Source organism: Zosterops lateralis (assembly GCF_965231275.1).
Source record: "Zosterops lateralis genome assembly, chromosome: 14".
NCBI lineage: Eukaryota > Metazoa > Chordata > Aves > Passeriformes > Zosteropidae > Zosterops > Zosterops lateralis.
In genome coordinates this window covers 1,339,171-1,392,842 of record NC_139774.1, presented here as the reverse complement: position 1 = coordinate 1,392,842, position 53,672 = coordinate 1,339,171, and the positions used below count along the sequence as shown (strand labels likewise).

The 53,672-nt window shown below is 50.2% G+C and overlaps 5 protein-coding genes across 11 annotated transcripts; 3 read left to right on the top strand and 2 right to left on the bottom strand.

Moving 5' to 3' along the window:
- Positions 1-2,809: 2,809 nt before the first annotated feature.
- Positions 2,810-7,201, top strand: PROB1 (proline rich basic protein 1; the record flags this gene model as incomplete). Its single annotated transcript, XM_083871469.1, has 1 exon — positions 2,810-7,201. One exon carries the CDS (start codon positions 2,810-2,812, stop codon positions 7,199-7,201), a length of 4,392 nt encoding a protein of 1,463 aa, XP_083727595.1.
- Positions 7,202-8,066: 865 nt separating this feature from the next.
- MZB1 (marginal zone B and B1 cell specific protein) lies at positions 8,067-9,468 on the top strand (the record flags this gene model as incomplete). The annotated part of the gene is made up of 4 exons (XM_083871452.1): positions 8,067-8,258; positions 8,545-8,651; positions 8,837-8,941; positions 9,019-9,468. 4 exons carry the CDS (start codon positions 8,067-8,069, stop codon positions 9,191-9,193), a joined length of 579 nt encoding a protein of 192 aa, XP_083727578.1. The 3' UTR covers positions 9,194-9,468.
- An 87-nt stretch (positions 9,469-9,555) lies between these two features.
- SLC23A1 (solute carrier family 23 member 1) lies at positions 9,556-13,916 on the top strand. 4 transcript variants are annotated; one of them, XM_083871658.1, is made up of 15 exons: positions 9,556-9,665; positions 10,161-10,232; positions 10,394-10,495; positions 10,586-10,743; positions 10,818-10,906; positions 10,983-11,050; positions 11,146-11,327; positions 11,418-11,538; positions 11,642-11,798; positions 11,989-12,136; positions 12,255-12,360; positions 12,439-12,568; positions 12,773-12,916; positions 13,031-13,126; positions 13,243-13,916. In XM_083871658.1, exons 1-15 carry the CDS (start codon positions 9,630-9,632, stop codon positions 13,488-13,490), a joined length of 1,857 nt encoding a protein of 618 aa, XP_083727784.1. In that variant the 5' UTR covers positions 9,556-9,629; the 3' UTR covers positions 13,491-13,916. The 4 variants fall into 4 exon arrangements, with proteins under 4 accessions (XP_083727784.1, XP_083727783.1, XP_083727785.1 ...); XM_083871657.1 differs by having other exon boundaries at positions 10,391-10,495; XM_083871659.1 differs by lacking the exon at positions 10,161-10,232 and having other exon boundaries at positions 9,583-9,665; positions 10,391-10,495.
- Positions 13,917-16,745: 2,829 nt separating this feature from the next.
- Positions 16,746-24,205, bottom strand: PAIP2 (poly(A) binding protein interacting protein 2). The gene is made up of 4 exons (XM_083871624.1): positions 24,075-24,205; positions 20,504-20,669; positions 18,164-18,343; positions 16,746-16,976 (listed from the first exon to the last, which is right to left on the bottom strand). Exons 2-4 carry the CDS (start codon positions 20,639-20,641, stop codon positions 16,911-16,913), a joined length of 384 nt encoding a protein of 127 aa, XP_083727750.1. The 5' UTR covers positions 20,642-20,669; positions 24,075-24,205; the 3' UTR covers positions 16,746-16,910.
- Positions 24,206-26,807: 2,602 nt separating this feature from the next.
- On the bottom strand, positions 26,808-52,654 carry MATR3 (matrin 3). 4 transcript variants are annotated; one of them, XM_083871532.1, is made up of 15 exons: positions 52,587-52,654; positions 43,731-44,805; positions 39,390-39,451; positions 38,774-38,815; positions 38,421-38,524; positions 37,224-37,276; positions 36,606-36,731; positions 35,873-35,998; positions 35,519-35,689; positions 34,138-34,269; positions 32,874-32,917; positions 32,017-32,407; positions 30,088-30,481; positions 29,364-29,485; positions 26,808-27,869 (listed from the first exon to the last, which is right to left on the bottom strand). In XM_083871532.1, exons 2-15 carry the CDS (start codon positions 44,619-44,621, stop codon positions 27,819-27,821), a joined length of 2,709 nt encoding a protein of 902 aa, XP_083727658.1. In that variant the 5' UTR covers positions 44,622-44,805; positions 52,587-52,654; the 3' UTR covers positions 26,808-27,818. The 4 variants fall into 4 exon arrangements, with proteins under 4 accessions (XP_083727658.1, XP_083727659.1, XP_083727660.1 ...); XM_083871533.1 differs by lacking the exon at positions 52,587-52,654 and adding an exon at positions 52,416-52,486; XM_083871534.1 differs by lacking the exon at positions 52,587-52,654 and adding an exon at positions 52,216-52,252.
- Positions 52,655-53,672: the final 1,018 nt, after the last annotated feature.

Genomic DNA, 53,672 nt, shown 5'->3' with positions numbered 1-53,672 from the left:
CAACGGGACCCGGGGCCGGGAGCGGGACCCGGGGCCGGGAGCGGGACCCGGGGCCGGGAGCGGGACCCGGGGCCGCAAACAGAGCTTGGAATGAGACAGGTGCTCCGAACGGAACAGAGAGTAGAAGAGGGAACGGGGCAGGGGCAGGAGCAGAGGTCTGGGAACGGGACAAAGAGCCGGGAACGGGAGCTGGGAGCGAGGCTGGCCCCTGTCACGGCGCCGTGTGGCCGCAGGGCCCTCCTGCCCCGCCGTGGCCCAGCCTGGCCCGGCTCTCTGGCCCTGCCTTAGGGGTGCACAGCCCTGGGACAGCTGCTCGGGCATCGCCCCTGTGCCACACACGGCACCGGTGCGGTGGTGCCAGGGGAGCGGCAGCCCTGTGACACCCTGACACGGTGGACGTGAGTGGGTCTCTCTCACACAGCACCCTGGAGGTGTCCCCAGAGGCGGCTCTGAAAGCCCCTGCCAAGCCGGTGTTTCCTGCTCCTCTGGAGTTGCAAAAAGTAGCTCCAGCGTGGGAGAGGTACATCCTGCTTTCAGCAGCTACCAGCAGCCTTCCTCCTCCTCCTTCTCCTTGCTGCCCATGCCAGGCTTGCCAGCACTGAGGTGAGCATGCACCAAGCTGGCACAAAATCCAGGTTAATAAGCAAATGCAGTGGTGTGGCTGCAGGCAGCATCACACTGGCTTAAACATAAATCAGAGTTTAATTAGCAAGTCTGGCTCAGCCAGGGTGCACCCGCTGTTCTGTAACGTGTTTGTGCCCCACAGGCTGCTCCCACGCACAGCCCAACTAGCCCTGTGTACTGGGAGATGCTGCTTGGGCTTCATCTGGCGGGAGAAGCCCAGGTGTCTCTCCATGGCCTCCACACCAAGGGACAAACCCAGGAGGAGGAGGAGGTGCCAGTGCTACAGCGTGGCTTGGCTTGGCAGGTTGGGGCAGCCAGGTGCTGCAGCCAGGGCAGTAACAGCAATGCCCAGCCAGTTCTGGTGCCATCCCACAGCACACCCAGATGAGTGTGGGTTGGAAAGAACCCCAAAGAACACCCCTTTCCACTCCCTGCCATGGGCAAGGATATCTTCCACTGTCCCAGGCTGCTCCAACCTGCCCTGGGACACTTGCAGGGATCCAGGGGCAGCCACAGCTTCTCTGAGCACCCTGTGCCAGGGCCTGCCCACCCTCACAGGGAACAATTCCTTCCCAATATCCCGCCTAACTCTGCCTTCTGTCAGTATGAAGCCATTCCACATTGTCCTGTCCCTCCATCCCTTGTCCCCAGTTCCTCTCCAGCTCTCCTGGAGCCCTTTAGGTCGTGGCAGGGGCTCTGAACTCTCCCTGGATCCTTGTCTATGTGAGCACCCCCAGCTCTCCCAGCCTTTCCCCTGCCTCACTCCAACACTCATGCTCGGCACAGTCCTTGCTGCTGCTGCTCCTCTGACACCCAGGCCCTGCCAAAACCACAATGGTCACAGTGACAACAGCTGTGACAAGTGACACAGCACCACCAGAGGCTGCGAGGGTGGCGAGAGAGCAGCACCGGACACCCGGCTGTCCGTCCGGTATCCGTCCGGTGTCCGTCACTGTCCATCCGCTCCCGAGCAGCCGCCGTGGGTGCTGCTGGAGCTGGGATGGCCCCACACACACCCTGGAGCTCCGAGAAGGAGCAGGGCCAGGGATGGCAACTCCACTACTGCCCTGGGCAGTCTGTGCCAGTGCCTGACCACCCTTTTCATTGAGAAAGGGATTTGTGGGTTTGAAGTCCTACATACACGCTCTTTCCTGCACAAGGCCAACACACCAGTGAGCACTGCCCGTGGCAGGGCCCCTGCAGTCCCTGTGGGCACAAATGCCACTGCAAGCCCAGCTGAGCTCAGCAGTGAGGGGTTAAGTGCCAGCCCAGTTCTGCGGGAAGCTTTCCTCTCCTCCTTGCCAAGGTTTAAATTTAGTCCCTGCATGAACCCAGAGGACGTGGGCATCGGGTTGCTCCGGGACTGGCAGTGCTACGGAGCACCTGCTGCTGCTGTTTCATGGTAAAAATTACCCCAAAAGCTGGGACTGGGCTGCACCAGCAACACTTGGGGTGGGCAAGCTGCAGAGAGCCTCATGTCACCCCCGACACCCCATCACTGGCTTGGGGTCTCCCAAAGAAGACGCATGGTTGCAGTCCTTTGATTTCAGTCCTGTGAATCCCATGGGTGCTCCATGCCCAGTTGGATCCCAAGCCTTGAGTTTGCTCCTGGCTGTTTGGATTAGATATGGGGGAGCTCCTCCTTGGCATAGGATGGGTTTTGGGGAAAGCCCAGTATGGACACATCATTGCTGTGGCGAGGTGGGCGGTGGCAGCGGGAAAGGAGCCGTGGTGGGAATGGAGCTGCAGTTCAGGATCCTGCCGTGCCCTCAGCACAGGAAATGGGACATCCCCAGAGGGATCTGCAGGTCCCCCCACTCCGAGGCAGCCCAGACCGTTCCATGGGATCACACACTCGGGAGCTCTGTGGAGGGCGGGGGTGCCCCGGGACCTGTCCTGCGGTTTGGGGGGAGCGGGGCGGGGTGAGGGGCAGGGATGAGCCGACGGTCCCCCGGCAAGTCCCCGAGGCTGGGGGCGGCAGTGGCATCCCTGCAATGCGCTTGGCACCGGCTGCCCCGGCTGGCGCTCGCTGTGTCCATGTGATCCGAGGCTTGCTCTGTGCCGCCGCCGGGTCCAGCCGCCGGGACAGCGAGGGAGACAGAAGGTCGAGCCCCGACAGAGTGGCCCCAGCCCCGAGCAGGGCTCCCCAGCACCGGCTGAAGCCCCCAGCCTCCTCCCTGCCACGATGCCCCGCGGGAAGAGGGAGCCGCTCCTGCTGTCCCCCCCCGAGCTGCCCGGCCCCGAGGACGAGTGTCCCCGCGCGGGAGGGGACGGCCGGCGGTCTGCGGAGGAGGAGGAGGAGGAGGAGGAGGAGGAGGAGGAGGAGGAGGAGGAGGAGGAGGACGGACACCTCCCGGGGCTGCCCCGCGACGACCTCACCAAGAGCATGTCGAGCTCCTCCGTGTCCTCCTACCACTCCGCCCTGTGCTCGGACGGCACGGAGACCTTCAAGGACTGCCTGGAGTTCTTGGACGAGGAGGGATCGCCCGGCCGGGCTGCCCCGGGGCGCTGGGCTCCGGCGGGGGCCCCCGGCGTGCCCCTGCCGCCCGGCCCCCTCGCCCGCCCGCAGCGGGCTCAGCTGTCCAGCGCGGCTAAGAATAGCCCAGCGCCGGGCCAGGGGGGCAGGATGGGTCCCCTCGGTGGGGACCGGCAGCCTGTGCCGGCCGCTGGCGGGGAGCCGGCCGTGCCGCGGCAGCCCGGGGCGATGCTCGCCGGGGCTCCCAGCGACTCGGACGAGGTGGACGGCGAGGTGCAGGCGCTGACGGCCAGGGCTTTCCGCAGCCTCTCGGGGCTCCCCGGAGCTCGCCTCGACATGTGCAGCTCCCACACCTCCTCCAGCCTCTCCAACTCACTGTCGGAGGACGGCGGGCGGCCGCGGCGGTGGCCGGCGGGCGCCGGGGAGCCCCGGGGCGCGGGCACCGCTTTGCATGGCAAGGTGGGCTGGCCTTTCCCCGCCGGCGTGGACGGGGAGCTGCTGGGCAAGGAGCAGTTCGAGTGCGTGGACGTGGAGCTGGAGAGCGGCGAGGCCAGGAAGGGCCATGGCAAGAAGAGGACGGTGCCCAAGCGCCAGATCCTGCTGAAGAGGAAGGAGAGGAAGGAGACGGGCTTTGGTCCCCGGGGGAATGGCCCAGCGCCCCAGCCCCCTGCCAGGAAGGAGCCCCCCAGCAAGGGCAGAGCCGTCGGCGAGGACTTCAGGCTCAACTACCAGCAGTTCATGAAGGCGGCGTCCCTGGAAGGCACCGACAGGACCAGGGCGGCCTCATGCCTGGTGAAAAACGTCCTGGCCAAGAAGATGCAGTACGAGCAGCGGATCAAGATGGAGCAGAAGGGGCTGCGGGGCAGCTCGACCTCCTCGGGGCCATCCTCTGCCGGCACCGACCTGCTGGGGGATGGGCTGGAGGGCAAGTCCAGCTCGCTGTCCCGCTCGGACTGCAGCTTCTCGGCCGAAGACCTGCGGGGGGGCGGGATGCCGGTGGGCACGACGGCCGTGGGGAACACCACCACCACCCATCCCACTAAGGGCGTGGTGCTCAGCGAGGCGACAAGGGAGACTGTCTGCAACCTAAGGAAGACGTTCAACGAGCTTAACCAGAGGATGAAGTACCAGGAGGTGCTGGAGGGCCGCTGGCTGCCCGCGGCCGCAGAGGAGCACGCGTCGGAGAGGATCTGCTACCAGCGAGCCCGCGCCTTGTTCGAAGGCCAGCCTGGGGTGGGGAAGGTGCTGGATGTCGCCCCGCGGTTCGCGAGGGCGCCGAGACCGTGGCCCAGCTTGAAGGAGCGAGCCATCGGCCCCATCCACTCCCAAACCCTTCCCTTCAAGGCCGAGAGCCGGGCGCTCCCCGCCGCCCCGCCGCGCCGCCCCTTCGCGTCTTCCCGGGCGCAGGAGGCGAGGGCGCTGCCGCAGAGCCAGCCAGAGAAGCCACCAGCAGTGCCCCGCCGGCCGCCCAGCCCCGGCATCCCGGCACCCCGAGGGTCCCCGCCAGCCGCGCCCCCCAAGTCAGAAGAGAAGGGGAAGGGGCGCGTCCCGCAGCCCCGGGACGTGCGCAAGCTGGTGAAGAGCAGCTACAGCCTCAAGTTCGGCACTGCCGGCGCCTCCCGCGGCACCGTGGCCCCGGCGAGTAGCGGGGAGCCGCCCACGGCCGCCCCTCTGGTCATCCACTGCACCTCGGTCCGCCGGGAGCCGGCGCCGGAGCCGGCGGGTGAGGAGGCGCTGGCAGCCCCGGCGTGTGCCGAGGGGCCCGCGAAGCCCCCCGGCAGCCGGCCCGCGCCCTCCCACAGCTCCCCCATCAACATCACCAGGGTCCAGGCCACGCGGAGGGGAGCGGCCCTCTCGGAGGAGCCGCCGGCATCGCCCCCGCGCCGGGAGCGGAGCGAGCTCAGGGTGCCACCGCGGGCGCCGGTGGCCGAGCGGGTGCCACACGTGGAGACCCATCTGCACGTCCTGGTGGGCCGGCCGGCCCCGGTGGCCAGGGAGAGCTCCCCGGCTCAGAGCGGCGCGGTGCTGCGGGCAGAGAAGACCGTTCTCCTGCCTCCGCCACCGACGAGTCCCGCGGTGGGGAAGGAGGTGCGCGGCCGTGGCGTCACCGGAGCGCTCCACGCTGCCGAGGGGCCGGAGTTGCTGGGGCAGCGGCACAGCAGCGGTGACGGCCGGGACCCCCGAGCAGGAGCCCGGGGCGGCAGCAGCCCCTGCCCGCGGCCTGCGGAGCCGGCGGCGAGGAGCGCGGCAGAGCCCCGTGCCAGCGAGCAGGGGCAGGAGCAGCCCGGCGGCCGGCGGGTGTCGGTGGGCAGCGGGAGCCCTGCCGGTGGCACCGGCCCCGCCGCTCCGCTCCGAGCTGGGGACGGCAGCGAAGGTCCCCCCGGGCGGCTACCAGAGCAGAGGGAGGCCTGGGAGCGCTCGCCGCAGTGGCTGGCGGCTACAGAGCCCCACCCACCTGCTGCCCCGGCAGAGAACTCCAACTACTTGGCAATTCCCGAGAGAGCCCCCAAATCCACGCTGATGCCAAAGCTGTCCTCGGTCCCCAACCCAGGCAGTGCATCCATTGGGACCCCCTTTGTCCCCAGCCCAGCCAGCGCCTCTTTTGGAGCTCCTTCAGCCCCCAACCCAGCCAGTGCATCCTTTGGGACCTCCATGGTCACCAACGTGATCAGTTCATCCTTTGGCTTCCCATCAGCCTCCAGCCTGGCCAGCACATCATTTGGGAACCCCTTGGTTTCCAACTCCAACAAGTCTTTTGGGGCCCCTCTGTGCAGCACATCCTTTGGGTCCCCTTTAGTCCCCAATCTATCCAGTGCATCCTTTGGGAACTCCCTGGTCCCCAATCCATCCAGCATGTCCTTTGGGTCCCCTTTGGTGCCAAATGCATCCAGTACATCCTTTGGGTCCCCTTTAGTCCCCAATCCATCCAGTGCATCCTTTGGGAACTCCTTGGTCCCCAATCCATCCAGCATGTCCTTTGGGTCCCCTTTGGTCCCAAATGCATCCAGTGCATCCTTTGGGAACCCCTTGGTCCCCAGTCCCTCCAGCACATCTTTTGGGTCCCCTTTGATCCCCAATCCATCCAGCATGTCCTTTGGGTCCCCTTTGATCCCCAATCCATCTAGCATGTCCTTTGGGAACCCCTTGGTACCCAAACCATCCAGTGCATCCTTTGGGAACTCCTTGGTTCCAAATCCATCCAGTGCATTCTTTGGGCCCCCACTGGTGCCCAATCCATCCAGCATATCCTTTGGGAACTCCCTGATCTCCAACCCAGGCAGCTCATCCTTTGGGTCCCCCTTGGTCAGTAACCCAGTCTCTTCTTCCCTTGGGCATCCATCAGTCTCCAATGTGGCCAGTTCTTTCTTTGGATCCCCTTTTGTTCCCAACCCAGCCAGCACTCCGGTGGGAACTGGTGCCCATCCCCTTCCTGGTGGAGAAGTGCCCTGGAGCAAGCCCAGCCCTGAGCCCCCCCTGCCCCGACCCCCCGAGGGCCCGGCTGTTGTGGAGCCCCCAGCCCAGCCCCACCTGGAGGATGCTCCTCATTTCCTCAGTAGGACCGATGGCCCCTCGCCGAGTGGGAGGAGCAGGCAAAGCCCCCCCAAGCCCTTCTCCGCCCCCCTGCCCGCCCAGCGGAGGATGCTCGTGGATCCTAGCAGTGGGAAGTGCTACTACATGGAGCCGCCGCGGCAGCCGCAGATGAAAACGCTCTACGACCCCGAGACTGGGCAGTACCTAGAGGTGCTGGTCCCACCGGTGGCATCGCACACCGGGCTCTACCAGGCACCTTTCAACCCCCTGGTGATGCCCCCGGGGGTCTGTGGCCCACCCTACGCACCCTACGGTGGCTTCCCGGGGTTCCCAGCACCGCCGCCCTCCGCCCCCTCGCCGCCGCACCCCTCGCTGCCGGCTGCCGACAACCCCGGGACCCCCAGCTCTGCTCCCAAAGGCGAGGGGTCGTCCCCTGCCGGAGGTCCCGACTGCGGATACCTGGAGAGCCTATACTACATCCCCACGGGGATGCGGGCCAGCCCCGGCCCCGAGCAGCCCCCGGCCCGCGCCAGCCCTGCCGCGCCCGAGGGGTCTCTGCTCCGGATGTGACGGGACGGACCCGCGGGGATGTCCCTTCCCACGGCCCGGCTTAGCCCAAAGTCAGCATCGCCCTTGGCACGGCTGAGCTGGCAAAGTGCCGAGGGGTAGCGGGCACTGGTTGGACTTCACTGGCTTCTCATGGAAACGGCGACAAAAAGGGGATTTTCTGGTGTGAGCACCTGGCAGCCCTAGGGGGACAGGGAGGTGTGCGCCAGCAAAGGGACCACACAGGTCCTGCTTCCCCTGTCCTCCCGGTCCCACCACAAGGATCACCCGGACTGGTTCGCACAGGGGACTGATGGCCTGGCCACCCTCAGCCCCGCCCCAGCCACGGCTGCAGCACAGACACCCCAAAATAGTAATAAAAATGCTGAAACAGCTTTAAATCTGCTTATTCATCCTGTGCTTGTGTGGTCTGTAAAGGGAGGTGAGGGGTTGAGGCTCTTGGAAACCTGCAGTCCTTCTGTCTGTCTTGGAGTGCCCACCAGATAAATCCCAGTCCCTGGGAGCAGGAAGGGACTCTGCAGTGAGCCCTACAGCCTAAAGCCCGGCCCTGAGCCCCAAACCCCCACCCGCCTGAGCCTCTGTAGGCCCACACCTTCCCAGGAAGGATTTAGGTTGAGGAGAAGGGATAACACATTACAGGACTGAGTTAGAGCAAAAACCTCCTGGAGAGGAGGCACTCGGTCAGGGACACCCCATGCACATCCCCCCTTCCTGCCGCGACGATCGGCTCGATGGGCCGCCCCAGCCGGATGCAGGTGTGTGCTGGCCGCGCCTCAGCGCTACTCGCCAGCCCCAGGGGGTTTATAGCCCGCCCCGGGGGTTTATAGCCACCCCACGCCTCTGCCCCGCACTTTGGGAGCGCGGCAGGATGCGGGCGGTGCTGGCAGCGTGGCTGGTGCTGAGCCTGCTGGGGGGGACAGGGGCCGGAGACACATGCGGGGACCCTCCCGCCGCCCCGTCCTACTCCGCCCCTGCGCCCCAGCTGAGCCCCGAGGAGCGGCTCTCGCCCCACATGCCCGAGTCCCTGCGCTGTGACGCCTGCCACGCGATCGCCTTCCAGGTGGGGACCGGGGATGCCGCACCCCAAAAGCGGCGGTGAGAGCCCTTGGGGGGAGGATTCAGCCTCGGGAGATGCTGCTGCTCTTCTGGGGCACACCACTGACGGATATTCCCCATGGGCACCTTAGAAAAGCCTTTTGGGACTCCTCGTGGACCTGCCAATCCATGCAAACGTGCTTCCGCTGCCGGGGCCGCACAGAAGGGTTTGCAGACCCCAGCCCCGCTCGGGAGCAGGGCCATGGACACGCCGCCACCCTCATTACCTGGACTGTGCTTTTTCACCCCAGATTGAGGAGCAGCTGCGCAAGGCCGAAGAGAAGATGGGGAAGAAGGCTCTGAAGGAGTCGGACTACTTAGAGGTGCTGGAGAGGAGCTGCTCACAGGACTGGGAGAGGTGAGCGGGGTGTCCCTGGGATGAGGGTGACCCCGCGGTGGGGGAGTCTCCAGGGATCAGGGAGTCCCCAGGGGCCAGAATGTCCCCAAGGCGATGCCCCAGGGATCAGAGTGCCCCGGGGGTGTCCCCGGGGGATGGGGGTGTCCCCAGAGACCATTTTCCCTCCAGCCTCCCTCTGCCCGCAGTTACGGGGTGCTGGAGCTGGACGGGGAGAAGCGGCTGTCGGGGCCGGGGCTGCCGAGGCAGCAGCCCCTGAGCGTGCTGGTGTCGGGAGGACCGTGGCCGAGCAGGTGAGTAGGGGTTTGGGGGTGCAGGGGGGCCGGGCACTGTCCCCTCGCCTCCAGGTGACCACCGCGCCTCCTCGCAGGCTCTCCAAGCTGTGCCACGGCTACGTGGGCGAGCAGGGCGAGGCGCACATCTACGGCGCGCACCGGCGGGGCCCGGCCGAGCTGCGACAGCTGCTGTGCCACGGGGACAAGGGACCCTGTGCCGGCCGCAAGGACCGCCCGGACGCCCCCAAGGCGCGGCAGAACGAGCTTTAGCCCGGCGCAGTTAATGCTTAATGCCCCGGTGACCTTCGGAACCGACTTCGTCCCCAGCGGGAGCCGACACGTGCCGGGAGGTGGGCGCCTCCCTGCTGTCGCCTGTCACCGATGTCGCCGCTGTCGCTCGACGCCCGGTCCGGCCGTGCCGGCATCAGCGCCGACTCCGTCCGGGCGAGCTGGGAATTACTCTGTAACCCACGGGCTCTAATGTTTCACCACGGCGCGGCTCCGAGCAGGTGTAGCCCCAATTAAAGGAGTTAATGGCTGATCCGTGCCGGGGCTGCCCTCGCAGGTTTCACAACCCGCAGCCAATGACTGCCCTCCCGCCCGCCGCCCCTGCCACCGCCACCGCCCGGCAGGTGACTAAAGTCCTTCCCACGGCCATAAAACCCCCTGAGCAGGGACATCGCCGCCGGGGACACGTCGCCGGAGGATGGGGACTCGCTCAGGAGACCTGGCTCAGCCCCAGGTGAATGCAGGCGCCGTCCCTGTCCCCATCCCTTCCTCGGTGTCATCCCAGGGCGGTGGGGAGGGAGGAGGTGGCCAGGGCCACTGACCCCAGCGATGGGCAGCTCGGGGTCAGGATGCCCTGCTGGTGCTGGCAAAGGCCAGGGTGAGCCTGGGAACTGTGGCGAATCCCGGGACCAAGGGGACGCACTGGAATGCTGCGGCTGGGACTGGCTGTGCCATTTTTCCCATCACCTGCAGGGGGGGATTCCCCTCCACAGTATTCAGGAACAAAATATCACGGAGGGACCAGCGGGTTTGGGAGCCTAGACCACTCTTGGAGGACAGAGTGGCCATGGGCTGGGACTGACGGGAAATATTCTGAGTCATGGCCCGGTGTCATCCGCGTCCCTCAGAGCAGAGCCCAGCCCCTTTCCCTTGTGATACCTGGGTCGACACTGACCCAGCGCCCCCCCCGCCCCCCCCCCCCCCCCCCCCGCTCCGTCCTCACTGCCAGAATGGAAAATTGGCTCCGGCCCCCACGGGCTCCCCGCACACCCCTGGGAAGGAGCTGCCTGAGGCGGGCAGGGTGAGTACCGGGGCACCCCAAATCCATCTGTGACACAGCTGAGATGGAGACCGGACCCCTCCCATCCCTGCGGGCACAGGGGCTCCCGTGGGGCAGGGTGGGGTGCCCGTCCCTGCACGCAGCCCCAGGGTGAGCCAGGCTGAGCTGTGCTCCCACAGCAGGACCCCGGGGCGGGCACCAGGCCCCCCCGGCCGGAGGTGGACATGCTCTACAAGATCGAGGACGTGCCCCCCTGGTACCTCTGCATCCTGCTCGGCTTCCAGGTACAGCCTGGAAAGTGTCAGACTCCAAATCCCCGTTCCCCGCGGTGTGGGGCACCCCCAGCCCCGCTGAGCGCCCCCCTCGCCCCCCAGCACTATCTGACCTGCTTCAGCGGCACGATCGCCGTCCCCTTCCTGCTGGCCGAGAGCCTGTGCGTGGGCAAGGACCAGCTCACCGTCAGCTACCTCATCGGCACCATCTTCACCTGCGTGGGCGTCACCACCCTCATCCAGACCACCGTGGGCATCAGGTAGAGGCGTGGCCCCGGGAGGGCCCCCCTGCCCAGCCCCGGGCCCGGGCGCAGGCATCCCTCTGTCCCCCCAGGCTGCCCCTCTTCCAGGCGAGCGCGCTGGCCTTCCTTGTCCCCGCCAAGTCCATCCTGGCCCTGGAGAAGTGGCGATGCCCCCCTGAAGGTGAGGGCAGGGGGGTGCAGGGGGTGTCTGGCTGCTCCCCGCCCCCCGAGACCACCTCACGGCCCTTCCTCCCCAGAGCAGATCTACGGCAACTGGTCACTACCGCTCAACACGTCCCACATCTGGCAGCCCCGCATGAGAGAGGTACATGATGTCACCTTCCTGCCACCACCCCCGCGGCACCCAGACTGCCGGGCAGATTGCTGACGCCCTCTCCTGCCCCTCTCCGTGCCCTGCAGATCCAGGGGGGTATCGTGGTATCCAGCCTGGTGGAAGTGGTCATCGGGCTGCTGGGGCTCCCCGGGGCACTGCTCAGCTACATCGGGCCGCTGACCGTCACCCCCACCGTGTCCCTCATTGGACTCTCCGTTTTCCAGGCGGCCGCTGACCGGGCTGGCTCCCACTGGGGCATCTCTGTGCTGTATGGCATGGGGACACGGGGCAGGGTTGTCCAACACGGAGCCAGGAGGATGTCAGGGGCACAAGGGATCCCGTCTCTCTTTTTCCTCAGGACCATCTTCCTGATTGTCCTGTTTGCCCAGTACCTACGGCAGGTCCCCGTCTACCTGCCCGGCTACCGGCGGGGCCACGGCTTTGTCCTGCTCCGCGTCCAGATCTTCAAGATGTTCCCGGTAGGGACTGACCGAGAGCATTCCTGGGCGGCCCCAAATTCCCCCCTTTACCTACACGTGGGCTCGGGAGCGGTGCGGGAGGGACCCGGTGTGTGCCCCGCAGATCATCCTGGCCATCATGCTGGTGTGGCTGATCTGCTACGTGCTGACCCGCACCGGAGTCTTCCCCAGCCGGCCCGAGGAGTACGGGTACAAGGCCAGGACGGACGCCCGCGGGGAGATCCTGTCCGTGGCACCCTGGTTCCGTGTCCCCTACCCCTGTGAGTGCCCGGCAGCCCCGCGGCGCCCCGGGCCCCCCGATACCCCTTTGCCCTGGGGGATGTGGAGACCTGGTGCAGCATCACCGGGGCTGGGGAGCAGCCGGGGTGGGGGGCCCAAAGTAGCACCGGTGGACACCGGCAGGGGTGTCCTGGTATGTTCCCAACCCTGACCTGTTCTGCCCCCGGGCAGGCCAGTGGGGGCTGCCCACGGTGACCTCCGCAGCCGTGCTGGGCATGTTCAGCGCCACGCTGGCGGGCATCATCGAGTCCATCGGGGACTACTACTCCTGTGCCCGGCTGGCAGGAGCACCCCCGCCCCCCGTGCACGCTATTAACAGGTACAGCCGACTGTTCCCCCTCCACGGTACCTCACTCGCACCGCGGCATCCCTGGAGACCGGTCAGAGATGCCTCGGGAGAGTCGGATGGGCACCAGCCCGACTGTGTTGTTCCCCAGGGGCATTTTCACCGAGGGCATCTCCTGCATCATCGCGGGGCTCTTGGGAACCGGCAACGGCTCCACGTCCTCCAGCCCCAACATCGGCGTCCTGGGCATCACCAAGGTACCGGGGCGGGGGAGGGATCCCGGCTCGGCCCGGGGGGCATGGGCGCCGTCACCTGCTCTCGGTGTTTCTGTGCAGGTGGGGAGCAGGAGGGTGATCCAGTACGGCGCCGGGATCATGCTCCTGCTGGGGACCGTCGGCAAATTCACGGCGCTCTTCGCCTCCCTGCCCGACCCCGTGCTCGGCGGGATGTTCTGCACCTTATTCGGTAACTGTCTCCCCCGAACGCGGAGCGCTGCTCTCGGCAGCCCGGGGCCACGTTCCCGCAGCTTCGGGGCCTGGTGAGCCCAAGGGTGCAGGAGGGTTTTGGGAGGAACGGGGGCTCCTCGCACCCTCACCGCGGCTGGGGCAGCCCCCGATGCCCGGCCCAGCGCGGGCACCTCCGCCTGCATCGCCGCGTCTCTGCCGGCAGGAATGATCACGGCCGTCGGCCTCTCCAACCTGCAGTTCGTCGACATGAACTCCTCCCGAAACCTCTTCGTGCTGGGCTTTGCCATGTTTTTCGGGCTGACTCTGCCAAACTACCTGGATTCCCACCCCGGGGCCATTAACACAGGTACCTCCCACCACGAAAAACCTCAATTTTGGGAGTTTGGGGACCCGATCTCCCGCCGCTCGCCCACCCCAGGGGAACAGCGGGGAAATCCGGCTTGGTCCCACGCTCTCGCAGGTGTCGCCGAGCTGGACCAGATCCTGACGGTGCTGCTGACCACGGAGATGTTCGTCGGGGGAACCATTGCTTTCGTCCTGGACAACACCATCCCGGGTAACTGCAGCACACGGGCCGGGGAGGGAGAAGCAGCGGGGCTGGGGCAGATTCCTGTTGATTTAGAGCTTCCAGAGGGGATGGCAGGGCCGGGGGTGACGTTGGACATCCCGCAGGGACGCAGGAGGAGCGAGGGCTGGTGCAGTGGAAGGCAGGAGCGCACTCGGACAGCACGAGCAGCGCCAGCCTGAGGAGCTATGACTTTCCCTTCGGCATGGGCGCGGTGCGGAGGAGCCGCTGGCTGAGGAAGGTGCCCATCTGCCCGGTGTTCACCGGGTTCAGGGCCCGGGCGAAGGGCAGGGGCACGGCGGCCGCAGAGGGCCCGGACGGCACCGACGGGGGCTCGGTGTGCACCAAGGTCTGAGCGAGGGGAGGGTCCCGGGAGGTCCCGCCCCAGTGCCGGAGGAGCCGAGCCGAGCTCCCGGGGGCTGTCGGGGTTCGGTAGCGCCCACCTAGGCTAAAGCCAAAGCTGCTGATGCTCGGCTCGAACGCGGGGCTAAGGAAACGCAACGCTGCTCTTGGGGGACACCCCAAACTCCGGGGGACCGCCACCCCGTGCCGTGCTCCATCTGAGGCTCCTCCAGCGCTTGCTGAGGCCACTCAGCCACATCGGAGCCAGCCAGAGCCCCGGGGCCACCAACTCTCACCCGGGGCCACGGATTTTCATGCTGTGCCCTCGGCTCCAGCACCGTGACCCAGCAGCTGTCACGGGCTCTGCGTGGGGCAGTGTCCAGACCAGCGTTAGGGTGCCTAATTTAAGATGACACATTAAAAATTATAAAATATTCAAGTGCACGTGCCTGGCCAGTGTCTCTGCTGCCTCCTGCACCGTTCTCTTGTCCTTTGAGCACTGTAAAGCCGTCAGCACCTTTAACTGTACTCCTCCTGGGCTGCCAGACACGGAGACACGCTGGATTTCTTACAGGTGGGCTCTGCCTGAACCTGGTGCTGTGGGAGAGGCAGCTCAGCACAAGCCCTTGGCAAACCCTTCCTGCTCTGGGGGTTCTGGAGCGTTGCTCTGTCCTGGCTGTGCTGGTGACACTGCCCCGTGCCACCAGGGTGCTCTCAGATGCATGCACAGAGGTGGCTGACCCCCAATTCAGCGGGGTCAGGCCAGTTCTGGGCCTGGAATTCGCCCAGGTTGGAATTCGCACCAAAGTTGAACTGAGGCAACATTGCACAACCCTGTCACAGGCCGGGGTGGCACCTTCACACACTCGCTCCCCAGCATGAGCAGGGAGAAGTGAGAAAATCTGTTAAAAGTGAACATGAAGGAAAAAAAAACCCTACCCCAACTTAAAATAAACTCCAAGGGATGCAGATACAACCCCTCCCCACCTCCCACGAGCACCAGCCAGGCTCTGAGCCCCCTCTTTGGCTGCTGTCCTGGTGCTGGTGCTGAGCAAGCTGTCACAGTATGTGACACTTGCAGCCAACTGTGTCCCCTCTCATTCCCTTGTCCTCCCAAGCCCACCCGCTGGGGCTGGAGCAGGACGGAGAGGAAGCCTGGGGGCAGTGCCAGTGCTGCTCAGCACTGGGTGCCACCAGCTCTGCTGCAGTCACACCCCAAACCCCAGCGGGGCTGCCAGGGCCAGCGGCAGCCCCCCCCCCCCCCAGTGAACATCCCAGTGCTACAGGATACAGGAGAGGAATAAACTCAGCACCAGGAGAGCAGCCATGGCCAGGCTGGCTGCTCCACATGCTGGCCCCTGGCTGCTGCACTCAGCTGCCACCACCCCGAGGTGATGGTGGCCAGGCCAAAGCTCATGGACAAACTGCAGCCACGCAGGATTGCTGGTGGAACTCTCTCACTGCAGATAGAAATCAGCTACTATGTGCTGACTTTTTACTTTAGGTCCTCGAGTCTGAACTCTCTTGCCAGGTCAGTGGAAATCCCAGAGAAGTCTTGCCAGCTCTAGGAAGGGCAGCTCTCTGCATGGGAAGGGAAGGCAGTGCCCAGCAAGGGGGGTAACTCCATTGTCATTTTGCAGAGCAATAGCAGAAGGGGTTGGTGCAGCTGAGTTCCCTCAGGAGGGAGAGGCTCCTCCTGGAGCACGAGTGGCTGACACAGCAAGGTGGTTCTGCTGCAGGGCAACATCGGCGGGTGGCCCCACCTCACCCTGCCGGTCTTGCAGAGCTGCAGCTCCAGCTGTGCCCCTTCTGTTTAATCCCAGCTTAAAAAGGAAATACTAACAGCGAGGCTGGGCTGTCCTGAGTGGGGCCTGGGCTTGATCCTTGTGGGTCCAACTCAGGATATTCCATGAAGCAAGAGTGGATGGGGCTGGAAAAGCTGTTGCAGCCAGCACTCAACTCCAGCTCTGGGGCTCCTGTGCCAAGCTCCAGGCACCAGCTTCTGAGTGCCCCCAGCTGCTCCCAGGGCTGCCAGCAGGGCCAGGCCGGGAACAGCCACAGAGAGAATGATGTGAATGGAGTGGAGGAGATGAATAAATTCCTTTCCCTGGAAGTGTCTGAAGCCAGGTTGGACAGGGCTTGGAGCAGCCTGGGACAGTGGAAGGCACCCCTGCCCATGGAAATGGATCTCTGCAGTCTCTTCCAGAGCACTCTGATTCCATGAAGAGTCCAGCTTCAGCCAGGATCCAGGGCCATAGGGCTCCACAGTGCCAGCCCTGTCCTGCACACACTGCCAAGCCACTTCCCATGCCAGATGCCCAGTTATGAGACAGCCACCACATCAGTTCTACTATTATTTATTTTTTTTAAATATTTTTGAAAAAATATAATTTTTTTACAATATTTTCAACTTAAACACTATTCACACTGAACACGTATGGCAGCTTAACCTACCCAAATATGAAGTTTAAGAAGCCAAAACTGTTCTAGCTTTATTAAAAGAAGAAAAAAAAAAAGAAAAAGAAAAAAAAAAAAAAAAAAAAAAAACCAAAACAAAACAAAACAAAAAAAACACCAACCCAAAAAGTTGTGCTGTAGACTATTGTGTAGTGATGATTAAACAAAGCAAGGGAAAAGCACCACTCAAATCACTAATGCTGGGGTTTGCCTGGTTAAATCCAGCTGTGGGAAGTTGGATGCTGAGGGTTCCATAGGCAGTGCTATGTAGGGCGCCTGTTCCTGGCAGGAACTGAGATGGATCTCACACCTCCCTGAACAGCACGGGAAGGGAAAGTTTCTAACATGATCACACACTGCAAAGGACAGGGAACTGCTTCCTCCCAATCGTCTGGATGTTAGTTAAGGAGCTGAGATCTACGACTCTGTACAGGTCTGTGAGATTTGGGTTAAGCTCACGCTGCTTCCCAGGATCATGATGTTTTGCAGGGGGGGGGAAATTAGCATTAGTAACAACACTGATACCTCAAAGGAAAGTTAGCTAATTTGCATAACAATCAGATCTCCTCACTTTCACTTGGAAGTTAAGGCATTATCAGGTGCAAGCTAGCACCAGTTAACACATCTTTACTTAAAAACTGACCATTCACCGCAAATTCCAAGTCCTGTTTAAAAAAATCAGAGTCTGCAGAAGGTTTTATTAACGTAGTACTTTGTCTCAACTTGACTGGTGCTTCTTACCTCACTGCCTCCTTCGCACAGAGCCAGGGCCCAATTATGTTTCCATTAAACTTTTGACAGATTTACTTAATAACAGTCTCAGCACTTTTATTGAGCATGCAAGACTAACAAAACTTTGGCAATGCATAAGTGTAACACAGTGACAAGAAGAGAGAGCTTTTACAATTAAATCTTCTAATACTGGCTTCACAGTGTGGAAATTGTGCTACATCCACCGAAAGAGGGCCCAGTCTACTCAAATGTTTAAGTACTTCACCCCAGGAACAAACTCCTTTGCGTTTGGATTCAGGTTACTCTTGACCTGAGGAAGGGAAAAACAGAAATTGAGGTGAATAATTTATTTTCAGCTTCCATTTTCAAGCTGAAGACAATTAGAGTCAAAGGTTTATGTATCTACAGTAACAATCAGGTATACAATAGGCTTCTTACACTTAGCAGTAGTCAGTAATTCCCAGAAAAGCCCATTCCTCTGTGCTACTCCCTGAGTTATCCAACCTTCCTTAGCTCCACCTGAAGTTTCAGCTGGATGAGGGCTCAGGGAATAAGCAGCAAACCACAGGCATGCAGCAAACACAGCAGCTTCCCTTCATGCTGAAATAGCCTTTTCTCAAGTTGAGCTACTAAAACATGCCATGAGGTTTCCAAATTTTGCTTATTTAAGCAAGAGGTGACTTGTTCCAGGAACTTCAGCCACTTCTGCGAATTTCATGTGTATGAGCACTGTATTGATTTTTTACATGTCTCTGTCTGTGACTCTGTCCTCCCCCTTGACAAGCTGCTGCTGCTCCATGTCCTGCAGTTTGAGGTGCACACCAGCAGCTTCAAAAGGAGCTCTTTCTCACAAAGAAATGGAGGATTAGGCTCTTCTGATCTTCATTGAGGCTGAAACTGCTGCCTGCAGCTGCCTCAGCTTGGAAAAGTTGGGGTCTGCATCTGAATCTCAGAGCAGTTGTGTGACAGGATGATGTGGGGTCTGTGCTCTGTACAAGGAATTTTGGATTCTGTGAAGGAAAATAAGCACAGACTGCCCTTTCCTTTGAGTTGAGCTCTGCACAGAAGTCAGATGGCAAAAAGAGGGAAATAATCACAGTTTGGCTGCTTTCCCCTTCCCTAGAATTTCGACAGGGATCTGCTGTGGTTCTCCCAATCCCAACGAGACCCTGGGACAAGGCTCAGATCAGCCTAATGTGTCAGTGCTGGCGGATGCCCAGTGACCCTTTCACAGCCCCAGCTTCACTCAGTGCTCTTCTTTCAGAACATCCCACCCCCTCCTGGAGTTGTGCCATGGGCTGGGAAAGGCTCCACGTGGGCATGAAGAAAGCGACCAAACAGGTCACATCCCATGAGGACACATCCTTCCCACCTACCCTGCACAGCCAGGCAGGGTTTAACAGGCTCCTTCCTGCTGGAAAGGACTTTCTCTTGCCATAAGCAGCAGTAAGACCCAGCCTTGCACAGACTTGAGCCTTAGAAATAGGATGAGCTTACCACCAGATCCTCCAGCGATGAGCTGTCACTGATAACAAGGTCATTGAACTGGTCCTGGATTTGATCCATTGTTTGTGGGAGATCACGGGCTGGAATAAACCATTCATGCTCCTCCTCCTCTTCCAGCATCTCCTGGAAACAGCGCTCAATGAATTCTTCTTCCCACAACTCCTCTTCAATCTGTGCAATGAAAAGAAACTGCTTCAGCAAGAATCTATTGTGAGCTCATGGGGGTTTTTATTTCCAGGAGTGTGCACCCAGCTGACCTTCCCAGCTGTTCAGCAGCACCCCAGCCCAGCACCATGTCCATGTGGCAGGAAGGATATCAGTGCTTTGTCCCAGGGCCTGGGGCTGCAGCTGAAAAGGAGAGGCAGGAGAGCCCTGCCAGCCCCAGCTGTTTTGTTTGCAGCTTGTTATGACCTAAAGAAGGAAAATGTAGGTCCCAAGCAAAAATTTCAGCTGTACCAACTAGTCTGGACTGAGCTCACTGCAAGTATGAGGAAGGGAGCTGTGCCAACACACAGAGCCAGGCAACACTCCCCAGGAAAGTGTCCTGAGGGACTCCTGGGGAAAAAATAACCTCTGCCCGTCACCTGGAACAAGCAGCCTCTCATCGGCTGTCGGTATGTGCTCGCCCACTGTGCTCTCCTTGGGAACCCCACCTGATCCCAGCAGCTGTCAGGAATGCAGCCCTGCTGTCCTGGGAGCAGGACAAAGCACCCCATGCAGAACTGCCACAGTGCAGAGATTAAAGCTGTTTTCCTTGGTTGTTCAGTAAAAGAAACTTTGGAGGGAGTTCCTCCTACAAATTTTCCATGTCCTGCATCAGACTGTTTAAGAGTGGAAAGCAGGGAAACAGAAGCTGGTGTGAAGGACCTGCCCAGACACAAGGGAATGGGAAAATTATTCGGGACAGATTTAGAAGTTCACTCAGTGGAAGCTTGAACAAGTTTTCCCATCTATCCTTTGCTCTGAAATCAAACACCTCCTCAGTCCTGGAGTGGAAATTCAGTTACACAAACACCAAATCAAAAACATTAACACCAGATTATCAGGACTGCTGTGCAATCTGGGTCCTTGCCCTTGGGGCAATCACTCAGGAGCTCACCTGGTGCCCACGTGCTCCGAGGCAGGGAAGGCTGACTCAGTGATTCCCCAGAGCAGCACTCCAGCCGGGGTGGCACCTCCAGGAGGCACTGCCTCCCTCCTGCTGTGGGCAAACAGCCACAGGCTCCTGTTACACAGGGCTTGCCTGGCTCCAGGGGCTGGTTACAAGCCTGTACCCCTAGAGGTGCCTCCATGGCAGCTCTAGCAGTGCTAAATAACATTTAATTCCCCAAATAACTGGAAATTATTTTTATTTTCAAGCTCCAGTTTAACTTGCTCAGGCTCCCAGAGGGCTGTGTCTGCAGCAGCAGGTGGCCAGGCTGCCCCAAGTGTTTGTCTGTCTGAGCATGACCCTTCTCCCCTCACTCTCCCACCTTTCCTCTGTTTTAACAATGGAACCTGTGCCTGAAAAATCGTGGCACAATTCAGCTCCTTCCCAGAGAACTATACCCCTTGTATGCTAACTGTGGGACAGTTCCTGGGGGAAAAAAGCCACCAAACAGGAAAAAATGCATGAGAGAAGAGAGAATGGAGGTTTTGTGAGCAAACCTGACTCTGAATGCACTCAGTGCTGCTGGCACCCCGAGGATCCCATGCTGCTGGCTCAGCACGCAGCACAGCCACAGGGCTGGAGCACAGGCAGCAGCTATGGAGAGCACAGAGCAACCTGGGAATGGGAAAGGGGTGTGGAAAGAGGTTCCCAGTCTCCGGAGCAGGAGAGAAAAGGGTGACAGAGGCAAGGTGGCAGAGGAAAGTAAGGCTTCCTTCCCACCTGATGGAGAAAGGAGCTGTAAGACTCAAGTATGGAAATGAGCAGCCCAGTCACCCAGCACCCTGTGGAGCAGCAGTGCTGTTCCCAAGGCAGGTGTGCACCTGGAATTCCCCAGCTCAGCACTGGGACACTTGGCATGTCTGCACATGAACACCTCCCAGGCTAGCCCTTCCCAAGTGCCACGTTCTTCTGTCAACTCTCTTTTCTCCCCTCCCTCCTGCAGAAGCAGGGAATTAATGCATGCATTAGAATGTGCTGCACTCCCTGTGTTTTCCACCAGACCTACAGAAGATAAGCATTTACTGGCAGAGAAATGGGTCTGTTTGTTCCCTAGGATCACTCCAGAGAGGCAATCTGAAACTTCCTCTCCAAAGGACTGCCAGTGGTGGACCCCGGCCCTGTCCCTTCAGCTGGGAAGTGACAAAGGACAGAGAAGCCACTGAAAGCAGGGAGTGACTTGCCTGCCTGTTGAACTCCTCCTCGTTCTCCATCCACATGTACTCGGCAAAGGGGTTGTCGTCCTCGTGGGAGTGCCCGTTGATGATCACATCCTCGCTGATGATGCTGGGGCTGGTACTGCTGCGACTTGGGTCCTTCATGGCTGCCACTCCGATCCCAAACCTGCAACTGAGGAGGGCAGCAAATAAACATCTTCCTCCTTCCCTGCCTCCGCACAAGCCCAGCCCAAGGGAAGGGAGGCTGCACCTGCATTTGGAGGCTCCAGCAGCCTTGTCCCCACTGCAGCAGAGCTCTGAGATCACAGCAAGGAACAGCATCACAACCACTGCTCCCATTGTGTGAGGATTCCAGGGACAAATTAATTTCCCAAACTGAACCTCACCAAAGCCAAGCACCATGGCAAATGAAAAGTGACAGGAAAAAACAGGAAGCACACGTACTTGCCAGTAGGAAAATATTTCAACATTCAAAAGGAGAATTTGTTTTTCAAAGCACTTTTAAGTGTTGTGTGTGATGGCACGAGCCAGGTTTCACAGCCCTTTCCCACTGGGAAACCTTGCAGTGAGCAGAAACCACAAGGAACTGACCCTGCATAGGGCAACTTGGAAATCTGTGTGTTCTGAGGTGACACAACACTGCTGCCCTTTCTGTACCATGCCCAAATACACAGATCAACACTGGAAAAGCTCAGGATTTGTCAGACACTAATACTGGTAGTATCAATTTTCTTTAAACAGTATGCAAAGTGAGGCAACATCTTAAAAAAAATGACCTAAAAAAAAAAAAAAACTGACCAAAAAAATCCATGACTCAAGTCAAATTCGAATGTTTTTCTCATGTTAAAATTAACAATGAAAGTTGCAGCAGCAAGTGAAAATATTTTATTATCAAAACAACACTTCAGCTCCTTGTCTGTATATCAAAGAATGACTTCTTGGGAATCAAAACACAGCCTTGCTGTTATTAGAGTACAAGGGCTTATCACCCAGCACCTCACACTTTCTCTTTGCATTCCAGTTGGTCCTGTTATCTAGGGAATTATTGCAAGTTTTGGTTCAAAACTCTTGATAATACCAGCTAAAAACCTGCCACATCCCAGTAACCAGTTAAGAAAAGCACAAAGAGAAGGAACCTGCCTGGCTTGCTCTGTTCCAGGATTTTCAATCAAAGGCAAGCCCCAGCATGGAAGATACTGCAACTCCCTGGGAAGTGACACAAATGGGAGCAGATCCCGTGTATTCCACGGTGTATTCCACCGAGGGAAAACAGGTTCTTTTTGATGTTCTTTCAAAACAAACTTGCTGAGGATTACTGGCAGCATTTACATAAAACAGGAAAGGATGTTGCCTTTAACACCCCAATTCAAGCTTGAAAGTGCTTTAAGCCACTTCAGCAGTTCCCAAGCCAACACATGGGATGGAGTACAGGAAACAAAGCCTAAAAACCCCAATTTCTTCCCCCCCCACCCTTTTTACTGGCACGTGTTTTCACCTTCTCTTCTGTGGAGCTAGTCTTGATATCACTATTTTCCTGACAGTAACTGCCTCAGCAGTAAGGAACCTGGGCAGCTTCTGCACAAAGGTGACTGTACCCAGGCAAGTCCAGAATGGTAAAAATAATTATAAAAACCAACCCAAACCCAACAAACCAACCCTACTCGTTTGTGTAAAGGCTTGGAAGGTTAATTTGTTGAATCATGAGCCAGCTTTCCCATTTCTGAAGTATTCCCACCAGACAGGAGCTCCAGCTTTAGGAGGGAGGGAGGAAAGTCCAGCTTGGACCCAACCAGCTTTGTCCACCACTCCCCAAGGATGATGGGGATGATCTTCAAGAAGGACCCAGGCTCAGCCTGAATATTTGAAGTTTGTCTGATGAAGCCCCCAATCCACTTATGCCTTTCCCACCGGGAAACAAGTCCACACTCACTTATCCTGCAGGAACACTGAGGAAGCCCCAGGTTGGCCCCTCACTCGCAGCACTCCTGATTTAATTTTCTGCAGCTTCCAACAGAACAAATAAACCTTCCAGATAAAATAAACCTTCCCTTTTATCCACTGCAAGACACAGAGGTTTCTGTGCTCAGTGTGGGGACAAACTCAGTCTCGTTTCACCAGTACTGGTACAACCTTTTCAGTCAGGGAATTCTGAGGGGGAGAGCCAAATGCCACTTCAGTCTTGCAAAAAGTTCCAATCTAAGCAGGCTGCTGCAGGAAACAAGCCCCAGTGCCAGGCTACACTGCTGCTGGAATAAAAATAACCCATTTTCCATCTGGGAGTAGGTGGGAAGCAGAGGAGTTCAAAGCTCCTCACTCTAGAAGAGGAAATATAACATTGGCAGTGCTAAGGAACAGAAAACAGGGAGAATTCTGCCACAGTGACACACTGTGAGGTTCTGACCCAAGTCTCTCTGGGATTTTGGCGCGGAGTGGGGGTGGTGGAGCAAGCACACTGCAAGTGCGTAAGGAAAGACACTAATAAAAAATAGGATTTTTACCTTAGGAATGAAGACAGAAATTAAAAATCCCGTAACAACAGGCTTTCAGTTAACCCTGAGTTGTTTTCTGCATGCAGTGTGTAACCTGTTACTCCAGAACATCACTAAGGCCCATTAATTCACCCACTTCCCTGAATTCTGCTGCAGTTATAGCCATAAACAACCCTTGACCAACCACCATTAAAATTCAGAGCTTTGTGACTTAAAGAGTCTGCCTTTAAAACCCAGTCACGAAAGAAGATTATCCACTGCCTTCTCCGGAGGTGAGGTCAGGCCTAATTCCCTGCAGCAAACCCAGGTCCTTACCCGCCACAAGGAAAAAAATTACGATATTTGCTTTAAGCACCCCAAAATAACACGTGATGGTTTCAGTGTGTGAGCTGAAGATTAAGGGAAGGTGTTTCAGAGCAACTCGGGCAGGAGTCAGTGACTTGTTTATTACCCGGCGATTCCTCCTGCGAGGCGGCAGCGCCGGCCCAGCTCCTCCTTATCTATCGAGATTAGCACATGGCTCTTATCAACGGAGCTGATTATAACCGTCTAATAATTATACTCGTCTAATAATCAGATTTCTTAATCAAATTCAGGCGGGACGCGAGCGCTATCTGATCTAAACGCTCCCAGGCGCTGCGCGGAGGTTACCGAACGCCGCCTCCCCCGCGCGGGGCTAAGGCGGGGGTTGTGGGAGCAGCGCCCCGGCACGGACGGGGCCCCTCGCCGGGTAGCCGGATCCGCTCCGGGGCCATGTTTCGGTAACAGCGGAGCCGCCGCGGGGCGCAGGCGCCTCGAGCCCGTGTTGTTGGTAACCCCGGCCGTCGGTAACCCCGGGCCTCGCCGCTCGCTGCCCTCAGCCCCGCGCGGGCGGTAACGGCGCAGGGCCGCCTCCCCCCGCTCCCGCTTTGTTCGGCACCAGCCGCCCCCGCAGGCCCCGGATGGCGCCGCAGACAATACCGAGGGGCGGCACCGCCGCGGGGGGTGGAGGCCGCGGCCCGGCGCCGCCTCAGGGGAGGGGGCGGCGCCCTAAAGCCCCCCGCGGCGGGGCCGGCGGTGCGTGCTGGGGTCGTCCCCCCGCCTCTCACCTGCGGTGCGCAGAGGAGCCGCCGCTCCGCCGTGACCCGCCCGGACCCCACCGGCCCCACTCCGCTCCGCCCGGTCCGCGCTCGGCCCGGCCCGCCCCGCTCCGCCACACACTGCCGGACCTGACGTCACTTCCGCCAACGCTGGGCCCCCGCCGGCCCCGCCCCTTCTCCCTCGGAAGCGGCGGCGGCAGGCGCGCGCCAGGCCGCAGCTTCGGCGGAGGGGCGGCGCGCTGCACGCCGGGACGCGTAGTCTTTTCCCACCTCCCAGCGCGCGGCATGCCGGGAGCTGTAGTCCCTCACGGTACCTGGCGGCCATTTCGCGCGGCGGCGCGGGGCACGCTGGGAAGCGCAGTTCGGCGGGGGAGCCGCCATCTTGTGGCACTGGCGAGGAGGGGGCGGGGGGCCGAACACCCCAGCGCTCTCAGACGGAGCTGCCAACACTCCCCGTTACCGAGCACCCACCCTTCGAGACTCCCCCAGCCTCCCTCGGGCCAGCTCGGCTCACTCGGGAGGGGCAGATCCCTCGCCTCACTGAGGGAGGGGATAATGGAACACTATGAGAACAACACTCCTGTTCACAAAGTGGCGTTTCTGCCCAGGGCTCGTGGGTTTTTAAGGCTCTACATTAGGAAATGGGACATAATATAGATTCTTTTCTGACTACGTGCCGAAGCCTCATCTACAAAATAGGTTTAAAAAGCCATTTTTATTCTTTTGCTCCTCCTCTCCCTTTTCCTCAGGGGAAGGTGGGAACGCCCCTCCTACCCACAGCCGAGCCCCGCCGTGCCCTCATTGCGCCCATTCATTTTAATGGCACAGAAACCACACACGGAGGGAGTTAAAGCCGTTTGCTTCATTGGGCTGGAAATGCAAAGGCTCAAGTGTGTTGTTAGTTTATACTTATTTTATTAGTCACCATTACCAACTTGTTCCCAGGGTCTAAGGGTTTTCCCAGTCTATCAAACACTGCAAAATACCCCTGCAAGTATCATATTAAAAAAAAAAAAACAAAAACACCACCAACAAAAAAAAAACAACAAAAAAAACAAACAAACAAAAAAAACCACAAACAAAAACAAACAAACAAACAAAAAACCCAAAACAAAACAAAAAAACCCCACCCACACTCGTTTTTTAGCAAGTAGTAGCAAGTGCTCTTGCTACTCTTATTTCCAAAATTTCCAACTCTACAAATCCAGCAGGATGTGGTTTTCTCACCTCTAAGAGGCTTCTCTTTCTACTCACTCCCCACAGCAATGGGACAGCAGCAGCCTCCAGGTTACTCCTTCCAGCTGAAATTTGTGCCCGAAGTGCAGAGCCAAACATTTCAGACTCACCATTGTGCTCTGGGATTTCCCTCACCCTTCACAGTGCATAGTTCTTCCCAACTAAGCAGCCCATGACACCAAGACGTGTGTCTGGAATGTGTCTTCAAGATATGGTTTTCCTAGCACCTGATCCTCAGAAATTACCCTAAGGGCTCTATTCTCCCTGACCTCTGCATGGGAACAGAAGACACTTGGCAGAAGCAGTGAGTTTGATTTAGTTTCTGACATGTAACAGCATCCTTACACTTACAATCACTCACACCTGGGAATGCTTTATGCTTAGACACTAAACATGATGTACATGTTTACTGGTACATGGGTCAGCACTCACGCAAGGTACAAGATCAGTACAGGTACTAGCTAACAAAAGGCTACTTTAAAAATTGAATGTAGCATTTTGATACATTAATGTTAAATGCACATTGTAAGGAAACTTAAAAAGACCTTTGAAATAAATTATCTGCCACCCTCAGGAAGAAGGGGTGCCTGGTCTGCAGCCAAGGCAGAGGGAATCAACAGCCTCTTGGTGACAGATAAGTGACAAATGCCACCCTAACCCAGCCTCCAAGCCCATCCTTAGGACTTAGTTCTGCTCTAAGTGCAGGACCACCGGTGCCTGTGACTTCTTTCAGGGGCCTCAGAAAGCTTTAAGATTCTATCAGTGCCTGACATTTAATCCACTTCCTACAAACCCAAACACCACTTTGCATACTAATGTGTCGTGTGCAGAGCAGTAACTGCTCTCTGTACAGGGATGAGTCACTGCATGGTAATACTTTAATTTGGATGTGCTATTTAAAACAACCCTGCACTGGAGCTGCTCCTCAGCACTTCTCCCGGGCCCCCACAGAACCTGCTGCCCTCACCGGTGGCTCAAGCTCTGTGCGGGACTGCACCCCCTTGGGTGAGGGTGCAATACAAAGTCACAACTGGAAAAACAAGTTCTCAAGGCTTGACTCGCACACAACACTCTACCCTGCGTCTGCTGGGTGTGTCTGCTTAACAAACGACCAAACTTCATTAACACTCAGCCTCCTGCATCCCAAACCCCTTCCAAGCCCCAAATCCTCACTGGTGGAGGCTCAGGCTGAAAGAACTGGCCCCAGTCTGTTTTATCTGCACAAATGGGATGTGGCTTCAGCTTTGATGAAACACCCCAAAACTCCAGAAATAAAAGTGTCAGCAGAATATACCTACCAGGGCTTTAACAAACGATATTTTAATTTGTTTGGAAATGCAGGAGGGTTTAGGGAAGAAAAAGAAGTTACGCAGGAAGCTGCTGAAGCACAGATGTTAAAAAACATGCACACTTTAAAAAGAGAGCTCGAGTTTTGGTGTGGTGACTTGACATAGGATAAAGAGTTCAGCAGACACACTGGTTAACATACCAAACATCTATAACAAATCACTGTGGCCTAGCTTTGTTTATTGGGAATCATTTTAGTAACCTGAAGTCACAAATAAGCAGTAAATAACAAAAACTACAGATAAACACAGGTTACACATGCAAATTCCTGTTCACATCTCACATGTGCAGGTACATTAAGAGCACAGTTCTAAAGAGTCTTGACAAAACCAGGTTTTAACAAAAAATGGTGTTAAAATGCAGGTATGAAAACTTCCATGTGAAGAATATAAAGATACCTTTGTCCCTTTCAGGACTCCGGTGCTGCTTTTGATATACCAGAGATGTACCACACCGACGAGATTCAAGTAAAAGCAGGAAGAGCTCGAGGAAATAATACTGGTCAGAGAATGGGCATTTACTTCTCACTAAAAATACACGGAATAGCCAAAAGTCTAGCAAGAGCTTAGGAAAAAAAATCACAAAGTTGTAAAGCTGACTAATCACTAATTTTCCTATTTGCTATAGATAACAGCAGTGACATTAAAAGAAACTGCAATTCAACATTTAAAAATGCAACTTACATTTTAAGACTTTTCCAAAGTGAAATGCAATGACAGCCTTACACTCAAAATTAAATAGCTGCTAGGCTCAGACCAAAATACGGAATGTTCTAGATAAAATAAAAATACAGTATTACTTTTCATTTTTTATTCAGAATGGAATCGAAAGACATTTTCTGAAGCTTGAAAGTAGTAAGTTTCATTTAAACGCAGTTTTCTTCTCATAGATGAGCTTTCCACAAGAGTGCAAGATTTTTTTTTTCTGTAATAGCTTGAAGTGTCAAAATGAAAAGTTGTTGCCATTCTCACATTAAGAACAAATTGTTGTCATTAACTTAACTGCATATGCTTTTTGCTACAACATTTAACACATGAACAGACCTATAATGCCTATTGTATCTCACTAAAACAAAAAAGAATACAGTATTTCCATCTACTACTTGTACTGCTTTTAAAAAAGATTAACATTAAAAACAAAGCCACGTTTTCCTTACATCCTTTCTTCTTTTTAAGCTTCTTTCTTTTGCCTGTAGTCCTCTGCCATTTTATCCAGAATTTTCTGTTGAAAGCAAGCAGTTATATTGGGAATGTATTTAAAGAGTTTCTCACAGGCACAACATAAAGAACAGACACATAAATCCAATCTCCAAGTTTAAAATTTGTGACCATTAATTGCAATTGCAAAGGTCACATCTAACAAGGATGGCACTTCTCCCTGCCCTGGAGTGGAGCACTCCTTGGCAAGCCAAGGGAATTCCTTCCCCTTTTGTCATGAACTTGTGACATGACTGTGCCACTTACCTGGGTGGAATCTGCCCTCTACAGAGGTAGGGACACAATATCTCCCCTCTCTGGACAAGGGCTAATTTGGAAGTTTAAGGAATTTGGAACCACTTTGATGACATTTGGTAGCAACATCAATTCACCTATTTCATTTATCCTGCTCTCCAAGCAAAGGAAACTCTCAGCTCCACAAGTGCCACTATGAAACAGAAGCTGCACTTCCCCCCCTTCCCTCCCCAATTCCAAACCCCACCACTGTCACGATCACCCACAAGCAGCTCACTGATCATTTCTGCCACAGAAAAAGCCAAGCAAATCATGTTTCATTCAAGTAATAAAGCTCACAAATTTGCATTATTTCCCCCCTTCCCTTTTTACATCAAGGCTTTAATGTCCCATAAGCAGGTACCTCAATGGAAAAAAAAAAAAAAAAAAAAGAAAAAGAAAAAACGCTATGGTGATGGATGAGGTGGATTTCTTCCTACAAGATCCTGCATGAGAACTGATTTTCTGATCTACTCCTTCACAGTGTTGTTTGTTTGGTGACAATTTTTGTACCATCTGCCTTCCTGGGCCCTCTGTTTATTTAGGGGTTCCCTGTTACTGCAAGAAGGCAAATGTTTGAATTATGAGGTGCCACATTCTCCTTCTCTGTGGAGTCCCCGGGGTTTGCTTTCAGCTCAGGGATCAACTGCCCTGAAATACATTAATGTGACACTGCAGGACTATCAGAATTCCTCTGGGATTGGCCTTTCCTGGAGGTGATGTTTGCAGCTCACAGTATGAGGTTACAGCAGCAGCATTGTCACTCATGCCATGCAATCATGTGATACCTCATCCAGTTAAAAAAATGGAAAAAGTGCTCACAAAATCAGAAGTTGCAAAGGTTTTTGTTGTTTTAAACATATAAAAACTTCATCTTAAGCTTTGCTGACAGGTTGAAAACACTCTCAAAGGGACAACTGGAAGGGATCTGGGCTGTCTGTATTTACTCTGCATTGCTACTTCTAAGCCTGGCCTTATTCCAATTGGAGTTCCCTCTTTAATCCAAATTTACAAGATAAAAAAATGCTGGAGCCCCTCTTTAAACTGTGTATTCTGTATATTATTTTCACAAGGTGAAGTTTTGGAGAGGTCTACCTAGAGTTAAAAGTTATAGAGTAAGCCAATTTCCACTGCCTGAAGGCTTTTTTATTCTCAGTGCAGTCTAGTTGAGCTCTATTCCCCAAAAAGAATCAAGCCATTTAAAATGAACAAGTTTTTGCCTTACCTTCAACTTTTGATAATGAGGAAGGCTGCTGCAATGGGTCTTTTTTGCAACATCTTCATTTGTGTAGAACAGGGAACACAATTTGCAATAAAACCCTGTTTTGGGTACCACATAATTCACACCTAGAGGAGTAAACACCACAAAATAAACTAAGAGATCTACTCTACATCATTTCTTTTAATGTCATATGTCATTTCAGCTAAATCTTAAAACCATAATTCACTTTACATTAGAAGCTGCATTATCCTTAAAAGTCTCTGTTTTAGTTTAGTCAAGCAGGGGCCTAGTAGTAACTAAATATGTCAGGTGGGGTTTTTTTTTTTTGTTTTTTTTTTTTAAATTTAAAAATCAACCTTTCAGATTTAGGGTTCATTTTAGTGGTTCCTCCAAGAACTCACAATGTTTTGTGATCAGTTTCGGAGTATTTCATATGACTCTGAACTACAATGACTGTTGTGCTTTGTGCTAGCAATTGAGTTTGTGTTGCTAAAAGATACCTCTTTCAACTTCTGCCTAGGGAAAGGGTTATGAAAAACACTATGAATATAAGGTAAAAAGGAAGAAAATATTTGGTATAGGGCAGGAGTGAAGAAGGGGAGGAGGGGGAAGCCCTAAAATGAAAGGCTATGGGGCAATGTATTGCCAAAAATAAAAGTCAGATGAAATGAGAAATGCTACTGCGATGCACAGAGACATTTTGGAAAAGAAATGGAAACAGCCTTACCAACAGGCACGTTTGGCTGGTATGGCCCAATCCTAAACTCATCTGGGACAAGAGGTTTCTCCTGGACACCCTTTGTTTCCTGCTCGCCCTGGGGATCTGTGTTTTCTGGGGCGTTTTTCTCAGTATCCTGCGCTGTCATAGCATCAGAACCTTCAACACTTTCAGCCTTGGCGTTCTCTTCGTTTTTCGTTCCGTTTTCTAACGTTTCACTCTCCTGCTCTGGCTCCTCAATCTTGTCAACCTTGATCTCTGCCAGGCTGTCCTCGTTCTTGCCTGCAGCCCTGGCCGCCTGCCCCGACTTGCGGAGCTTCTGGTGGTCGGAGTCCTCCTCGTCGCCCACCTCGTCCAGGGTGACAAAGCCCTCCATGCTGCGCGGGAAGCCACCCACGTAGCGCTGTGGGGAGAACCTCTGTCAGCTCGGCCTGCAGTGCTGCCCTCAAACCTCCCGAGCTCCACAGAACTGTCTTCTCCAAACTCCTCCTACAAGAGCTGCTTCTCTCACTCAATTCCCAACGATTTTATTTTTTTTTTTTGTATCAGGAGTGGTTACTGTTTCACCATAGCAACATGATTTCAACTTAAGAACAGAGCCAAACCACTTAAATTCTCAAGCTGAAAGTTCTTTTACATGAGTACCTTAAGTGAAAGTAATTTTGGAGTGCAGAAATTCTGGTTTTGTTCGAGAGCCCCGTAAGATCCTGAATTCATGGCCTGAATAGACAGTAAAACCTTACCAGAACTATTCTGTCCCCAGTCATCTCTAACTAATGGTATGAAAGTTCATTAGAAAAAATTAAAAGCTCTTTTCAACCAGTAGAAAGCTTAGAGCAGCCACATTAAAACAACCACTAAAACACAAACAAAACCTAACCCAAAGCCATCAAGCATTCAAACTGTGAAGGCCTCTGAAAATCCAGGTTTTATTGGAAGAGGGACTGCCTAAATTCTAAATTTTTGGAAATGCTCCTGCTGATATGGAGACATCACTGTTCCACACACTTAACAGCAACTGTGAGCAGGACTGAGGCAGCATTAGCTTTGTGAACGTGGGTCTTCAAGGAATGAAGTTTGGGTCTGAAGCAGTTTATCACTGTCAATGTCCACATACTAATAAGGAACATGAAGAAAACTGGGAAATGCCATTTGCATGGCCAGTATCCATCTCAGCACCATTAACCAGGTTCCTGATAAGGATCCCCCCCAAACTGAGATTCATGCACATCTCATTTGTTAATTAGGAATATGCCTTTCTTATGAAACAACATTCCAAGTCAACAAATTACTAAAACTTTGCACACTACTCCACAGAACTGAGTATGATTAACAAAGCAGGGAGGACATAAAACCCACAAGAGTGGGATGATGTGGTGAGAAAAAGGGAATTCACAGCAAGTAGCCTGTAACTGGAAATACCTTGAAAGCAATTCTTTCCTTTCTCCAGTGGGAGAGGGGCTCTGGCTAACTGCAGATGGCCCTATCTGCCTCTCAGTGTAAGGTGTACATCCAATTCTGTCCAGGCTCGGATTAGCCTCAGGTCCCCAGTGCATTATTTTTTGATCATCATTTCTCGGCTCAAGGGTAACTACAGACAGTTCTCTGAGAAATTGCCCCAGAGAACACAGTTCTTGGCTAAGTATTAGTCAAAAAAAGGGTGAAGAGAAAAGCAAGCAAATCTCCAGCAAGCACCAAGGGTAGAAGCCCACAAGTTAAAGGCTTCTGTCAAAACAGAACCAGGGATTCATAATTGAATCCATGTGCAAGTTACATCCAGTGAGATCTTCCATTTTCTTCACAGGAGCTTTAGCACCTGTTCCTCCCCAGACAGGCGTTTCAAAGACCCTGAGAGGAAGGTCTGCAATAGAATGTACATAGTGTGCTACCTAAGTTAGACTAGGGTTTCCCCACTCAGCACCTCACTGTGTGAGTTACCTTTTTAAGCTTTTTCTTGGCTGCTGGAGTGGCTGCAGCATTCCCCTCAGTTTTTACAGTCGCATCATCAGGTGTGTCCTTTTTTTCCTCAGTAGCCACATCAGCTAAATTGGCAACATCTGCATCCTCTCCTGCTGAGCTGCCACTTTCTAACAGTGCTGCTGCCTCCTCCTCATCCACCAGCAGCTCATCTTCAGACTCCAGGAGTAAACTGGGCTCATCTTGCTCTGTCTGTTCCCCACTTTTGGCACCTGAAGGCTCAGCAGCATCCTCCTGTTTCTCCTCTTTCACTTTTTCTTCTGCATTGCCACTTTCAGGTTTCTGAGCAGGTTCTGTTTTGGACTTCTTATCACTGGGAGAATCTTTGCTGTCTGGGGAATATGTTCTCTTTCTGTAAAGAATAAAGAACATTGCTGCCTATAAAATTGGAGACAGCCCAGAAATCATTAAAGAAAAAGTTCATATTTCTTTAGACAAGCCTGCAAACTATTGTGTATCAGTTCAGAAAATGGAAGGCTGAGGGAAACCCTGAAGGACATCATTCTTCAAACATACAAAAGGCTGCTCCAAGGAGAAATTAACCTTACAAGACACGACAACTGCTTGTGGGTTTAAATTGCAGGAAGACAAGGCTAATTAGGGAATGCAAAGGATTTCCTGAGGAGCCTGAAGAGATTGTGAAATCTCCATCATTAGAGGAAGAGGATGGGTAGCATATTTGAAACAGTTCATCTCTGGGCACAACCACCAACCGTTTGATCTCAAAGCTTGCCTGACTCTTTTGTATTGTTTCTATACTCTGAAAAAGGTGTTTTCATATTTCTTTTAAACATCATGCTTTAACAATGGGAAATTACCTGGTTTTATCCTTTTTCAGCAGTTCAACTCCTTTGTTGGGAATCTGAAATAAAATTTAAGAAATCTGTGAGTCACAGCAGACTGTGACTTATAGAACTGCTGCAGCATTAATTCAGATCAGAATCCAATCCAGCCAAGTGCTTCCAGCTACATTAACCCCTAGGAACTCTGCCCATGCCACCCACCAACTGATTAGTAAACCTTTATTTAATGTCAGAACAGGATCTGACCAACCTAGAAATTCCCTGCCTTTATTCACAGTAATTATTCAATACAGAACAAATGGGATATCCTGCTCCAGAAAATTCACATACAATTCCTCGTTTGTTTATGAACCAACTGCATACAGTGCAGGCACTGGCACAGAGCAGTCCTAAGCTGCACTTTCCTCCCTGTCATTAGTGGAAAACCTTTAGCAGACTCTCACCATTTCACCTGTTTATGAATTACTGAGCAGGAAATGTCACTTGTAGGCAGTAACAAGGAAATCTATTCCAATTGCCACTAAGTGCTCATTTTGCTGCACTACCATGTGCAACAGTAAGATTTCTTCATGCTCCACAACAAAGCTGATGTTTCTAGGAGACAGCCTGACAGTTCAGATTTCTCCTGTTTTTATTAACACAGAACTTTATTATTATCACAGAATATTCTGAGTTGGAAGGAACCCATAAGGATCATCAAGTCCAGCTGTTCAGTGAATGGCCTAAAAAGGTTGAACTCACAACCTTGGCATTATCAGTACCCTGCTCTGACCAGCTGAGCTCATTTCAGTTTTCTACCCACTGTCCCAGTCTGATGCAGAAACACCTATAGTTTCATGAATAGTACCCTGGTGTTATGTAAAAAGTCCCTTTCAGTCAACCTTTCTCTCCTCCATAGGAGCTGCACAAGCAGAGGTGCAGTTCTAATATATTTTAAGTTTTCACAAACCTTCTCCATTTTCAAAGAGGAAGAAAAAAAAAGGATCCCACATTAGAAATGTTCAAAATTGAGTTATTTTAATTGAAATCTACATCATTTACTCTAAAATCTGAATTCTTGTAACTGTTTGGGTTTTGTTTGGAAGGAATATCCTTTACCTTGTCCTTATAACACCACACCTGTGCCAAGTAACTGCACTTGAGGAGCCAGAAAAATATTAAATATTAAAGCCAACTGTTTAATTTTACATGCAACACTGAGTTTTCAATAAGCAATGGCTGCCATCTACTTTCCTTTTCATCTTCAACTGCAATTAAAAAAAGTGAAAACACTCCTTACCCTTAACACCAGTTTCTTGTATTTTTCAGATAAATCCACTTTCACACATCTGCCTTGGAACCAAAGCGCTTTGTTGGCACAATGCTCAACCATGGCCAAAGCATCTTCTCTGGTCTCCATCTCAATAAAGGCCTGAAAAGATTAAAGTACACATTAAAAAAGGACTCTGAAACTATAAAACTCTTCCAGGCAAAGTTATTTAACTTAAAACATAGCATTTCCAAATACTGAAACAACATTATGAGGTTCCACTACATCCATCCTCAGCAAACATTTATCCAAGTGTTCTTGGGTAAACAAACAAACAAACCCCAGCTTTTCAATTCAGAACATCTGCCCCAGAGACAATTCTGAAATTAAACAGGCACTTAAATATCTTCAAAAAAAATCGCCATAAAGTAAAAAATGTTTTAAATAAAAAAGCATCAGGACAATGAAACTCTTATTTAATGCTTATATACCTGGGAATTTCAGGGGAGATGTGACACTACCTCACTATTTTATATTTGGTTTTTGAGAGAAGCTTGAAACAAAGGCAGCAACTGCTGCTCCTCCAGCTTTGTGAGGAGATCCTTTTGGGAACAAGCCTATGGCATGCTAAGGTTGCTTTAAACAAACACATCTGGGTTGGAGTATCCTTGCCAAAAAACTGAAAGCTGTTTCAGCAGTCAACTTAGACAGCAAAGGGATTTTGTTTTTACAATGAAATAAGGTCAGGGAGGACTTCCTAGTGGTCATGCGATAGTCTAGTCATTTTTCACTTTTCAAGTGTGGCATTAGGGGATTCAGGCACCCATCTCTTTGAAAAAGCAGTGGAACTTCCTATTTTACTCAAGGGAGCAATGAACTGGGACAGTAAAGCTTAAAAAAAATTCGAGCTAAATAGTTTAAACTCTTGTATATTTATAGAAATCACATTCATGCACTTCCAAAGCATTTCACTATACACATGCAATGGTCTGTCTTCAAAGCTTGCTTTTCCAAGCTAGAAAAGTACAGCAGGATTGCTTTTGTTTAGTTTTAAAGAATGATAAATAAAGTGTAAATAAAAGAAACATATAACAGTAGAATATATTTGTTTATGTTTTATAGGTAATGGTTTTTCAGCCCTAAAAAAAAAGTCCCAAGGCTCCACAAAATCTGCATAATCAAATAATTAAGCTTCTATGCTAAAATAATTTTTTTCTGTTTTTAAAGCAGCTCATATTCCAGGGACATCTCACAGGAAGCTTTAAAGCAAACCCCCACCTAGACAGACCCCGAGTCAGTTCCAAACCTGTGCCAGAGCAGAAAGTCTACACATGCCCCAGCTGAAGGTGTAATTTCTTCCCAATTAAAGCCCCATTCAAACCCTCCCCCAGGGGCATTCCCCTGCAGTCACCTGGCTTTTCATCCTCATGAGGATGTAGTTCTTGATCTTCCCGTAGGGCTCAGCCAGTTTGAGCACAGCGTTGTCGGAGTAGCCTGAGTGGGGCAAGTTGCTCAGGTGGATCACACGACCAAGTTCTGGTTTTGGTGGCTCAGTCTTCTGGTCAGGTTTACCCTCAGGTTTCTAAGATTAAAAGGGAAAGACATTTTTTAACACCTATATATAAAATAAACATGGGTGACTGTCCCTTGATTAATTTGATGCACTGTAAAGTACAGAAATTAAGAACTTAAATGCAGCGGCCTCATAACACTTATTGCCCCAGATTAAAATAAGGCAATGCTAAAAAAAGCAGAAGTGTTTTACCTTTATTCTCTTGTATTTCTGTGACAAGTGGACTCTGACTGGTTTACCAAACACCAGTGCAGGTGTTGTTGAATAATATTCCACTGCAGCCTGGGCATCTTCAGTGGTTGACATTTCAATAAATGCCTGAAATCATACAAAATCAAATTAAGTTCTGCTCTTTCAGGAATCTAATTTTCTTTTCAAAATTTCACGCTCTTCCATGCTTCCTTTTAAAAATAACTGCATCAGAGATGAAAACTGCTTTTTGGTTACATGAACTGACCTGCAGAACTTGGCACAAATTTCAGATACTTCATTTAGGTGCACAAACAGAACTATTTTGTTTGTTTACATTCCACCTAGATTTGGATTCAAAACATTCAATTGCTTCCTGCTTTTCCCACTTTTTTGGTAGTGCTTTTTTTCACACTTCAAAGTTAAGACACACACCTTAGTACAAACTAAGACCAAGTAAGTTTTCAGATAGTTTTAAAACGAGAGCAGAATCTGGTGCTGTTGAGAAAGCAATGAACAACCAACCAGGAGGACTTCTCAATATTTAAGTGAAAACACAGTATTGCAGCATTTCTGGAAACACACTCCTCCTTTCCCACATAACCCTGATGACAGATGTGGCATCTCACTGGGTGGCTGAGCAAGTCCTCTTCCAAAAACAAAGGTCAGACAGTGACAGGAAGCCCACCGAGACAGCAGCCAGCCCCACCAGCAGTGCCCTGGGACCCAACCTTACTTCATTGATTTTGTTTAGAATCAGGTGATTTGTGATTATCCCAAAGGGTTCAACAAGCTGAAGCAGCTGATATCTCAGGTTCTTTCCTCTCTGGAAATCCATGATGTGCACAACTCTGCTTGTTTCCTGTTGAAGACAAAGCACATGCACGCAGCATGAAAAAAACTGTGTACCAGCAAACCTAAAGTCTGCCAAGGCTCTCTCTACTGAGTGTAACTGTTTAAAGTTTTAAGATGTTTTTATATCTATCTTCACTAGTGACCAAAACAAGATGCATCCAGAAAAGGGACAGAATTTCTATGGATTTCCAGAGCAAGATGCCTGCCATGCCAAAGCTGCCTTTCCTTAAGTTCACATCCCGCAGCTTCATCATGAAGAGAATGTCTAAAGAAGTTCTGTACAGTTTTGGAATAAATATTTTGTAGACCATTCAACACAACAAACTCCCAGTCTCATGCCAAAGCTTCAGTACTTCCACAGAAATTCTGAAGTTTCACTTCTAAAGACAATCAACTCATTAGAAAAAATCCAAACAAAACCCATACCTTAAGAAAGTACAGAAAAATTATACAACAAAAAAGTGAGTTTAAAAAAAATAAAAAAAATTTCAACACTCACCACTCTGCCCTTCTGCATGTGTCTGGGTCCTTGCATATTTCCATTTCCAGCCCCTTTAAGAAATTAAAAGAATGAACAAGCTTAGTTCAACCTGTAAGACTGGGATTAACATGTAACATCACGAGTTCTTAGAAGATATGTCACTTGTAATACCAGACTGAGATCAAGTTCTAGAAACTAATTATATCATTGCACTCTAAAAAGGATTTTTATTTATTTCAGAGCTCTTGTAACTAGGGGTCCTCATTCCTGTTACTTCTCTTCGCTCTAACATTAGAGAAAAAGCTGCATTTATTGCTGTTCAGGAACATCAGAGATAAGTACAGCCCATTGGAAAAAAAAATCTCCTGTTTTAAATAAGATTTGGCAGAGGAAAACATCTCTGTACACAAAGGATGTGAGATTTCTTTATCTAAGACACTTTATTGACAATTGAGGGGTTAGGTTCTAAAGCATCACCAATTCAATCACAATACCCCTTAAAAAACAAACAAAGAAAAAAAACGCCCACAACCACAAAACCAAACACAATCCCCCCCCGCCTTCAAATAGTTTGGCCTATAGTTAAATCTGAGATATTGTGAAAAATTAACAGTGTTATTTTAATGTAATGAAGTATGAATGCATCTATCATCTAAAACACGTCTATAATACTTGCAGTCTGTCAGGATATTCAGGTAAATTATTTAGTTTTGCTCTTTTAGTCATTTGAACTATCTAAAAGGTAAGAAGAACATCAGGCAAGAATCAGATTCTTAGCCTCTTTTCCTCAGAGGAAGAGGCTTGTATCATCCATCTTCCCACTTCTCACTTGCTATTCCAATTAATTTCTCCAATTCACTTAAGAACAAAATAGGGGGGAAAAACATTTAGGACACAGAATTCTTACAGGTTTCACCCAGAAAACTCCACCAAACATGTAGCTACTCAAAAGACAGATACAAAACTTCCTACATGGGGGAAAAAAACCCCAAGTGCTAAACACATGTAGATTAATCTCAGTTAAACATCACCAGCCATAGGGAGTTAGCAGCTGGCAGAAATGTGACATGTGGGATCTCAGTACCAGTCTTTAGTCCCTACCTGGCCAAAGTATTTTAGTTCTAGGGCTGAGAAAAGCATTTTCCTTTGTTGTTTTAAAACACTAAACCTAGCAAGAAAGTAAGTCTGGTGAAGGTAGGTGCCTGTTGAGGTTACCTCTGGGCCCAACAGGAGGTCCTCCAAGGTGGAATGGAGGTGGTGGTGGTCCCAAAATTCCTGGTGCAGGGTTTGTAGATTGCTGCAACATAAAGGGATCACCCCTAGAAAGAGGAGAAAACACACTGTCATTTTAAACCAAGAAACTGTGAAGCTTTCATTGACAAAAACACCTTAATTTTTGCAGAGGTTCTACGCAAACAACTCAGGCTACTTTTACTGCTGCCCTTCAGCTGGAAAACAAAGGGAGGAATCCACCTGAACCAAAGTGTGTTGTTTCACATAAAATGTTAGGAACGTCCTCTGCTTCAAATAAACAATTATAAATACTTCAAAAATTAACTACTACTTACATTCCATGTCCTGAATCACTGTCAGGATTCCATTCTGGGTATCTTAAAAGAAACAAAATTAAAAGAAAATATAAGAAAAATGTAATCTCCTCTAGCTGTGTAACACTTCACACAGGCAGTGATACCTGGAGGTGTAACATAGCTGCAGCACAGACAACACTCCAGGCCCACTGCCAGAGCCATGAGCAGCATTGACAGAAATGCTGCTCTTCAGGACAAACTCCCTACTCTGTTTGCAGAGCTGCTGGTTTGACAACAAAAATGTAGAAGTTGCAATCAGTAACTACAATTACAACAGATAAGATTACAACTCAACTGCTAAGTTCCAGCTGTTACATATACATCAGCAGGATTCCAAAGCTATGAAACAGGATCCCTTTTTGTCCTGAAGATGCTCCAAGTTGTTTTTATTCCCTACAAGGCATAGTATGTTTTCTAAACCTGCTTTGTGAAACAGTTATTTAGAGTCAGGGAACATCTTGAGCTGGAAGGGTCCCACAAGGACCATCCAGTCCAACTCCTGGCCCTGCACAGGAGACCCCAGAGTGCCAGGCTGTGCCTGAGTGCTGTCCTGGGCTGAGCCCTCCTCCCCAGTTACTGTACTTCCAGTTCATACATTTCCAGCAGCAGCTGACAGCGGCGGCTGTGAGTCGCTCCATTGATGTGATGGTTCCACTCCTGCAGCAAAGTAAACAAGGCATAATTAGTGGCCACACACCGGAGTCCTTCCCACAAAGTCACGGCTACAGCGCAGTGTCTCCTCTGCTAAGCTGGGTTTTTGTAGATCCATAGAGAATGGGATCTGTTTGTGGTGCTTTGAATAGACACTGACACTGGACCTGCCTCCTCCCTGCTAACCTGGCTGAAAAGATGTCTGATGGGAATGGGGCTGCTCCTGCCTCAGAGTGCAAAGCTCCCTGGAAAACTCCAGCCCAGGCACAGAGAGCCACGGCAGCCTTTGGAACTGAAGGCTGTTTGTCTTCAGGCATTTCAGAATTTCCTCTACTCTGCTTCATTCCTCAGACTTCTACAGATTATTATGAAGTAAACACTCCAATTTTTAGAACCATTAAGAGGCCAAGAAATTGCACGGAATTCAGAAAGGAAAGACTAAAAGAAATCTAAGTGCATAGCTAGGACAAACTAGAAGTATACAGGTGAAATATAAAATATATGACCACTTGAGGGGAATAATAAAGGAAAAAAGCAGATCTAAATCAAGATGGTACCAAGGAAAAAAAATGAAATTAAATCATCTAGGTAAAACTCCTCCTGGTTCTGGTTTTAGCACTAAAAAGGAATGAGGAATTTCTACATTTTCTCTGCACTGTTTTAACTATAAAGGAAGTTATTTATTTTAGTGCCTGATCTCTGTATCTTTATATTCTTACAAGTAAGAGCACAAGTCTGTGCTTTATTCATATTTGTGAAGTGACAGAAGCTCTGGAGCTTCCCCGCTGCACATCTGGGAGCCACGGCCTGACCTTCACTCTGCTGCTCCTGAGGGAAGAAAGGAACCAGCAGAGATAATCAGAGGGGAGTCATTCAAGAACCTTGGGGCTGAAGGTTTTCTCCAACTGAAAGTATTTTCTTATCAGTCGCATTTTTAACTATGAACACAAAGTGCACTGGCAACGGCTCTATGTGGCTCTTCTTACATGTCTGATTCTGCTCAGCACCCACAAAGGATTTTTGCCTAATCCCTCACCTTTCCAGATTTTTGGTCTCTAGCACACTACAGCCATCCTGGACACGAGACATCCCCAAGGCTCACTGTAGTATTCCATATGTTAAATGCCTACCCTGCACTACCTTCAAAGAAGAAAATTCCGGATTTAAAGTATCTCATAAAGTACTACAGTATTACTCCATGATGCACCTGACATGGTGCAAGATGAAGTCATCCTTTTTATCAAGATGTAAAATGAGAGCACTGCTTTTTCTTGTTAACTGTGCAAGATGTAAGCTCTGGAACTATAAATAGGCTGGCAATTAGAATGAAAAATACCCACCAAAAAAAATTATCTGCAAACCATTGAATATGAAGTTTCTTCGGTTCAACACTTGCTAATAAGTGTTAGCAGTACACTCTAGAAAATAGTCCTTTAATTCCTAAACCTCACTAAATTTGGGCACAGTTAGTAAAGCCTCAGTGGCTGGTTCTGCCAGACATAACATGCTTTGAATCTGTCTCAAAACAAAACTGATGCAGAAGTTATCTGCAAACTACAGGCAAAGTTCAGGAGGTCTAATTCTCATTCAAATGCTTTTAAACTGGCAAAAAAAGGGGGACGTGATTATAACTTCAGATTTTTCTTCTCCCCCGGGAAACAACGGTAGCTCATCTACGTGAACTTTTTACACAATTCTTAATCTGGATTCCCATTGCTGCCTGCACCCATTTGGAAGCGTCCCTTCTCCAGGGTTTTGGGGCACCAGGTTATTTGTATTTACAGGAACTCATTAACACAAAGGCCCCAAGTTAAGTGAGAGAAAACCTGAACTAAGTTTCTGAAAACCCAGATTCCCCTTTGGCTCAGTTGATGCAAGCCAGAGGACAAGCTGTTCCTCAGAAAATGAGGCCACACTCAAGCACCTAATTTTAGCCAGCCCTCTCCCAGGGCCACAGCCAGGTTCTCCTTCGGAGATGTACCAGGTTCAAGTGTTTCACCTCCAAATTCATCTGTTCGGGTTGCATCAGCCTTTGTCTCTGGCAGGAAAACACTCCCTCCACATCTAACACCTCATTCCCTGATAAAGGGATCAGGATTGACAAAATGCCTGAAGTAACTGGGGCACAATTTATTTCACAGACAGAAAATAAACTTGGTCTTAAAATATACAAACATCAAATTAAATAAGCAATTAAGAACATCACTAAAATAATAATAATAAAAAAAATCACCAGAAGATTAATCTGCCAATTTAAGTTACACCTTGCTTGCACTTAAAATACGCATGGCTTGATCAAATACTTTATAAAATCTCTGCTATTTTTATTTGGACATGGGGAAAATGAGATTTTGTTACTACAGTAATAAATTTACATAGTCCCAGCTATGAAAAGCATTCCCTTTCTGCTTTCCATAAATTTCAGTTCAAATTAGATTATTTTAGAAGTTATGTTTTACTTGATTTGATTTTCTGGGAGACACAAAGTAAGGAATTCTGTAATGGTTGGGTATGCAAAGCAGAGGAAAGAAGGAGAGAAAGAGAAAAATTCTTGTAGTGACATGATTTCTGAAATCAGAAATGAAGCCCCAACTTGGGTCATAAGAACCAGATGATCCAATCACAAATATTTTATTGTGTACTAGCAGTTTTAAAGCCAAAGTATATTCCTAAAAAAAATAAGTTTTACATGTTACGGAAGAGGTCAGCCACTTAGGTTATGCTGTTAAAAGAATTTGGTATTTCTCATACCTGGAAAGGTATTTCCATGTGGATATCCTTTCATTACATCTGCACTCCAAAGCACACTAAGAGCCACGAGCCTTTAAAATAAAGAGCTAAAAAGACCCCTACTTACAGGATTACTGGTTGCCATCTTCAAGGGCCTCAGAAGTTAATGTTTTCAATCTAACCAAATGAAGTCCTTTTACAGAACTGAGCATGGCAGCTAAACTGTTAACACTTAAAACTTAAGTGAAAATAAACGTCAAATAGAGGAGACGAGAAACCTGGATTACTGTATTTTATATAAAAAGTAATTAAAGCAACACAAGTTCATAAACTGTCAGATCAGGTGGAGCCATACAGCGTGTGCTCTAGAAGTGGTTTGATCCTTTCCTTGCAGGGACAGAATAAATTCTTGTGTTTCAAAAAGATCAGATGTACAGAACAGCACTTTTTGAGAGGCAACTGTAAAGAAATGGTTAGTAGCAGCAATTCCACATTGTATCAATTTTACAGTAATAGCACGTATTATGTTTTCAATTGAAGGCCTTCAAGCTAATTAGCCACTAATTGTGACAAGAGGGGTACTGTATTAGCCAATTAGCCAATTAAATTGCCTAGTATCCTGGAAATCAGCAAGATGAGTACATTGGAAAAGGTGAAAGTGAGAAGGCTCTGAAAATACCATCTGAATCGTGCTGAGTAACCTGCTCCCTTTGCAGAGCTGCACTAGGTGTGGATAACTAAGAGGGAAGTCTCAGCATCACCGAACACACCCGAAGATCCACTCTACTCATGAGCCAAGTAAAGAACACTACTAGGAACACAGAGCAGGATACTGCAACAGCAGACTGATTGCTCGGAGAGTCTACAGGGATAGATGCAACATGTGACAATAAAAAGTGAGTCTGAAGTGTTCTAAGAAAGTTGTGAAAAAAGGAGAAAAATGACGACAAATTTCAGCCATAGTATGAGATAGAGTGTTAAAGTGAAATTAAAAAGGCAAGAATGAGCTAATCTAAAATGTGGTTTTTATTTTTGCAAATAAGTTCCAGGGCTCTACATTAACTCTTTCCCTCTGGACAGGGAAAAAGCAGAACTGTGCAAGAATGCATCTTAACTACACATAAATCAGCAATCAAGACAGATGTGGAGGAGAGCTGAGACTAGCTTCTGGAATGGCACAGTAGATACACTGCAAAAAACCCCCAAACCAACAAAAAAAAACCAAAACCCACCCCAAAACTGCTTGAATGCCAGATGTTTGTGGTTAAGAGAACATGTAGATGTAAAATATAAACAAGATATCCCAGTAGATGATAGCTGTTTGACTTGAAGTTAAGCAATCTGGGCAAATAAAAATACATTAATGTAAAGCCCTGGTTTACAATGTATGTCAACAATTACCTTGCAAATAAACCAAGTGCCTTTTTCACTCTCAAACCAACTTTCAGATCATTTCAAAAAGCAACCAGGCCATAGAAATAATTAAAGAAATAGGTAAAAACAGAACAGATACTACAACGTAAAGGAAAATAGAAGTATCTGGTGCATAACTCACCTTATTAGAATGAACTGGCATATCACATATAGAGCACAGATGGGGATAACCCTTCGGTAAGAATCCATGGAAGTCTTCAATATTGCTATTTGGAGGAGCACCTCTCTTTTTCTCAAAGAGAGATCTCTCAGGACCAGGACCACGACCCATTCTGTCATACTCACTGTCAAATTTATGATAGTTATGCGAAGTCTCACCATAAAAAGATTCGTCCCTACACCTTTCTCCATCTCTTAATCTGTCATCTTCATAATCCATTCTGTCATAATAACCAGATTCTTGAGAACGACTTCCATGGTCATAGTCAACCACTGGGTTGAGACTAGGACCACGATCATCAAAGCTATCTCTTCTAAAATGCCTTTTTTCTTCCCAATCATCCCTAGGTACTCTGTATGGTGGTTCCCGTGTGGATGATCTGCCATCTCTACCATAACCTTCTTCAGCTCTCCTCCTTTTAAGTTGTAGAAGGATCTGAGGCAAGTTTTCAGGAGTGATCTTGTCCTCGGGATAGCGACTCAGTTCATCTAAGTCTCTAGCAGACAGACCAAAGCTGGCCAAAATATTTGTGGCCTGGTCTGCATCTCCACGGTGCTGAGAAGACAAAGGGAGCGGACCTCTACTTCCAATGTTAAATATAGACTGCAAATTATGGGAAGAGGTACTACCAGAAGACAGTGCACTATGAGATCCTTGTTGGTTCAATGAAGAACTCATTCCAAGATTCATTAAGCTAGCAAGGCGTGCAGTACCCTGGTTCATCCTTCCAAGAGATGCTGGCATATTTAAAGACTGGGTAGCAGCAGCAAGAAGGCCTATTCCTGCAGAGAGGTCACGCCCATGACCTTGTGAATCCCTACTCAGAGATGACTGCTGGAATGACTTGGACATTGTAGAACTACAGCTTGGCTACTTTATGGATCAAAAAAATATTCTTTTTGCTTTTTTTTAAGATGGCTGCAAAGAGAGCTCACACTAGAAAGCTAGGCAAACTTCACTTCAAAAACGGTAACGCCAAGAAAGAGGATCAATAATGACTGCAGATCTTCTTCAAGCTGAGAAACACCAGACAATTCTGTAGAAAAACAAGCAGTTTTAGTCATAAATCCCTTTAAACAGATGCAGTTTTAAACTTATGCATCATGTTGATCTAAAAAAAAACATTAAAGATCTCAATCTTACAAGGCTTTTATCACATAACAGATTCAAGAGGTACCCAGAACCTACATATATTATTGCAGATAAAAATACAGTAGTGTTTCCTATACATACTACTCTTCTTCCACAAAAAGCTATTTGCACACTGAAGGAAAGTGAATTTCAGAAGTTTGTGATGTCTGAAAGCATCTATAAAGTTTACTGACATGTAAGCCTTGATCTCTGGTTAATGGCTTTGTTCATACCCTACATTACTGTACCGTGTCTGTGAGAAGAACACAAAAAACTTAGGCCCATAGAATCCAAGATGACTTTGGCATATAACACATAGTTGAAAATGAAACCTGTACCACCACAGAACAGGACGAAAGGAAGTTAAAAGTAACTGAAGTTCGGGCAAAAAGTTTCTGCTATAAGATCTGTAAATAAGACTAAACATAATATTCAATCTTTATGCAGTAAAATTCCAATTACTGATGTGAAGACAGATGTGAACAAGAAAAACAAGTTTTACACTTTGCAGGAAGTAAACAAGACCTCTTGTTCCAATTGCAGTTACACTGCTAAACAGCATTTCAGAAGGGATTCTTTACTCTGTTACATGGCAGCTGTGACATCAGCCTGTCTGTCCTCTCAGACCTCAAACTAAACAAGGTCAGGCTTAGTGCTGGGATGGAGACCCAAGGAAAACCCTGCTCCTGCAGGAAGAGACCCCAGTGAGTCAGGAGATGGCACCACACCCCAGCAGCACTGCCCACCTGGGGCTGGCACTGACACTGTGATCACCTGTGGGAGTTAAAGATCCTAAAACACTGCTCACAAGAGAGAAGTGACTCTTTAGTGTCCCACTAAAATACTAACCTAGCACTCAAATACTTGGTTCAACTGCATTTACATGAAGTTTTAACTGAACAGTCTATCAATATCCACAGTATAATGCAATGAATATATTTCATAAAATGTTTTCTTAGGGCAGAGCAAAAATAACTGTAATACTTCACCCCATCCTCCTCCAGCCTTGGGACAGATACACGAAGTTTAAAGCAATTTAACACACATGAAAATATTCCAGCAGGAATAATCTGTTTGTGAAACCCCCGACACCACAAAGCCCTTTCCAGTGTGGGCAGAGCAGTTCTGCTTCTCCAGCACTGTCACTGAGGAGCACATCAAAGACAGAGTCACTTGGAAAAGAAACAGGCACAGACTGCACAGCTGCAAATGAAGTCAGCTCCTAAGAGAACAGGTACGTCTGGGGAGGAATGGAAAGGACAAAATGAAGGCAAAGACTTTTACTTGAAGAGACCAGTTCTGCAGAAGGCAATGGCTCTTTTACTGGAAACAGAAGGAAAAAGGTCAATGTTAGAGGTCTCTATCCCCACTGGCTGCTCAATCCACAGCCTGTTCCAACAGTGCACAAAGCTGAAAAGCACTTCGGTTCTCTTTCTCAGTAGCAGCATGTTACAAAATTATGCATTTATGTTAAAAAAAAAAAAAAGGATTCCCTGAAAAATAGACAAAATACATGTAACACACAACTCCACCTTTGCAAAGAAACTCCTTTATACAATTTGCTACATACTGTTATCAATGCATCTAAACCTATTTCAGCTACATTTTCAAGATTCACATATGCTGGAGTCACTTAAGGGAAGCTTAACTGTGTGACATTTGGTAAGAGTAAGAGATAAAGAAACATGGGGATGAAAATAAGTTTGAAAGTTTTGAGGCAGAAGACAGAAAAACACTGCAGAAAGCTTCAGAGGAAAACGCTAACACAAAAACACAAGGGGAGCATTCCAGGCAAATTCTAAGGGAGATGTCCCAGAAACAGGGGCCCACACTGGAGGACACCTGAACAGAAAGCATTGAAGAACTATATTGCAAAAATCAAGACTCTTGAGTTCAAATAGAGAGGAACTCTAATATTCACTTGGGTACCATGCATTGATCTTACATCCATTCAGGATTCTTCAAAATACTTTTGTGACAATTTTACAAATTCATTCTTACTCCTTCCATTTTTACACCTAAGTTTCCTTCTACTTCATTCACACACTTTCAGAAGGGTTTGAAGCTGAACTTACAAAGTTTTTCATGAAATCAGGTATTCCAGAGGGCTTTCTGAGCCTGACCCTGCAGTGATTCCACAGATACCCCTGTGGTCACGACAGGCTCGCTGTGTCCTGCTGTTAGTGCAAGGACTCACGCTATTCAAGTTTCCACTAAATCGGGAAAGTTCTCCACTTTTCAAAAACACCCTTTATTTAAACAAATGCTTCCTAATCCTCTTGTCACAGCTGTCAACTGGCAATTCATTATGTGCTGCTGCAGAGATTAGCAGGGAACAAACCCCATGGCACCCTGGCCTGGTGGGACCAGGGCTGCAGGACCCAATGGTGCCGTGATGAGACCCCACAGCTGCAAACACCCAGGGAAGGGCCAAAGGGATAAATAAAAATAGGAAAGGTGGGAGAAAAATCAAGACAAAGACACAGAGAGGGACAATCTTATGGAAAAGCATGAAGTGGGACAGTAAGACAAGTGTATGATGAAGACAGCACACGTTGGCAGTTGGTGCTAGTCAGGAAATGCCCTACACCCAATTAGGTACTAAACACTTACATTAACAAGTCTGAATATCCTCAAAAAACCACTAATTACCACACCACTTATCTTGCAACTCCACTGCCTGCCGCACTCCACTCCTAACCAAGCCCATCCTTTAAGACAACAGAAAGAGGTGGGGGAAGAGCTCTATCCTCACACCAAAGGATGTTTAACTTCCACAGGGTCAGGTTTAACCACGATCCTAAGGCAGCACTTCCTGTGCTGATGATTCCATGCCAGTATCTGATGGAGACAGGTTCCCATGGAGCAGGGTCAGCCTTTGAGAGAAGGTGCCATCAACTGAGTCACAGCAACAAGATGGGTAGGACTGACAGAGCTGCCTCGAGAGCCAGACATGAGTTAGTTGAAAGTGTTATGCTAATTGTTCTCCATGTAATTTCAGCTACACTGGGAACAGACAGGTTTCAGATACACCTTTTTTAAGATCTGTGGACAGAAATTTGGCCATATTAAGATTTGAAAATATATAATATCAAGCAAACTTGATATAAGTTGAAAGTCAAAACGTTATTAGATTTTCAGACAAATGTAGACAATGAAAACAATTTGTATCTATAAGTTGCAAAAGAGTTTTCTATAAAGGCAGACAACAAAAATAAAGAATTTGAATCCTACAGACTACACTGTTATCAGAGCCCAAAATGAGGCTGATTTTCAAACACTATAGAAGGTTTTTCTCTTAGTGTAAAACTGAACATATCTTTTCAATAAAGCTTACAGAACTCTTGCTCCAATATTAAGCTTGACCTGAGAACAGTTTGATTCAGTGAATTCTTGGAATATATTGACCATGCTGAACGCAATAACCTCAGCTTGTCACCTTTCATGGACCACAAATAGGCCGAAAAGTCCCCAGCTCCCTGTTCCTTCTGCCACTCAGGGGTTTTAACCTAGGCATAGTTACTATAATTTTAATGCTAATCTTGTTCTTAGAACAATTCATCTTTTACCCATTCCTCTTCCACCACTTACAGAAAAAAAGTCTTAAAAATGAAAACTGTTTTCACTTTCTAGTCAGTTTCACTTTCACTTCAAAACACATTGAATTAGAACAAGTAAATTCAGTTATAGTAAAAACATGAAATTATCTACAAGCTAAAAAGCATATTCTCATTTTGTAAGAACACAATGTTTTTCCAGACCATACACCCTTGGGAAAAAAGTATCACAGAAGTTTTTGGAAGTCTGCTCTTTGGATAAACATCTATAGGTCTTCCTCTTCCTCCTCTCTTACACATGACAATCCCTTCTGCTATGGGAGAATTCTTCTGCTTCTTGGAAAAACTGGCTCCAGCACATCAGGGCAAAAAAGATTATTGAGGGAAGAGATCTGGAGTTTGGCCGGGCAGCCTCCCATGCTGCTCTGAGAATTAATGGCAGCAAAAACAAGAACTTGCAAGGAAATTAGAAGCAGACGTTATCTAGTTGCTGAATGACCAAGTATAATGGATTTCAAATCCAAGGGATTAACTTTTGGACAATACAAAAAAGGCCACTGTCTTTCCAAAGGCAAAGGAGGAATTGCCCAGCAGCCTTAAAGAAATGCAGATTCTTGCTCATTTCAGCTCCCAGTACTTAAGAGTGGTTATTTAATATTGCTGTTTCACACAAAAGAAAAGCACTCCTCTTTTTCAAGCCACCCTCCAAGGCCACACCCTCAGAAACTTCAGCAGCACCTGGTACATGGGACTGTCACTTTTTCTGGGCATAGATTAACCAGTCTGTTTCAGGTACAACAACTGGAAGAGTTTCAGTTCTTAGGATTATGTTTAGCTTCATCCCAGGGACTTCCTTGATCAGAGGAACACAAAATAATCTGAGAGCTGAAGTGACTGTAACAGAGGACTGCTTGAGAACAGGAAAGTGTGACATCTGAACAGACATATTTACAAATGGGGAGCTAAAATGACCCATTTTACTTATCAATCAAGAATCTTAAAAGGACTTACAGTTTTCAACATCTGGATGCAAAAAGGAACACAAAAGAGGCTCACTTCCTATTTCTGCTCATTATATAATTTAATATATTCGACCAGCCCTCTTTTGTAAGAGATGCATTTTAAAAGTGCATTTATTCCTCTACAGAAACAGAAGTGGGGGAAAAAAAAGATTCAAGAACAGTAGAGAAAAAAGGAAAACTCTGTGTATTTTTGGAAAGTAACACCCAGAAATAACAGGTAACTGCTGTCACTGTGGCAACCACACCACAAATACCTATATGGCTTCCAGCCATTCCTTTCTATTGCTTTCAATCCTACTGACATCTTCAGAGTCCCCACTCTCCAGTAAGGCAGATGGACACAGGTTCTTGCAGCTCCAAAAAGCTCCATGGAGCCACTGACAGAGGGGCTCTGCCATAACCAGAGTCGCTGTGGGATTTCACTGGGAAACTCTGGTAACACAACTGGGCCCCCATGCACAACGAGGACACAATCCCCCTTCAGTCCCAGCAGGTGTGGGGACTAACAGCCCCGGAGACATCAAAATTTTGACACCAACTCCAGAACAAATCACAATAATTCAATAAACAGGTCATACAGAAAATTATCCAAACACAGACCAAATTTTAACATTAAAAAATAAAACCAAACAATAGTCCCATACAGAATAGTTCTGTGTTCTGATCTGGTAACTTGAATTTTTGTCTGCCTCCAGGCATTTCCAGACTGGGACAAAATCCTGCTCTTTCCCAGCTGAAATCCTGCTTGAAGTTACAAGAAGTATTCTAGCTGCAGAAAAAAAAAAAAAATCAAGGAACTGTTTCATTGGTTCAGTGCTCAAAATAAAACCCCTTTTGTTGAAATCACAACTGCATAATATAGCACTTAAACACTCACAAACTAAATTAGTTCAGAAATATGGTGAAGTATTTGCTTTTGTTTTCAAGACTTGTTGATTCAGAGAGCTGATGAAGAAAGGAAGCAGCACTGAGGCTACAAAAAAAAACCCCACTCATAAATTAACAAACTGAATGGAAATAATTTTATTGCAGCTCTGCTTGCAACAGCTTCTCCCCCGAATTTGCTGAGCCACCCAGAAGCCTGTCAAGCATTACATTACAAAATACCTTTGTATTCGCCAAATCTCTCAGCAAAGACATGTGCAAGTCAGAGCAAAGGGCAGCAAACAGCTTTTCCTAATTTCTCACCAAATTAATGAGTGTTTTTATTTAAGTGCAGTCCTGAATAAACCAAGTTGTTATAACAGCTGTATGAAACTTCAGTCTGGACCCCCAACCACTGACTCTTCTTCCCTCCTCTTTAACTGATTTTCAGTTTTTATCTTTAAGAACATAAACATCCACATTTTAAGGACACATTTAGGAATTTCTCTGGAGTTCTTTTCCCCTCATTTAGTTCCAGGACGTATGGAACACCAAGTGCACAATGCAGAAGTACAAACACTGACTTATCACTTCACAAACACATCCAAGGCCTGAATGCCAGTATCCTTACTCAGAATTCAGTAATGAATCATTTCGGGAAGTTTTTTTGATAAAATTCAAGACAGAAGTCCACTAATTTCTTGGGAATACAGTAAAAACGTTAGTATGTTCCACTACGTTATAAAAACAATTTAACATTTTAGTACATTGAAAACTTAAAGTATTAACATATTTCAAAATATGAGAAGGATAAACCACTGAATCAATAGATTCTTTGTAAAGAAGCTTCTGAAAATGCAGCCCCATGAAAGCTACACAGACTGGTTTAAGAAACTTACGTTTTCAACCAGGGCTGCCCCCTAGTTATCTGACTCCAGGAAGTCAGGTCCACCTACAGTTCAAAAAACCTGAAGAATTTGAGGCTGAGTAAAAAGAATAAAGATCGTTCAGCAGTTTGAACCACTATCAGATACTTTTTTCCCAAAGGTCTGCATCGTGGAAAGAAAAAACAGCCACACATTTGGAATCTGTGGGATGGTTCAGCTTTCTTTCAACAGCGTAAATGCCTCATTTATCATTTAACAAAGCAGTTTTTCAGGCTCCCAAAAAGTTCTTTTCAACTGCTGCTTGTTTTCAGAATAGGTGAACTTTCTATCTCATTACTCTGACTCTGGAAGCAGAGCATTAAAGAAACGGAACGTTATCAATCCACCACAGGAAGAAAAAAAAACATCCCCACAGCTTGATTTGTAAGCACAGCCTGAATTACATGAAAGTGAAACCGAGTAAAAAGAGAGGTCAAACGGCTGCCTGCACTGTCAAGATTCTTGCTGCTCAATTCATTAATTCCTAAGACCAGAGGAGCATCAAAACCAGCAGTTTTAGGCTCTAACGGCCTTCAGATAGTTAAGGAGTAAGGGAGGAACAAGGCCGCCTGCGAGGCCCCGGCCGGCGCCAGCAGCGCTGGCAGGGCGCAGGGGAGAGCTCCAGGCAGCGGGAAGCGCGGAGGAGCTGGGTCACCGCTGCAGCGCCGAGGGGCCGAGCGGGAGCCGCCGTCCCCGGGCCCGGGGGACGGCTGCGGGGAGTGGGGGTGGGTCGGGGCTTTGTTCGGGCCCGGCGCGCCCGCAGTTCCGGCTGGCGGCGGGCGGGGGCGCCCCGGGGTCCGCCGCACCGGCCGGGCCGGGCCTGCGCGTGACCCCCGTTCACCGGCCCGCGCCGCGCGCTCCCGCCTTGCCCCCCACCCCTCACGGCGGGGCGGCCGCCGCCGGACCCCGAGATGGCGGCGGGCCGGGGGCGCGGCGCCGCTCCTACCTGCGGGCCGGCGGGGACCGGAGCGCGGCGGCGGCGCCTCCCGCTCAGTGCGGCGCCAGCGGCGGGGGAAGGGGACGGACGGACGGCGGGACTGAGGGAGGGAGGGAGGGGGAGAGGGACTGAGGCGGCTGCGCGAGCCCCGCGCGCGCCTCACCGCGCTCGCGAGAGCACGCCCGCCCGCTGCCCGCCCGCTCACGTACCCGGCAGCGGCCGCCCCGCTCGGCTCCGGTATCGCCGGTGAGTCCGCGCCGCTCCCGCCGCTGGCCGGGACCGCCCGCCCCGCCCGCCGTGAGGGATGTGGGGTGTGGGATGGGGACGGGGAGGAGGAGGCGCCGCCGGCACGGCTCTCGCGAGAGGTGGGGGCCGCTTACCCTGCTCTCGCGAGAGCGCCGCTGCACCGCGCGCCGCCAGTCCGCCGCCCGCGCCCCGCTCATTGTCCGCGCTCCCGCGGGGCAGCATGGGAAGGCGCGGGGGGTGGGGCGCGGCGGCGGCCACGCCCCCCGGCGGGAGGAGCGCGGGGCCCGGGACCGCGGGTTCGCGGCTCCCCTCAGCCGCTTCCGGCGAGCGGCGCTGCTGCTGCGGGGTGTGCCCGGGGTATCCAGGATGCCCAGAGTATCCTCTGGTCCTCACGCTGTGTGTCCCAGGGCACGCTTACGGGCACCCAGCCCCACCCAGCCATGGCCACTCTCCCTCAGCACAGCGCAGGTGTCACCATCGGTAAAATACTCAAAACTCTGGGCTCTCGCTGGCTGTAAGGCTCGTTAGAAGATTCTGGTAAAAAGGCCCTGCAGCCGATGTGCGAGGCTGTGCTGTTCCTCTGATCCAACATTGCCACCTTGTGCTGGATGAGGAGAGGTCCTAGTGCTGCTGCCCTCCTGAAAGCCCTGAGTTGTGACCAAAGTACTCGTACAACTCCTCAAGACTATTCATTATTTGGATTTATTTTGTAGTCAACATCTTTCTTTCCTATTTAGTTTTGTGGCTGAAGAACCGGTCACTCCACTAGCCTGGAAAGCACGGTTCCAGCAGCTTTACAAAGGGGAGGGTGTGTATGTGAATTCAGAGAAAGCTCCAGGGGAAAGGAAAAATCTGCTGCTTCGATTCATTACAGGCTGATTTTTCTTTTCTGTAAGTGACTGGAGTGCACAATGAAACAATAACACCTAAGGTATTTTTGAAAAATAGAAGCAGTACAATATATGTGTTGAAATTGTATGGAAATGCTCAGAGAACAATCACAAGAAATCCAGCTCGTAACAAGTTCAGGGTAAAAAACAATTAAGTGCTCAAAAACAAGTCCATAAATCTTAGTTAACAATCCTCCTGTGCTGTGGTGCTGCAGAGCAGTAAAAACAGAACAAATATAAAGCAATCCAGCCTCTTTTGCCTGGTAGAAGTCATATATAGATTGCAAAATGTATGGTGCTCCTAAACAGAACCATAAATCATGTTGGCAT

What these genes read in the sequence shown, in the direction of transcription:
- SLC23A1 (XM_083871657.1), top strand. Translation starts at nt 9,630, where the DNA reads ATGGGGACTCGCTCAGGAGACCTGGCTCAGCCCCAG. An exon ending in GAGACCTGGCTCAGCCCCAG is followed by an intron (nt 9,666 to 10,160) that starts GTGAATGCAGGC and finishes CCTCACTGCCAG; the next exon opens with AATGGAAAATTGGCTCCGGC. An exon ending in GTTCCGTGTCCCCTACCCCT is followed by an intron (nt 11,799 to 11,988) that starts GTGAGTGCCCGG and finishes GCCCCCGGGCAG; the next exon opens with GCCAGTGGGGGCTGCCCACG.
- PAIP2 (XM_083871624.1), bottom strand. Translation starts at nt 20,641, where the DNA reads ATGAAGGACCCAAGTCGCAGCAGTACCAGCCCCAGCATCATCAGCGAG. An exon ending in AGGAGGAGTTCAACAGGCAG is followed by an intron (nt 18,344 to 20,503) that starts GCAAGTCACTCC and finishes TTCATTGCACAG; the next exon opens with ATTGAAGAGGAGTTGTGGGA. An exon ending in CATCGCTGGAGGATCTGGTG is followed by an intron (nt 16,977 to 18,163) that starts GTAAGCTCATCC and finishes TCCCTTCCTCAG; the next exon opens with GTCAAGAGTAACCTGAATCC.
- MATR3 (XM_083871532.1), bottom strand. Translation starts at nt 44,621, where the DNA reads ATGTCCAAGTCATTCCAGCAGTCATCTCTGAGTAGGGATTCACAAGGT. An exon ending in CCAAGAAAAAGCTTAAAAAG is followed by an intron (nt 30,482 to 32,016) that starts GTAACTCACACA and finishes TTCTCCCCACAG; the next exon opens with CGCTACGTGGGTGGCTTCCC. An exon ending in CTCATTATCAAAAGTTGAAG is followed by an intron (nt 27,870 to 29,363) that starts GTAAGGCAAAAA and finishes TGCTTTCAACAG; the next exon opens with AAAATTCTGGATAAAATGGC.